This window comes from Numenius arquata, chromosome 24, assembly GCF_964106895.1.
Source record: "Numenius arquata chromosome 24, bNumArq3.hap1.1, whole genome shotgun sequence".
NCBI classification, from domain to species: Eukaryota; Metazoa; Chordata; class Aves; order Charadriiformes; family Scolopacidae; genus Numenius; species Numenius arquata.
Window position 1 is genome coordinate 5170356 of NC_133599.1, and position 68124 is coordinate 5238479.

The following is a 68124-nucleotide window of genomic DNA, read 5'->3' on the forward strand; positions in this document are numbered from 1 at the left end:
GCAATTTCTGCAGGCAGGGGCTGAAGCTGACATCTCAACAGGGTGCCTTCAACTCATCCGCTCAAACCAGAGGTTCACCTTCATTGCTAAGGTGAATTGGGATCTGGGTCAAGGCAAAACCATCTCCATCATGAGACACCTCCAAAGCTCTGCTGCTGTGTCTCCAGAGACCAGGAGAAAACTAGAAAGGACCAACACTGGCTCCAGCTCCTGTTTGCCAATTCGCCATGGCCTGGCTTACGAGGAACATGGCTAAGAAGACCCCAACACACATCCTGCTCTCCGCAAATGTGATGTGGGGATGAAGGGCCAACCTCCAAGTAGCCCCTGGCACTACAGGATCCTGACTAAGCCTCGCAGGAGATCATAGAACCATAGAATGGTTTGGGTGGGAAAGGACCTTAAAGCCCACCCAGTGCCACCCCCTGCCCTGGGCAGGGACACCTCCCACCACACCAGGCTGCTCCAAGCCCCCTCCAACCTGCCCTTGAACCCCTCCAGGGATGGGGCAGCCACAGCTTCTCTGGGCAACCTGGGCCAGGCTCTCACCACCCTCACAGCAAACAAGTTCTTCCCCACATCTCATCTCCATCTCCCCTCTTTCAGTGTCAAACCCTTCCCCCTCCTCCTATGGCTCCCCTCCCTGATCCAGAGTCCCTCCCCAGCTTTCCTGGAGCCCCTTGAGGGACTGGAAGGGGCTCGAAGGTCTCCCCGGAGCCTCCTCTTCTCCAGGCTGAACCCTCCGAAATCTCTCAGCCTGTCCTGACAGCAGAGGGGCTCCAACCCTCCCAGCATCTCCGTGGCCTCCTCTGGCCCTGCTCCAACAGGTCCATTTCCTTCCTGTGCTGAGACAGCACAGCAACATTAAGGATTAAGGGAAATGGGACACACCGTGCTCGTGGGGAAGAGAACAACAGCCCTAGAGGAGTCACAACCGGGGCACGTGGCTGGTGGGGAAACGTGAGTAATGGCCGATGCATTTTGCGAGGTCAGGCGCGGCTGCTGGCAAAGGGGGCGCAGGGCCATTTCTCAACTCCCCAACCTGCCCCTGACGGCTCTTTCTGGAGCCAACGTCTGAAGCATCGAGATTAACGGCGTGAGGTCCAAGCCCCACCCTGGAGCTGAGAAGCTGGTGTCCAGCCGGCATTAGGTAAGCGCGGGAGGAATGCGGCTTCCCCTCTGCTCCCCTGAGGAAGAGTGTGTCCACCGCAGCCCCGGGAACCAGCAGAGGGGACAGGAGCCACACGCCAACACCTGACAGGGCGTGCGGGGTCTGGGTCAGGGCTGGTGGGCCCCAAAAAGGGCCAACTCCAGGCAAAGAGCCTGGTTTTCTACCGACTCACGTCTCGAGGGTCTTCAGTGCGGCTTCTCTGGCATCTAACAGGGTAACACATGGTCCTGGGAGCAGTGGGATCTTTCCCTCCTCCACTTGCTTGGTTTTATGAACTCTGGAGGAGCTCATCGTCTTCTACCCCTCAGGGATTTGGCTGAAATAAGCTGAATTTGTGAAGAACAGACAGAGACTCTTATTAGGAAGAAAGGAGGAACAGAGAGATCCGTTGCATCCACTTTGTTTAGGGAACCAGGCTAAAACCAACAAAACATTTTCCAAAGTGCTTCTTTTGATATTTTCCAAACAAAAGTGTCCCAACTTCTCACTTGAAATGACTCTTCCACTTAGAAAAAGTGCCCTGAAAAGGGTCAGACAACCCCTCAGTGGCTGACATGCAACATGAAGAGAAAATAAAGCAGGAAAGGGAAGAAAAGGTGCATTAAACACTTGTATTTAATTGCAAAAAGTAAAAACTTTTTTTTTTTATTCATCTTACATACAAATCTCATTTATTTACACACTTTACAGGCTTTTTCCAAGTATTTACAAAGTTTGCAATATATTAAATTATGACCATCCATAAAATTCTGCATTAAGTGCATATTTACATTCTTTTTTTTTTTTTTAATCCACCACTGAATTTATAGTGTTCAGCATTGAAACAGTCTTTATGCATATATAGCTTTACCTCCCAGCGCCCCTGAGCCTTTATAACGCGCCACCCCTCCCCGTAGACAGAGAATGCGAAAAATAAATCACCTGTCAGTTGTTTTGACTCTCCAAAGCAAAGGGGAAGTCCAGCATCTCCCTTGTTTAAACTCAGCAGGACAGTAAATCTATCCTTTACAAGGAGCAGTTTCCTGAAGAGGAGAATATAGAGTTCTACACAGAAAAATTTATGGAGAGGAGAAAGTTTGGGTGGCAGGAAGCGAAAGCTCTTCACGCCCCCCACGGAAAGTGCTCGGTTCCCTCGAGGCTGAACACGGGACCCATGGGGACTGGGATTGGGCTGATCCTGTCCAATTCCCTCCCCAGAGCAGCGTTACTGGTGTGAACGAGGGGGTTCAGAGGCAGGAGGATCACACTTTAATGAGATTGAGCTCGTATCTTTAATTACAAGATGCTCTCCTGATTCCCACCTCCCCTCGCCCGGGGGGTTCCCACGCTGAGGAAGGGCGTGCAGGGCTCGCTGCTAGAAAGCCAGGGAGGCCAGTCACCAGAGAAGGGAGGTGCTTTCATCCAGCCCAGTAAAAACCAGCTCCTCTGCCAGACCATTACAGCAAGAGGACGAGCGGGAGAAGCTAAAGGCCCAAATTCCCAGGAAACCCAACCCTAGAAAGCTCTCCGGGGTTTTGCAAAAGGGAGTTCGAGGCTGGGATCTGCAGAGGCGCCTTGGGCGAATTTGTGTGTGCAGTGGTAGTGGGGAGGGAGTGAAAAAAAACACAGAAAGAAGAAAAGAAAGGAAAAAAAAAAAACCAACAAAAAAAGAAGAATCAATAGCAACTGGCAGCTTGGCTCCCACAGGGGATGCTGATTTCCTGGTACTGAAGTACATCATAATACTCCTTTCTCCTCCTTTCGGTTACCCTGAGTTCAGGACTGACTGAGAGCAACGGGCAATGACCCTGCTTCTGGAAACCAGCTTTAAACCACGATCCTCCTGCCCAGCTGATGGGCGACAGCCCATCGTTCCAGCCCGACAAGGAGAGAAATGACCCCTCTCTGCCCCTCTTTGGGGTAGCACCGATTTCTGCGCCTCGCTGGTGAGATTTCAGAGCAGCTTTGCAGCCTCGGGGACATCGGGTGAACAGGAGCCCATCTCCCAGCTCACGGGCAGAGCTCTGAAGCATCATAGATTTTTAAAAAGCCAGGATACACGCAGTGACCAGGGACCCTCTGAGCTGGGCAGGGTCGGGAGTGGGGGATTGTCCAAACCAGCTTGGATACACACAAGTGCCAAAGTGAAGCTCGAGGTGAGGGAGACCATGATGGGACACACACCCTCTGTGACTCATCTGATCCTGTCCGCCCCACCATGCATCGATAGCTGAGAAAAAAGCCACATTCCTCCCCCATCCAGCCTCAGCAGATCACCAGGAGCTGCCAGGATCTCTAGGGAAGCCGCAGCCTCCTTACAGCCATAGCAGAGGCTCTCTGAAGCCAGAGTCCCGGATGAGGAAGATAACCAGGGCCCACTTGCAGCCATTTGGCCAAGCTGTCAACACCTCCTTTTGGCCATCCTAATTTTGCCACTTTGGCCTCACCTCTGAGTTTTCCACCCCGGCTCCTCGCCCGCGTTGCGGTGCGGAAGGCGTTAGCACTACTTCTCTGGCAGCTGAAGACAGGAGCTGCTCTAGAAGCCGTTCTACAGAGCGGGGCTCCGCACTCAACAGCGGCCAGGGCCAAAACCGGCTCTTTATCAGCAGGAGAATTGCCCTCCTGTTTCAGTTTAGCAGCTAATTCCTTACAGCTTTTGGAAGAGGAAGAGAAAATATACTAGAAGTTTAAAAACAAATGATGTAAACTCCAAAGGGAGCGAGGCTGGGACATATGCAATGTATCGCCTAGACACAGAGCTGGAAACTTATGCAGAGACCATAAAGTGCACTTGGAAAGCTGATCTGCAACCAGTCCAGATTCACCATCTTCTGTCCAACCAGCTGCAACTCTTTGCGGAGGGGAGAAGCAATACATGAGAGCGCTTCTGCTAAATAGGCACAAACCTGCCCTAGAACCGCCCCTTTCCCCCCCAAAACTAACCAGCGACTGTAAATAGATCCATTTTCTCCAATTCTTCCCAGACAAGCCACAACGGCTTAAGTGCAACCCACAAAAAAGAGGCATTTCGCAGACACTTGAGAATTGTCCCCGCGGCTCTTTGACAAGTTACATTCAAGGACACTTAGAAGTAACGGCATCACCGAACCTCCCGCAGTCTCAGCACTGAGGGGTCCGGCAGGTTCTCTCCCTCTGCAGCTCCAACCAAACGCTCTACAGGAACGGACCAGGTCCAAACCCAGCACGAGGTGAAATAACCTTCTCAGCCTTTGACTTGGACTTGAGAAGCTGCCAAAGTGTAAATAGCAACAGTCACTAACGAGGCCCTAATTCTGCCATCACCAAACGCTCGAATTTCCATGAACTAAGACCCAGGCTTTAAGAGGAGGGAGAGGGGTGGGGGGTGTGTGTGTGTGTGTGTGTCTTGGCATGTGCAAGATTGCATGTAGTGTCACAACTGTAAAACACCCCCCAAGCACTGACAATACTAACAGAAGTCTTATTAATCCAATTCCCTTTAATATTTTGCCATAAACTAAATTAGTCCTTTTCTCTCTCTTGAGAGGCAGACTTTGGTTCTAGTAGAACCCCTTTGGTTCTACTGGATGTGGCCCGTGTGGGTCCAGTGCACAGGGCTGCACACACAGGCTGACACGAGTCCTGGGGTTGTTCTTATTCGTTTGCAGGAGGAAAACTAAGGGTTATGCATAGAAATGTTTGTAGCGTCAAGGCCTCAGACTAAATTCTTTGGAGCAGGAACTGTCCTCTGCCTTCTCCTTGTACAGGAGCCAGACGTGGTCATCCCACTTGGCAGCTTTTGTCAGACCCCAATAAGATTAATACCATGTTTGCTCCCATTCTCCTGCTCCTGCTCAACACCAAAGGCTGGACAGACATTTTTCCAATCTGTCATTTTACGCGTACCTAAAATATTTACAGAGGAAAAGGTTCTCACTCGTGAGAACAGAGTTAACTCGCTTTCAAACAAAAACCCCTCCCAGTTCCATATTAACAAGTGTGAGAGTATGTCCTGAACCGCAGCCCTGGCCCATGAGTTCAGCCCAACACATCTGTAAATGATCGTCAACAGCAGGATCAGACCCAAAGGATCAGACTTGGAAGGGACGGCAGCATCCGCAGCCTGCAAACACTGAAACCGAGCCTCTCTCAGGGCATTGGACAAAGCAGTGCTCAAGCAACAGGAAGCATGCGAAGGCAGCTTGGAAAGGAGTCAGGAAAAACCAATGTTCATTCTGAAGATGGAGTTTCAGGTCTGGAAGAAGTTGATGCAAAAAAAAAAATAAAAATAAAAAATGCCAGGGGTGAGGAAGGTTTTGGGTGCTCCCCTGGGCCGGGAAGGCAGCAGCACCTCTCAAAGCAAGGAGTATGTGAAAAACAGTCGTGCAGCCCCCGTGTCTCCTCAGGTGTATAGTGAGAAGGTGAAACGTGTACAGAGCTGCACCCATCCCCGTCTGCATCCACAACCACTGCACTCCCAGTCCCATCTCCATCCACAACCACTGCACTCCCAGCACCACCACCACTAAAACCTACACCAGGATTTTTGTAGGAAAAGAGGTGGAGGGAAAAAAAAATAATAAACAAAGCACAGTGACTATTTCCCTCACTCACAACCTGCTGATAGAGAACTGTAGAAGAGCGATCACAAGACACAAAGAAGAGGCCTGAACAGATTCTTTTGGTACAAGAATAATGCAGTGGGTGAGGTCTCTACCCCAAAGCTGCAGGGCTCATCCCAGCCCTGGAGCTCGGAGCCGAGACTGGCTTTACAGGACACACTACTGAGGCACACGGCTCCGTATGGGATGAGAGATGGGGTGGAGTTGAGACACATCTCCAATTCATTCCCTTTATAGAGCTGGCCTGACAAGACAGGCTCAAAGCCTCCTCCTCAGGAGGAATGTACACAGCGATGTCACACACCCCCTCCACTCCCAAACTCCCCAGCAAGTGTCAGAAGTGCCATAAATCCACAAAGGACACAAGGTGAATCTCATCCTGAGAAATCCCTCTGTTGTTCCTGGAGAAAAAACCCTTTGCTGCAAACCCAGGGCTTACCTGAGGGGACAGGGAAGGTCATAAATAGCTTGAGCTTCTCCCAAAATACATTTGAGGAAAGGCAAAGAATTACCTCAAGGGTCAGGAAAACAGTCATTTTTAAACACTGTAAACATGCAGGGTGGCAAAGCTGCCTGCCCCAGTTGCCCCAGCTCTATCGCTTTCAAGACATTGCCTTGGCTTCAAAGCCAAAAGTCTTCTTTTGTCCTGGAAACAGCTCCATCTTCCCACCTCCCTGTCCTTAGCTGGCAGCTCCATCACAAATGACCGCCGGCACTGTCCCTTTGGCCATGAAGCTCATCGTCCAGTAATCTGCGCTGGCGTAACCTTTGGAAGACGCAGGAGAGGCCAAATTAGATGAATCCATGCTTAACGACTACTCACATTTCCTGTGAAGCTCTTTGGAAAGACACTTCCCTCAATGACACACTGGGTTTGTGATACCTGGCTGAGCATTGAGTCTTGCGTAGCCCAAAATGCTCAAGTTTTCATAGAATTATAGAATAGTTCAGGTTGGAAGGGATCTTAAAGCCCACCCAGTGCCACCCCCTGCCCTGGGCAGGGACACCTCCCACCACACCAGGTTGCTCCAAGCCCCCTCCAACCTGCCCTTGAACCCCTCCAGGGATGGGGCAGCCACAGCTTCTCTGGGCAACCTGGGCCAGGCTCTCACCACCCTCACAGCAAAGAATTTCTTCCTGAGATCTCAGCTCAATCTCCCCTCTTTCAGTTTAAAACTGTTCCCCCTTATCCTATCCTTTTCACACTGAGCACCTCAGGGTATCCCATTGTTTGTGTTCCAGGCCACAAACTCCCAGTCCAGAACGATCCCTCCGCTGCACAAGCAGCCACACACCAGTTGAGAAGTGGTAATGGTACACAGAGGTGTCAGCCAGAGAAGACCCAGCTGGAAGGAGGCTCCTGACTCCAAGGAATCTCCCAGACCCTGCAGGCTACAGCCCAGGGACTCACCCAGATCTCCAGCTTCCAGCTCCACCTTGAACGTCTCACAGTGTCCTCTGCACTCCTCCCGAGGTACAACCGTCAGGGTGAGCTGCCCACTTCCAACAGCGAAGAGGCTGTGCAAACCGTAGCTCTAGTAGGAGAGGACAACATTTCAGAGGCCTTGGGTCTGTCTGATCACACAAGGGGGAGGTCACTGCCCTGCAGCAAGCTGAGACAGCCCAAACCAGATTTGCTTCTCACCCCAGTTACCAGTAGATCATAGCTGGGGTCAGCTGCATGCAAGGGTCCTCCTCCCCTCTTCTGTCCAAGGCCCTCCACACCCACAAAGCCCACAAGAAAACAGAGGAGGAGACCAGGCTAGAAGCCTGAAGTGTCAGTGAAATGTCTCCATGGCAGGTATCTCAGAATGGGTGAGACTTACTGCCAGGAACCGCTCGGTACCACCTGAACGAAACTAGACACAACTTCTGGGTGGTACAACAACCCTGAGATGCCACATTACACGCAACTGATACAAGACTAAACCCTCCTGCCAGGATTCTATCAGCTGAAAACGTCCTGAAAATCCCCCAAAGACTTGGGGGACTGGAGGACAGCTCACAGACAGGGAGATAATGTCTCCGGGATGAATTTCTCACCTTATTCCCCAAATCTGGGTGGCGAATGAGGAAGCAGCTCTCCAAGGACACTGTCTTGGGGAAGGACAGCAAAGAAGAAGTGGGGAAAAATTCCTGCAGAATCCGAGTTTTATTCACAGATTTGTTCCTAAACAAAATAAAACAACCCATATTAAAGAAATATTACGCAATGATAGTGCTTATATTTAAAAGGCTACTTCCAAGATCAAAATTCTTCACATGCTTGATGAAGAGCCTGCTGACAGATAAGCTCCTACAAGCAAAATTCGACCTCTCAGCTTCTGAACCTGTGCTCCTTCATATCTTCATCTCAACACCTGCATCAGGACCACGTAAACAGGGAATAAACAGATCATCGTGGATGCCTAAACTTAATTTCTCTCCTTTCTTTTCCCTTAAAATGATGTGAGTCACTGTTCAGATCCATTAATTACAGCAGATGCAGAGAGGTGCCATTGTACGCAGCTGTAACTGAAAGCACATGGCAAGGCGGGGGGATCCAAGCCTCTTCTCCAGGCCAGGGAATGTAACTGGAAAAGCCAGGGTGGGGCTTGTTATTTTTACATCTCCGTCTAGTGGTTTGACATGATTAATACTTCTGTACCCTGATCATCCATCTACCAGTGCTGTGGCCGTGAAGTGCAGCGAGAAGATCCCATCTAAGCATTAGCTAAAGCACAGACCCCACCATGCTCTTCTCCAAGGGCTTGGACACTGCTTTTTTCCTCCTACAAAGGTGCCAGGGAGCCTGCTCCACACCAAGTGGTACCTTCCCACATTACTTTTCACCCTTCTCCACATGAAGACATAGGTTGGGTTGCTCTGCCACCTTAGAGACCTCTGAATTGTTCACAAGTCTCGTAGCCACACTGAAGGCTTTAGCAAAAAGCTTTCAGTTAACAGAGGGTCAGGATTAGGGTTGGCCATTTTTCTTGTATGAAACCAAACAAATTGCAGTATCCCCTGGCTTTCTGTTAATTCTCAGTGTTTTGCTAAAATCATGGCATCTCTTCTTGATCAACTAATGGTGGAGGATTTCCACTGGGCAGACAGCAGTGGTGAGAAATGTAAACCAGTTGCCTCAGGTGATCAGACAACAGCCCAGATGATTAACGTATGGCCTGAAGAACAGGACTCAGCAGTCACTGGGATATTTTTGTCTTGTAAGGGGAGAAATATGTGAAGTCCCAGCCACAACACTCCATTTTTAGTGCAGAAGTCTTCCGCTTGGATGAAATCAGTGCCAGCAGGCAGATGGAACCCTGTAACCCATTCCTGTTTCCCTTCCCTCCAGTTAAAGTGCAACTTGCACCTCCTGGGAATTCGCATTGGCCAAAACCCTGGCACCCCTGCAGAAGGGATGTACATACCCTGAAGGGATATACGTACATCTGTCAGGTGTTTGGTCTTTGACTCACCAGGGAAAGAAAAACGGGCAGCTCCACAATTCAGCTGAATTTTCTTCTATTATAACCTCTGCCAGGTCTGGATCCTGGGACTGAAAATGCTTCAGTTCTTCATAGGAGAGATGCTGCCCTGTCTTAAACGACACAAAACAAAGATAAAAGCTGTGCACGTGGGGTTCTTCCCTTCTCCTATTTCCATCCTGCCAAAGAACAACCAAAAGCTACAGCCATCTAGATCGCTAAGTTTCCAACCATAATGATAATTACTCAGAGGACCAACTTGCTAAGGATGCAGTGAGCTCCTCACCCCCTGACATCGTTAAACTGGGGCTACATATCTTAGATATTTGTTCTACCTCTATCAGCAGCTGGAGTTTGTGGTTAAAAATGGGGCAGGGGTCTCTGGCTGGTGCTAATCAAGAGTTTGGACTAATCATCCGGCCTTAAATATCCATGCATTACCTTGATTAGAAAAGGCTGAGACCTCTGGAGCTTTTCTGATAGTTCTCCTAAGTCTGTCACTATCTGAAGGCTTTTCACAGCGGAACAGACTGTGCAGTTTGCGGGAAGCGTAGAAGTGTTCTGTCTGCAACCTGCTGCCCACCAGTCCTGGCATTCTTGGGAAGAAACAAGAGAAACGTCTTCAGTAAGACCAAAAATGAAACAGAAGGGAGACAGTCTCAATGATAAACTCAGAATTCTAACATGAAACACTGAGGTTTCTTATAGCTGTAAAGTTACTCAAAAAGAACAAGCTTCACCAGGCCAGGGAACTCATCAGAGAACGTTTCCAGGACAAGCTGAAGATTTCGGGGACATGGCTTGGGGTTGTGAGAAATGGGAGAGCCTCATGGAAATGACACTTCTCTGTATACACGAGGCATACAGGCTAAGTCACCCTTTCATTGCCAATAAGAGGATGGCAACCACTATATATAGTGAAATTAAATCCAAACAAGTCCACAGTCAAAAGAGCAATTCAAACATATTCTCAAGGAGACACCCAGAAGACGAAAAAAAAATATCCAGGTTGAAAAGAGCAACTCTATCGTGGTTAGCACTGGTGCCACGAATCCTGTTAAGGCATCCCTGAAATCACTACCCTCCCCTTTACCTCTGTATTAACTAAGAAAGATTCTGTCCCAGGCAGAAGATGTTGGGGAATGTGGGATTTCACCAAGATGTGCTGCTGCTGGTTTCATTCATCCCATGCATCGGCTCGAAGATGAAATGGAGAGAAAAGCCCCAACATGAAGAACCCCTGGACCACAACTCAATTCATTTTAAATTCCAGAAATCACTGTTACACCACAATCAGCCGAACTGGCCTACAATAAACTCTGCATACGTTTACATCTTCAAAAATTCAATTTTTTATGGGAAACCATTGCTTGATGCCCATATCCTGCCTCCATCCTACAACCTAACAGCCCTCCTAGCACAAAAAAGTAAGTAAACGTTAACAGAAGAGACTTGTTGCAGCACTGAATGAACAGAAGAAGAGCTGATAATGCTGAATGCCCCACAGATTTCTGTGCTAAAGGATCCGCAGAAGCAGCCACCACACTAAAAGGACGTGGCTCTAATTTCACAGCAGTGACAGCCCCGGTTCTGCAGCCTTATTCTGACGGGGAGATGTTTAACTTGGGCAGTGGCAGCAAAGCCACCCGAAGGCCTGATCTGTCAGGGTGCGATAGGAAAAAGCGAAGGCTGAGTCGTCCCAAAACGTCCCAAAATCTGTCCCCAGGCCAGGCCCACCCTCCCCAGCACATACCAAAAGAGCTGGTGTCTGCTGGCCATCGCTGCAGGTCACCCACTCGGGAAATGGAGCGGGTGCAAAAGGTGAGGAGGAAGAGAGAGCAAAACCTGTCTGAAAAATAAAGCTGGGAAACAAGGATGCACAGCAGCTTTTCCAGGGGGGGAAAAAGAGACCACACACAGCCCATTACTGCCATCGCGGTTTCCAGCCACACTCACGCCCCTGCACACGGGTAATAATTGATGAACAGCACTTAATAGGAAAGCTCTTGTTTTATTTTTCCCTCCGACATCTGCAACAGACGAGGAACGTTATAGAGGATTTAGGTTCATTGGGACATAACAACAAGGCGCAGATTTGGATTCATTTTGCTTTTTTTCTCTCTAAATATGTCCAGTCAACTACCAAATGCCGCATTTCCCACCCTACTGCTGGGATAGGGGCTGAAAGGGACTGGGATATAATTCCTACTCTTTCTGGAAGACGCGTCTACACTGCTGTCAGGGAAAGGGGTAAAAAGGCAAAACAAAGTGTAAAATCCTCATTGCGAGCAGAAGTCCCACTCCCATGAGAAACTGCTCCAACGTCCTTTCCCTCCCTGCTCACAGGAGAAAAAAGAAAATCTTTGTTCCACTGCCTGTAGAAAGCTCTAATTTTACAACAACAACAACAAAAAAACTCAACTCACAAAAAACAGCTGGTCAGTGACAGGAAACAAAAGGCTGAAAGATCTCACCAGAGGAAGGGCAGTTGCCATGAAGAGAACAAGAAAATCTATCTTATGGTCTCTCATCACACACAGGGAGTAGCAATGCTGCAATTTCTTTCAGGGCAAAACTCAGAAACCTCATCCCAGAGCGTTAAGCACAGTTGTCCCAAAATTTTCTCTTCGGGCTCCGGGCAGTGCCCCACATAAGGGGATGCTAATCAGCCTGACAGTATAGAGCTTGATTCCTCTTTTGAGCTAAGCTGGGATATTTGCATTCTCAATTGCTTGATTCAGGAGGTTATTTCTTTTCCCCATGAATAACCCAAGCGGAGCACGGCTGAGATGCATTTCAAATGCCGCAAGTGGGGTTGTGGGATTGTTGGGGTTTTTTTTTTTTTTTAGTAATTAATCTTTTAGATTTATTGTTGAGGGCGTTAGTCTGTGCACCAGCACGCGTGTGACTGGCATGACAAGTACGGGCAGCCAAAAGCTCCTGCCCTTCCCAGAGAGGGAGGGAAAAGAGAAAGGATGCAGAGGAGAGGGGACCAGAGCAGGGATGCAACTGCTCACCGGGGACCAGAGCAGGGTTTTTACCAAGGATGCTCATTCTCTCTTTCGATTACCCTCCCTGCATTCCTTTTACATTATCACCCTGCCCAGACACCCCGGGGGATTATTTTCAGTTGAAGTCAAGCGTGCTGTCTGTGCGCACGCATGGTCTGCTCGGAGATTGAAGAGAAAGATACGTTCTTCATCCCAGTGCAACCGTCACGTGCAGCCGTCCCGTCCACTCGCACTCGAATGGTAAAGTGCTGGGCGTGTGCGATTATCCCCCTGGAGCCCGAGTGCAGGAAAGCAGCTGTAGCATCGACACGTACAACTATCCATTACGCGACGGAAGCGCGGGCCAGTCCCAACCAACCTCTCCCTCCACACTCGAGCTTTCTCACCCCTCTTTGAGGAGCAGCCTTCAGTTTGGAAAGCAGACCCTCGGCTCCCCATCGGTCATACCCATCTAATATTTGCTTTTATGCTTAATTAGCTCTCCAGAACAAGAGCTGTCTCCTCCCCTGTGTCAGGATAACTCCTAGCAGAGCCAGGGCTGGGGACTTCCAGCTGCTAACACAGCGCAGACAGAGAGATAACAACTTTCCTTACAACGCGCCTATGATTAATGCTAGAAGGAGTTTATGACTGTACTTTCCACTATGCAGAAAAATAATTTTCAACTCGCAATCAGCTTAAAAATGAGTACTCCGCCCTTCTTGGCCATTTTCACAGAGGATCTCCCAAGTTCTTGGCTGTCCCCAGAACCAGAGAGGGGTGTGTGCGCACAACCCCAGAGATGCTGGGTGTGGATGATCAGATTGGAAGCTAAGAGGTTACTGAGAAGACCTGGCCCCGCTTCTACAGTTTTACTGCAGTGAAGCAATAAAACTTATGGAAACTTGCCCGCATCAATCTGAGAGCAGAACTTCAGCAACAGCTGAGGTGTCTTCAGGGACGATATGGAGGGCTAAATATCAGTCTGCAACCACGGCAGGTTCAAAGGGAAGCCCTGTAGCTGGGCGACCTTTTGCTCCTGCAAGATACATGGAGCCAAGGGTTGTTCCTGACCCTAATAAGCGTTGAGAAAGTAAAACCTGCTGCATGCAGAGCTGCAGGTGCTGAGGCAGCCTGCTGGCTTCCCGGCTCCCAACCATGCTGGTTTGCTCCTCAAGCACTCAGAGCTGTGCGGCTGAAGGCATCTCCAGGAGGTGAGCGACAGCTCAATCTGCGCAGGACAGTCTGGTCCAGGGGAAGGGGGATTCCCCCAGGACTTCACAGCCCCCCCAGGTCTTTGGTCCCTATGGGTTGTTGCTACCCTCACATCCACGATAATTAGAAGAAAGCTCCCTGGAGGGTTGTCTAATGCTCTGAGCAGCTCCACAGTCTGCAAAAGTTGGTTCCAAATCCCCAGTTCCTCTGAGGACAACATTCCCCATTCCCACCTCATACCTCAATAGGGACCAGTGACCTCTTTTTTCTAACTTAGTGAGAGATTCTACCTTCTAAAATATATTTTACCCTTTTAAAAGTACATTCTACCTTCTTAAAGTACATCACTAGGAGCATCCAAGCAATTTCAGCGAGCCTAGGATGAACTCAGGGCTCTCAAGAAAGACTGGCCTGTGCACTGAATATTCACAAGAAGTTTCTCTGTCCTTTCTCATAGGTCCCTTGGACAAGCCTGGCTAGAAATATTCATTAAGCCACACCACTTTTGGACTGTCCCTCCCAAGATCCAACATTGCATCGAGAACTACAAAAATACTTGTTATCAGGGTAGGTGAGCAGGGAAACCTCAGGGCTCTCAAAAAGCATGACCAACTCTATCTTGGCCAATTCCAGCGCAAGCTCAGGACGGGGTGGACTCACGCGGGCCCGACCCAGTGACTCATTTATGGCGCTGCACCGACAGCCACAACCTTGTTCCTACGTGCTGAATCCAACAATGAGAAGATGCTGATCTCCGCTTCTACAGTGTCTGCACGCTGCTAAAAGTTGGGGAATTTTTCAAGGCAGATCTGAAGAGACCCTTCAAAAGAAGGGATTAAGAAGTCAGCCTACCCTCTGTTCTACATGACATACTTTCCCCTCAGCCAAAGGGATCCTTTATGGATGTGCATCTGACACAGCCTGTGGGATACTCACCTCCTCCATTAATTGTCACAGCAAAAGCCCAACTACCAGCTGATTCTTACAGCTGACACAGGGCAGAGGTTTTTAAGAGACATTCCATCCCACCTGTAAGATTCCCAGTGATGAAGGAGCTTGCGAGATCCTCATTGCTCTGACGTCCAATTACTATCACCACAGAAGGGCTGCAGCTCTCCCTCTGGTTGGAAATATCTTGCTTCCAGATGTGGGATTTTACAGTGCTGTTTTCCATTATTTTAAGGACAGGGATTTGCAAGGTCTAGCCCTTAACCTTGAAGTGAAGTTGCAGCTCATAACCTACTGTTATTGCTTTGACAGCCAAGGAGTAGGCAGGCCAGGTTGTTCTGGCTCCTCAGAGCAAGAACACTCTGAAGAACTTGCTCCTAAGAGCAAGAACACTCTCCACTTGCCCCGTTGAGACCACTTATAGATATTATACCATACTCCTCAAGTAAATAGCTCGTTACTTGTCCTGCTATGTCATTGCAGCAGCACATACTATAGGCTTATCACCACCCCCTTCCCCAGGATTTATAGAAAGATAAAGCAGTATTTTAAAAGCTCAAAGCAATTTGGACATCAATTCATGATCATGACCTGGGTAAATCTCATCATTCTCACTTTACAGCTACAGAAATTAAGAACTCTGTAATTATTGCGTGGCACAGTTCGGAGGAGACATCGGCAGCACTTGGACCAAAAGCAACATTTCCCAAGCTCCATCCTGCTGGAATTTTTCACTAGGCTCAAAATTAATTTGATCATTTATAATATCATGTCAAAAATCAGGCTAAACCGATGAGTCCTTGAGTAAATCAGATAGGAATCAAAAGGAGTGCTTATTAATTACAGTGTGGAAGTCCTGATTAAGGAATGCATCACAGTGGGGTTTTAAATATATACTACAAAAAGGGTCCCTGTTCAGCACAAGATTCTCACCTCCTTCTCATAAGGAACTTCTTTGTAGCTCTGAGTATACTGAATATATTTATGCCAGGTGAAAAAAAAGTACCTCCCAGTTTGGTTCCCAGCATTTTTAGGAACAGCCAGCAATGAAATAACAGCTACAAACAAACCCATCAAGAAACCTTTACTTTTGTTCTGGGTAAAAAGTCAACAGCTCGAAGAACTCCTCATTCATTTCACTAATGGGTAACGGCTGCTCAAACAACTGAAGGATGATTAGTCAATCTCTAGCAAAGCACAGAAATGATTTTGATCCAACGAGGCATTGTGAAATCAAGTCTGCTCAGCCCAGCCCAAGAGGAACTCATGGTCCACTGGGGCGAAAGAGCATTATTTCCAGGAGAAAGCTGCACCTACCAATCTAGGAAACTCAAGGCAGGGACCAAGCTGTCAGGAAAGCCTCCAAAGTCCACTCCAACCTGCACCTCCGGTTACGCGCCCTAGAAAACAGCTTGTGCTGCTCTGGCAGCGTCCGCATGAGCAATATGGCTTGAAGGAATAGCACTTTTTGAGGAAATCCCTCCCAGTTGCTGCCACTTGCCTTACGGTGGCTTCAAGTCTGTAAAAGGTTTGACATGCCTGTGTCACCAGCACAAACAGGGCCCTGCCAGGCTGGTAAATGCCCCTGCAACAGGCCACGGATGGTGCATTCAAAGAGAGAATTCACTTGCTCTGCAAATAAGGAAACAAGAAATTCTGGAGGCATCAAAATATAAGACGCAAAAGGAAAAGTTTTTCATCTTCTGGATTACCACAGTGATTTGGAGTTAGTTTACTGTCAGCAAATGCAAATAAACAGTCCACTCGCTGAACGGAGGCCAAAGTAAAGCAGTACACGACAAGAACTTGGCACCACCGTGCACTGCAAAGTCAGCCTTTTTCTTCCCCTTTGAACGAGCCAGCACACACGTGTCTGTTGGTCACTCTCAGGTTATATTATAAAAAAGTTGTTTACACACACACAAAAAAGATCAGATAAACTGGCAGCTGTACAGCGATGGGAGGGAGCCCTGCACAGAGCCGCAACCCACATACACCTCAAAACGCCCCAGCCCTGGAGCGGGTGCATGAAAATATGCACAAATACAAAAGCAAACCAGCTTGACTTCGCTTAGGAAAAAAAATAAGTAAGCGAGATCCTTTATGAGGAAGAGGAGAAGCCAGAAGCCATGCTGAAGGCAGCAACACCTGGAACACCACATCCAGCTCTTGAGTCCTCAGGACAGGAAGGACATGGAGCTGTGGAGCAGGGCCAGAGGAGGCCATGGAGATGCTGGGAGGACTGGAGCCCCTCTGCTGTGAGGACAGGCTGAGAGATTTCAGGGGGTTCAGCGTGGAGAAGAGAAGGCTCCGGGGAGACCTTCGAGCCCCTTCCAGTCCCTCAAGGAGCTCCAGGAAAGCTGGGGAGGGACTCTGGATCAGGGAGGGGAGCCATAGGAGGAGGGGGAAGGGTTTGACACTGGAAGAGAGGAGATTGAGCTGAGATGTGGGGAAGAACTTCTTTGCTGTGAGGGTGGTGAGAGCCTGGCCCAGGTTGCCCCGAGAAGCTGTGGCTGCCCCATCCCTGGAGGGGTTCAAGGCCAGGTTGGAGGGGGCTTGGAGCAATGTGGTCTGGTGGGAGGTGTCCCTGCCCAGGGCAGGGGGTGGCACTGGGTGGGCTTTAAGGTCCCTTCCAACCCAAACCATTCTCTGATTTTATAAATCAGGTACTGTTTTACCTCCCAAGCACTTTTGTTGTACAATCCTTTCATTCAGCGTGGGCCCACGTTCCTCGGGCTCACACATTGCTGAGCAGGTCAGAGGCAGCGTGGGCTGCAAAACCCAGGGGAAAGGCTGGCTGAAGACCGGGGTGCGTAGCCCATGTGCAGCTCAGGCAACAGAAAGTCCACCCTTTCCAGGCAGAGGTGCTGGATGCTGGCTTTCTGCACGGGGCTGCACCAAGGATAAACACACTTTGGGGCTGAAGTAAGAGGGGAGGAGTGTGAGAAGCAGAGAGAAACGTGGCCGGGGCTGGCCCATTGCTGCCTGTGAAGGGTTAAGATCAGAAAGAAGCCAGGACCTGGCTGGCTTCCAAGGCAAGTCTCCAGCTAAATGGAAGGTGGCCAGCCAAGAGGCAGAGGCTGCTGTCCTCTCCTAGTGACCCAGCCTGCTGTGACCCGTCCCCAAGGCACCCAGCAGGCCTCGGGACGTGACAGTGACAGGCCATTTACAAGGCATTGCTTAAACACAGCTCCTCCAGCAGGGTTCCTTTCTCTAAAATAAATTACATATAAACCCCACGAACATGATTTTAGCCCTACTGGTGTAGGCAAAAAGGAGTATTTAACACAAGGAGTCTTCTCCAAGCTGGGGGTAATAAGCACAGGATCCCTTTTCCAAGACTAAGCTACGTATACGATTATGTCTGATTTTAGGTGTGCTGAGCAGCTACTGACCTGTTGATTTTGAACTGTGTACAATGTACGCGGCGAGGACCTGGTCTCATTATCAGAAGCCAAGTTGGATTTTCCAGGAGATCGTTACAAACCCCTGCTATCAGTACAATGTGGTTGGATGAGAGCCTGTTCGCCACTGACCGACCTGCCCTGCTGAGGTCTTTGAGCTGCAAGGACTGAACTTACCATCAGTGCACACCCAAGTGAATGTAAGAGCAACTTAATGCTCTGCTCCTCCCATGACTGCCCTGCGTGGCTTGCAGGGAATAGTTATCAACCAGTTGACATGAAAAATCACATTTAGGTATTAACAAAGCTATAATGGTATCACACAGTTAAGGGAAGAACCACTGGAAAACAGGTAGAGTGACCACCACTGTGGTTTTAAAACTTCTGTTAAAAACAAACAAACAAACAAAAAAAAAAAAAGAGAGAGAAAATCCCTTTTCATTTGGCTCCAATTACTACAGACTTCAAGAGCTCATTCATGGAGCTGTTGGAGCAGGTCCAGAGGAGGCCACGGAGATGCTGGGAGGACTGGAGCCCCTCTGCTGTGAGGACAGGCTGAGAGAGTTGGGGGGGTTCAGCCTGGAGAAGAGAAGGCTCCCGGGAGACCTTCAAGCGCCTTCCAGTCCCTCAAGGAGCTCCAGGAAAGCTGGGGAGGGACTCTGGATCAGGGAGGGGAGCCATAGGAGGAGGGGGAAGGGTTTGACACTGAAAGAGGGGAGATGGAGATGAGATCGCAGGAGGAAATCCTTTCCTGTGAGGGTGGTGAGAGCCTGGCCCAGGTTGCCCAGAGAAGCTGTGGCTGCCCCATCCCTGGAGGGGTTCAAGGCCAGGTTGGAGGGGGCTTGGAGCAACCTGGTGTGGTGGGAGGTGTCCCTGCCCAGGGCAGGGGGTGGCACTGGGTGGGCTTTAAGGTCTCTTCCAATTCTAACTGTTCTATAATTCTATTATATTACTCCCTAATGCTTGCTGGGGAGAGGGATGTACTCGTACCCCTACTTTGCACCAAAGCACTGAAACACAGAGGGAATGCCTTGTCCATCCCAGTCTACCTCAGAGAAGAGAAATGAATCCAGGCTCCACAGGCCCTACTTTCTTTTTGGGACAGCACTAAAAAGCCTTGAGTCATCCCACATGCCCACTCAAAATCCACCGTGTTCCTTACAGCAAGTAGAGCCCAGAGGTCTGCAAACCCACCGTCTCCCTGGGGGCTACATGAGGTGCTCATCTCCCCGGCCAACAGCCGTGGGCTCGGCAGCGAGAGGCATTTCCCCCAGCCTGGAGCAGGCAGCGTGACCCAGCGCTGGGGCTTTCACAAGCTCGGCGTAAACATCAGCGCAGGAAGAAAAAATGCAAACCACATTTCTGCAGAACTCTTCCCCAACCGAAGGGACCTGGGTTCCTAGCCCTGGGAAAACAGCTGAAAAAAGCGGCACGGCCGCCAAACCCAAGGGTCTAAGAGTCAGCTTTGAAGAAACAAAGGGTGGGAACATTAGTTTTAATATGGGAATTGATCCGGGGGAGAAAGCCAGCAAGCAACAAAGCAGGCAAAAAGGAAATTTACTTTGGACCTAATCCTACAAACTTAACACAAGAGCTTTGCGGACATTGCTCCTCACCTCAGCTGCTCAAAGGTCCACCCACAGCCACCGACGGACAGGCAGCCCTTGTTATCCACGGCTCTTGGGCTGCAAGGACGAGGGTGAGGGTGAAGGCAGGTCACCTTGAGCTGGAGAGAGAGGGAAGCAGTATCCTGCACCCCTGCTCCTCCCAAAGCCTCACCACCACACCAACGTGGGGCTCTGGTTCTCGGGGGAAAACCAAGCATCTGAGCTCCCCTTGTTCTGCAACACAAACCCGGCTGCTCAGCCCAAATCTACCGGGTGACCGGGCTGCAACCTGCAATCCCAGAGACAGGAAAGCTGCCTGGAAGGACAGCACGGCCGCAGACCACATCCTCACACAGGCCGGCTGTCCCTGCCTGCTGTCAGGCCCGGAGGAAGCCAACAGGACCACCCATCGCCCACGCTGGCCACGGCCGGGCTCTGTCCGCACCACGTTGGGCAGGACGGCTGGGGGAATCCTGCCAGCACTGCTGGTGGGCCCCGGCAGCCTCCAAACCGCTACCAGGTGGCTTCCAACAAGAACAGCCTGAGCTGGATTTGAACTGGTGCCCGAGCATGGAAAGCTCCAAGTTTCATCCTCAGCCCCCTCAAAATTTTCATCTCCCAGGATCTACGTAGGGAAAGGAAGAGGAGTCTGTACGTCGAGTCCCTTCGTTAGTGTTTTGATCTGCTGCTCAGTCTCCCCGTACGGTGCCTTCTCCTCCGCAAGCACACACCAGAGAACGCTGCTCCTGCTGGCAAGACCTCCCGGCCTTACACTCACGTCAACGAACAGGATGTCAAGCCACAGCATTACCCCTTCCCTTCAGCACACAACAAGGCCAAAATAAGGGCAAAATGTTACACCATACACAAGGCAGGGCTGACAGACAGCTCGGGAGCCCTCCCAGCCCCACGCCATGCTGTCCCTCTTCTGCATCCCTGCTGGATCCACTCAGCAGCGAGCTGTGAAGTTGACACCAGTGCCACTAGGACAGCCGGATGCTGGGACAGCCCCAGGGGCCACAGCTGCCTGCCGGGAAGCCAGGACATGAGGGATTCCCACAGGATCCCAGCCAAGGCTCAGGCTGGGTACTGCACTCTCCCATTCAAATAACCAGGGTCCAGTCCAGTTCCTTTTGCTGAGGCAGGATCAAAGTCACCCCAGCCACCCCTGGCAAATCTGTTAATTGGGACATGCTGTGGTTTCCACCACAACCTAATACTGTTGGAAAAACAGAGGGGGAACTGCCTCATCCCCTCTGTACCTCCCCTCCTTTCCCCAGAGCTGGCCTGCTGCCCACCCTACTGCTCATCACTCCAGATTTCCAAGACTCATGGAGGGGTTTTATATGCATTTAAACAACAACCTTGCATCCTTCCCCCCCATTCATCCTTCCCTTTTCCCCTGCTCCTCTGGATGTTTCCCTATCTCCTCCCCATTCAGCTGGTTTTCCCATCAGCAGCCCAGACTTGCTCCTGCTCTTATTTATCTTCACAGCAAGACGCTCATGATTTCAGGCAGCCCAATAAACCTTTTCCTGTCCCCAGGAACCTCCCGGGGCTCTCCCCATCCAAGGGGGCCCTGAGGCATCTAAAGGAAGAACCTGCCAACTTTCTGAACCAAATTCCACTGAACTAATCTGAGTATTAAAGTTCCTTTTGGTTTCCTTCTCCGTACAGAAGCAGAGGGGCGTTCACTCGTGTCAACGCTGAAATGCGGTAGATAAGCAGGGTATGAATGTCCAGTGGCTATCACAGCCATCTCCTCGCCTTTGTTTTTTCCTCCTAAGAGAGATCCCAGTGTATAAAGAAGGAGACAAACAATGGGGGATACCCCGTCCCACCCATACGAACCCGAACCAAGAGAAATCCCACGTGTCCGCGGAAGAGAGGGAGACACAAGAGAGAAAATGCAGAACGGTGCTGGCATTTCAGGGCGCCCTTTTTAGCTGCAGCAGGAAGGTCAGAGCCAGAACAGACAACTCCAACACAATGAGCTGCCGGAGCTAAATATAAACCTGTCGAGGGCATGGATACAGGAGTTTGTTTTTACAGTGAGCCGCCAGACGATCAACATCGTGCCACGTCCCTGCTCAAAATAATTCACGGCTTTATCACTACTGACAGTCTTTGTATTTTATCAGAGAGGCAGAGCCCATGCTTACACCCATTTGCCAGCCTAAGTCAGTGGAAATGATTAACTAAGAATGAGAAATACTCAAAATTTTCCGTTTCTATTATGCCAGTCTAGGAAAATCTATTATGTTGCTCTCCTGTGATGGGACCACCTCATTAGGGAGCCATTTATCTGGCTTCCTCACACACACGCTACCCTTAACGTTACGTTAACTGCTATAAACACCCGAGCTCTCAGGCCCACAGTCCTTTCCCAATATGCCACTTGGCAAAAACTACTTTTCCTTAAACTTGGGTCACATGTTGAGGTTTTTACACTTTGCTCACAGATACCAAGATTTGGTCGACAAACTGCTTTTGCCTGTGACATTTATCCAGCAAAACTCTCTCAGTACAATTCTCAGAACTGAAGAGATTTTTTTTTTTTAGACAAAGGGGGAACTCCTGTGGAACTAAAAACCTGAGGTGTTAAAAGCAAGGAAAAGAGAATGTGCAAGAACGAAATGAAGTTAGAGCTAAAATATACTTCAACCCCAATGAATGGAAGGAAAAGCACCCCAGCTAGAATTCAGGATGCCATTTTTAAGTACAGTGGTAGGAAAAAAGAAACCCATGGTGCCATGCCAGTAACACATTTGTTATTTGGTGCCCAGGGAGACACTCAAATGATTCGCATGGCTGGTATTTAACTTGGTATTTCTTGCTGGGCTTATGTTAGAGCAGAGAAATCATATCCTTACTCTCGAGCATGTACTTCTTGGCAATGGGCAGAGAGAGCAGCCGGATGTGGCCGATGAGGGAGCCCCAGGCGTGGGCTCTGGAGAGCGGAGCTTCGGGCGGCAGCGGGCTGTACGGCTGGATCACGAAGTAAACAGTCAGCAAGACCAACCCCAGCGTGAGCAGGCCCTGCGAGAGAGAACAGGCACGTAATTAATTATACTGCAGTGCACTAGCGTGTCTTCAGAACAGGACACACCTTCTGGCTGGTATCAAAGGGTTGTAGCTGCGTGCTTCAAGAGGAGCACTCACATTTTTGCTGTGGCTCCTCATTTAACTGCAATGCTATTTACGTACACAGAGTTGTCACTCAGTTTTAGGGCTGTCCAAGGACAAAATCAAGCAGCTTCCAAACCCAAGCCCCACAATTCCGTTCTTATATCTTAGCACTGCAAATAATCTAGTGCCAGAGCAATGAGGATCATCTACAGATACTTCCGATTCCTCCCACCTAACCAAATAAAAGCTTGCACTTCTGCCATACCTCTTACACAAGGTTTTCAAGGCTTTTTGCAAACATCCGTCAAGCCTTGAAACACTTTGGCAGAGTTGGCACCAGCTCCCTCCTCCATACCAGAATCCCAAAAAAGCCTTAAAGAGATGACATGACGCATTTCTCCCCTCTGGCCAAAGTCAAAGTGAATCAACAGCAAAAACAAGAACACAACCCAAAAGTTCAAGCTTCCAGTTTCCTGCTCTCCTGCCTCATTTTACAGCTTTTTATAAGATGAGAGGAAGAAAGCTTGATTTTTTTTCTAAATAGAAACCATCCTGATGATCTTGTACAGATGACAGTAAAATATTACTGAATATTATGCCAGCTGGAAGTTTTTCATCCTTGTAGCAAACATCTTGAACCTGCCTAACAAGAGCATCCTCTCACCCACTTTGAAAAACTTTTCACAGCATCTTTTAGTTGAGGGTCTCAAAACATTTTTCTAGCATCAAGCATCACGGCAACAGGTTTATTAGACTAGAAGGAGAATAAAGACAGGTAAGAAGCTTGTGGTAGGCTTAGAAACAGAACCTCTATCTCTTCATTATTCAACCCTGAACTTTAAGAATCTCTTTCCTTCCTCACATTTCCACTGAGGGTGCTGATAACTGGGAATCTTTGCCTGAAGAATCAATCCAAGTCTCATTCTTTAATAATTTAAGGAGAGGAAGGTGTTGACATGTTAAACTTTCAATGCACATGAGTCATTTCAAATCTCGATCAGCTGTCTTCTGTTTTCAAACCAGCTCATGGGACAAAGAAAGGAAGCTACACTTCACAGCTTTTTAAATAAAGAACTCATAAAAGGCCATCAAGAAAACGCAATGGGAAATAAAAGGCTCAGGTGCAAAAGGAGAACTCCGACCCTCAAAACAGCCTGTGCAGGCCCAAAAGACACCTTACCTTGTAGAGAGCCACTAAGAGAGGGTACCGCGGAGGTCCCCTTTGGGGTTCGTTTCTTTCCAAGAGCTGCTTGATGAATTTCTCAATGGCTTGTTCTGACATCCCACACTGGTGGCCAGTCTGCCTCACTAGATCAATTGTCTCCGACAGCTTGTCATAGATGCTGAGCTCGTTGGCCGAAAGCTCCATGGCCTCTAACAAATAATCCCTGCAGAGAGATTCAGGACGTTAACAGAAAACACGCTCCAGCCGTACAGCTCAACGCCAGCGTGTGCAGAGATCACAGGAACGTCGCTACGTCCAGGCAAGAAGGAAGGCTTCTCCGGAGCAAACCTGTTCGCAGCCAAAGGCACAACATTTAGCTGCAGTCCTAATAGTCTCAGCTGGTTCAATATCTCCCGGGGATTGAAAGAAGCCATGAAATTTCCTGACAAGAGAAGAACCGGCTGAGATTCACAGCTTATGTAAATTAACAAAGCTTCCCAGAAATCAATGAAACTCCATTTATTCATCTATTCCAAATGAATCCGTCCCATAAAGCGATTGCTCACCAAGTACAAGAGCCAGCAATACAAAGCTTATCATCACACACAGTAGCCAAGCTAAGCTCTTCCTGCACTGTAATTTTAGGCACTTATTTGAACGTAGATTTGTTTTCATTAAATCTCCTTTCAGCAACAGGCAGAGGATAGAGAAACAAGCAGTATGTGCGGGGCAAAGTTCAACAGTTTACAATTTGTTCAAATTTTCGCAACCTGATGTCCAGGCCAACTGATTATTGAGTAACAGTAACGTGATAGCAGCATGCTCTGCAGGCAACAAAAGGTCCTCGTTCCCCTCAAAGTTTACCTGCAGGTCATTCATACGGCAGAAATACCATGTAACTAAACACCGCAGCAAGAATCGCATTGTGAATGCAAAACAGAGACAAAATGGCATTTAACAGCAAATTATTTCCTGGGGAAGCTTGTAAGAACACACCTATGAGCGATCAACATTAAGATGCCAAAATAAGTAAATAAAGAACTGTGTTCCTCTACCACTCCCCCTGTCTGCCACAAAGGCAGAGCCTCGCCATACCGAGAGCAGCAGATGGGCTGAAGAAAAGATGCAAAGAGAAATTGCTGGACAAGCCAATAGCTGCCAACACGGGAATCTTATTGTTAAAGATATATTTAGCCTCGGAAAAAAACACTGCTGGGGGACAGGGAGCATCTGTGAAGTCTTGCTTTGCTTCTTCTTTCCGAGCTGGGAAAACTCTAACCTGGATCAAACTGGGACAAACTGAAATTCTTTCTGGAGAGACACAGTTTAGCAATGCATTACCCTGAAAGCACAGCCTGAGGACCATCATATAAAAACACCCAGCTCACAGCTGAAAATGGAAATCCTCTCCCCCTTTTGCCCCAAGTACTCCCTGACACCAGGAACCAGCTCGTGAATCTTGTTAGGCAACCAAACTTGAAATCTGATTTGCCTTTAAAGAACTGGCCAACAGCTCTGCCCCTAAACCACGGGCTCCTACAAGTCAGAACTCAAGCAATAGCATTTTTAGTATCTATTTTTACTGCAATGCTAGGGTGTAGTTTCAGAAAAAAACCCCCACTTTTCAACAGGACTACCAGCTTCTCTCCCCGGCAAGATCAACTCCTTGTTCTGCTCTTGCACATTTGTTTATGTGGTCACATGGTGAATCAGATCAGGAAAATTATCTGGCTGAAAAATAACCCCTATTTGTTTGGCCAGCAGCTGCCTAAACATCCAACTCAAGCAGTTAATGTCAGATGTTATATTAACATTAGTGTCAGATTTCTAGCCACAGCCTTAGAAACACCAAAAGAGTAAAATGCCAAATTAAAACCTAACCCCAAGCACGCAATGAGAACATGCTGCACTATATTGCCAGGTTAATTAGCTCCTGGCCCTGTTCTACCGACATTCCTTGCATTCCGTGCAAATATTTGTCCCAGATCTTAACACCTGAGCAGCCCCATGGGCCAGCAAAGCTGCCCCAAACCAGGTTTGATCAATAACATCTCATTATGGATCGTAAGCTCTCCAAGGTAGGGACCTTTTCTTCTTGCCTGTAAAGCACCTGGCATGCACTTGGCTCTATAAAAACAATACATTGCTTTACAAACTCTTTCATTTATGTAATACCCTGATTCATGTAACAAGCAAAGGCCAGCACATCTGCAGGATATTAAACTCCTTTTTTTCCCCCCAGCTTTTATGATTACTCTAGTTGCCTTGACACTTGCAACTGGTGCATTAAATGGTCTGAAAGGTTATCTAGCTTCCTCTGGAGCCCGTGTGCCAAAGCTTTCGCCTGTGAAGCTCTCCTGTGCCCAATTCCAGCAGATTCAGCAAGCTTCCCCTGCTTACAGAATCTGCCTGGAACCACTTAAAATAGAAATGCTGTCAAACACGGTGATTTCCCCCTTTCCAAAGAGCAGGAGCACCCTACTAGGATAAAATGCCCAGATCCATCTTCCCCCTCTCTACATTTGTCTTCAACTCTGAGCAAACACCATTTGTAGACAACCCCTTCAAGTCACAGGCACTAAAAACCTGACACAGCTCCTCGGCCAACTCAAAGTAACCAAGGTCCTCAGCTAGGAAATAAGGCATTAGGCTCCCACATTGTTTTGAGAACAGACGAGGCCTTAAAAAACAAATAACAACCCATTATTTCCCTTCCTATGGCCACAAGACAACCGACAAAATAATAACAACAGACTACTGTACCCACTCCGCCGTCGCACACGCAGACTGAGCAAGTCTTATCCCTTGGACACAGCAGCCCCTCAGAGACAGGGCCTTTTAAAGTGGGGAACCCATATGTTAGGGCTATTTTTTTTATAAACTCCACTACCCCAGGAGGAATAAGCAGCTCTCTCTGCAGACATACACAGCAACGGTTCTCAGCCCGAAGGGTTTCCAGTCCCACCCGCAAACCCCATGCACTGCGAGGTGTTTGGATCCAAGCCTTAGAAAGATAAATATTTAGAGAGAAACGCTGTCGGAGGAGTCTCTAAAAGGGAGCCTTTAAAAGGGAAAGCTTGCTCGCCTTGCTGGTGGACCTGAAACAGCCATATAAATTAAAAAAAAAAACCAACCAAAAACAAAACAAAAAACAACAAACCCCATTCTCATCAGCTTTAACACCATTAATCCGCCTCCCTCGGCCCTGCTCGGGGTGGGGGGGTTCAGGTCCCAGCCCTGCGTTAAAAACCCTCCGGAGCGGGGCCTGCACCCTGCCACAGGCCCACGGCATCGCCCTTATTTATCTCTGAGGCAGAGGAGCTCCAGCCAGGGCCTTGTATTTTTTTTTTAAGAAAAAAAAAAAAGTAAAATCAATAAATTGAAGGGAAAACAGCCCCCCCCCCCCCCCCCCCCCCGCCGCCTCCACCCCCGCAGCTGGGCGCCTGGCGAGGGCCTGGCTGAAGCCGGGGGAGCCCCGCCGGGCCCGGGGAGCCGCCCGCCACCCCCTCCCCAGGCCTGGGCCCACCGTGAGGGGCCGAGGTTCGCCGCCGACCCCCTGTCCCCCCCACACCCCTCCCCGCCGCCTTCAACCGCCCCCGGCCTCACCCCGGCACCGCCCGGCGGCTGCCCCGCTCCGCCGCCCGGCTCCGGGCTCCTCCCGCCCGCGATGGAGGCGGGACGCGGGGGGCCGAGGGGCCGGGCCGGGCCGCCCCCCCCCGCTTCCTGCTTCCGACATGGCGCGGCCCAGCGGGGGCCGACCCGGGTACCCCAATACTTCCAGTAGCCCCCGCTGGCCCCAAAACCGCCTCCCACAGCATCCACATCCCTCCCCCCCGGTGGCCCTAGGGCCCCCCAACGCCCACCGGCGCCCAGAGTCGCCCTGAGACCCCCCCCCCAGCCCCCATTTGAGCCCAGAACACAGAGACACACACCCCCTCCCACCCCCCGTATCCATAACGCAACCGCCCCAGCACCCACCTGAGTGACGACCACCCTCAGCTCCCCCCAGCACCCTCAGACCCCCCGGGAACCCTAAGACACACCCCTCCCCAGCACCCACCTGCCTTCCCATTACCTTCAAGCACCCCCCCAGCACCCACCTGAGCCCCCAGCACCCTCAGACAGCCCCCTGCTAACCCTGTGAACCCTCCCAGCGCCCACCTGAGCCCATGACCACCCTCAGACCCTCTTCCAGCACCAGCCTAACCACCCTCCACCCCCCCAGGACCCTCAGACCCGCCTGGGAACACTCAGACACCCTCCCCCAGCACCCACAGATCCCCCTCAACAACCACCTGAGCCCCCAGCGCTCTCAGACACCCCCCTACTTAACCCTAAGACCCCTCCCAGCATCTCTCTGAGCCCCCATCACTCTCAGACCCCCACCAGCACCATAAGACCCCCCCCAACCCAGCACCCACCTGAACCCCCAGCATCCTCAGACACCCTCCCAGCACCTACCTGAGCCCACAGCACCCCCGAGACACCCTCCCAGCACCCCCAAATCCTTTGATAGCCAGATCCCACAGCATCCATGAGACTCCCCCTCTCCGCTCCCTAAGACCCCAGCTTAGCCCCAGCATCCACCCCCAGCACCCCCTGTGGTCCCCCAGAGCCATTTACCTCCTCCAGCTCCACTGAGCCCCCTTTCTGCTTCCCACCAAAACTCACCCGGTGTCCCCCTGAACCCCAGTTACCCCCAGCCCCACGGGGACATGGATGCCGGTTCCCACAGCTCGAGTGACAAGCAGTGACCACTCACAGGGTGTTAACCCCCTAAAAAGTGTGGAAAGCCCCAAAAACCTTGGGAAAGGCTTCCAGGAGTAAAGGGCTGGGAGATGAAGCAAGAGGAGGTCCCCAGAACCACCCCATGGCATGAAAAGCTTGGAAGAAAGCACGAGCAAGGGGTCTCAGGCACAGCTTCGGCCCTTAATTGCAATTAAATGCATTTTCAGAATCAGCTGTTGGTAGTGGCTGTGATGGGCTTTTTTGGTATCTCTCTGGTCCCTTTTCAGCCTTGTTTAACTTCTCGGCCTCAACAACTTCCTGCAGTGAGGAATTCTGCAGTTTAATTAAACATTGCCAGAAAAAGTACTTCCTCCGATCAGGTTTGAGTTTCCTGCCCTGTCAATCCCAGCGCGGGACGGTCTCCGCCTCCCGATTTCACTGCCTTTCGACGGGAATGGGGTGAAATTCTGGGGCACCGAAAGCTTTGGCCCATGATTTGTTCCCGTTCAGCAGGAGCTTGTCCGGGTTCTCTGCTCCCAAGGTGGACACATCGAAGCGGGGCGGTGACAAACGCCTGGTGACTTTGGGCTGGTTTCTGAGATCTTCTGCAATCTCGGCTCGGCTGGGGCAGCTCCTTTATTTGTCACGAGGTGTCCTGAGGATTTACAAGTGGCTCGAAGGGAAACAACCTGATTTGCAAAAAAAAAATTCCTGTGGTCCAAACAAATATGCATTTCCCTGTTGCTATTAATATCTCAGACCTTGATCCTCTTCCAAACGCTCGTTTAGCAGCTTGCAAACGAGCGGCGCCGTTGATTCTGGAGTGGGAACGTTTGCTGGGATCATGAATGATTAAAGCTGAGAGATGGTTGCAAACGCGACGCGCCGACCACGTTTTCCAACAGGCTTTACTGCCTTCCTGGTGTTTCTCTCAACCTGGCAATGAAAAACTCATTTCCAAGTTCGGAGAGGAGGTTTGGAGGGAAATAACACTTGTTTTCTGCAAAACCTTCGGGCGCAAACTCAATCCTTTTTTTCTAAATGTGATTTGCAGTGGAATGAGAGAGACATTTCTGTCTGCTGTTCTGCGAAGCCCTTTCTTTCACAGATCTCCCTTTAGGGCCCCGTTCAAGCTCCCCTGGTCTTTTTTTTTCCCAGCAGCAATATCACAGTTTGAAGGTATTCCTGCATTTGCTGCCATCTAATGGGAGGATTTAGCTTCGGCGACCTCAACTCTTAATTTCGCGAGCGAATAAAAACGTTTTCCTGCACAATCCTGCTGCCGCTCGGCCAAGCAGCATCTTCTGCACATAATCCCAGCAAATTTAGGCAAAGGGAAAAGCTGATCTGCAGGATGGCTTCGGCGTACGTGCAGCTGGGCGGCTCTGCACGGGGTCACGTAGACCCAGTAAAAAGAGCCTTTTGGGGTTAATTAGGCTGAAATGATGCTTCTCTTATCACAGACCAGACTTGCAAAGTGCGGTTGGATTTATATTATTTTACGATAAAACAGAAAAGCAGAAATAGTGAAGATGAGCCCAAACAACAACAAAAAAACCTATTAAATACCGCAAATGCAAGCACAGCTCTGAACTGAGCCACATAAACTCTTCCTGGGGAGCTGTGGTCTTCAGGCTGCTCCATCAATAACAGTATTTTATAATGAAATATGGGAAAGAGGGATGGACACGGAATGGGAGTATGAATATATTACGTTAAGAAAAGAAAGTCTTTTAAGGATAGAGCCCAGGGAGGACGGCTTTTGGCAGGGGATGGGAGCTTTGGTGGAACAGAGATGCTGGAGCACCAAGACGGGGCATGCAGAGGAGAAGACTCAGCTGTAAGCGACTTGGAAATCCCTCCATCACGGCACAGTTGTGCCGCACTCGGTGAAGCTCATAACCCTGACTTTACTGAGCATGAGCTTGGTCTATCGGTCCATCTCCATCTGCAAATCAGCACCTCTTCCACCGAGCGCTTTTTGGGTACGACACAGGGCTGGCCCCCTTTGAAGGCGTAATTCTGTGAGCAGCAGAACCGAGTCTGCTCTCACCCGGCTCTGCGCGCTGCAGGTCTCTCCTGTGGAGATTTGTCATTGTCTGATAAAGAACTAAACTTAAGCTGCAATTTTTCCATCAGTGGGGGTGTTAATTAGTCTCAGTTACTCAGGCCTTTATTCATACAGCAATCACAGTTGCTCCCCATCGGGGACTGCTAAAAACAGCCCCTGGGCTCCAAAACCATTTGAAGCAGGGAAAGAAAAACCAGGTGCATTTCCACGGGCATCAGGAGCTCTTACCCCTTGTTTCCTTGGAAAGCTGAGCTATAACAGAGTCAGAAACATGCAGAATTATATACTTTTTTTTTTTTAAAACTATATAGTGTTATTAGAAAACCAATTCTTGTTGTCACTATATTTTTATAAAGCAGAAACTGGCCGCTATTATGCTTTGCCATAATATACATATAAATAATAATGGCAACAAAAAGCAAACCCATCTGAACAAAATTATTCCCCCCCAAATCCACATGTAAGCAGAGTCTTTAAATACTGAACTGCTGGGGATGAGGCAACACGTGTGATATATAAAAATACTAAAATGTAACACTTGTATTTTTGTTTATTTAGTCTGTATGTCTTTCTCTGCAAAAATATAGTTCTCTGCATCAAGCTGCAAAAAGGAAAAAAAAAGCCTTGAAATTGTGATTTAGATTTTTTTCAGGCTGGGTTTTAAAACGGACACAGTATCACAGAATCACAGAATGATACGGGGTTGGAAGGGACCTCTGGAGATCATCCAGTCCAACCTCCCCCTGCCAGAGCAGGTCCCACAGGAACGTGTCCAGGCGGGTTTGAATGTCTCCAGGGACGAAGACTCCACCACCTCTCTGGGCAGCCTCTTCCAGGGCTCTGCCACCCTCACAGGAAAGAACTTCCTTCTCATTTTGAGATGGAACTTCCCATGTTCAAATTTGTGCCCGTTCCCTCTTGTCCTGTCCCTGGGCACCACTGAAAAAAAGACTGGCCCCATCCTCCTGACACCCACCCTTTAAGTATTTATAGGTGTTGATCAGATCCCCCCTCAGCCTTCTCTTCCCCAGACTAAAAAGACCCAAGTCCCTCAGCCTTTCCCCGTAAGAGAGATGCTCCAGGCCCCTCATCATCTTTGTAGCCCTCTGCTGTACCCTCTCCAGCAGTTCCCTGTCCCTCTTGAACTGGGGAGCCCAGAACTGGTCCCAGTGCTCCAGATGGGGCCTCCCCAGGGCAGAGCAGAGGGGGAGGATGACCTCCCTCCACCTGCTGGTCACGCTCTTCTTGATGCACCCCAGGATGCCATTGGCCTTCTTGGCCACAAGGGCACATTGCTGCCTCATGAGCATCCTGTTGTCCACCAGGACTCCCCATACTTCATAAAGAAGCCGTCGCGGCTGCAGAAGGGCAGGGTGCAACTTCCTCTTCCCTGCCCGTCCTGAGATTCGCTGCAATAGTGCAAAAATCTGCTCCGGAAGCAATGCAAGGAGAAGGGCTCTTGCAAGCATTTATCTGATCCTATATCCCACCACCCCAGAGCTCTTTCTGTTATCCTGGATGTGCTTTTGGAGCTTTTGAATTTATTTCGAGCAGTTTTTAGCAGTCTTCTGTCAAGACCTGTTATTGCTCACTGGGACGATAAACCAGGAAAGAGAAAAATTACCTTTACTTTGCCTAATTGGAGAGACTTACAAAGTGCATTTAGGATATACTGCATATTTCATCGTTCCAGATCCAATGTGATCAGAAAGCCAGAGCAAAAGTCACTGTTGTGCAGCAGCACCAATAGCCCTAACCCCGCTTATTTTATACACTGGTTTTCTGGTGACTCCTGGTATTCCTTTCTTTTATCCCAAGACTCGGTTTGGCTCCCTGCTGCTTCCAGCATCATTCCAGCATCTCGCATCCAGCCGGCTTCCTTTTCTGCCTCTGTCCTCAGCCTGGATTTTTGTCTCCAAAAGGAAGTGGTGAAGTTTCCCAACGACTATTTCGGGGGCTCTGGGATAACGGCAGGAAGTGAGTGGGGAATGGGGCTGGGTGGCAACCGGCTCCTCCGCAGCGGCTTTTGCTCTCAGCATCTGAGGGAGATCAGACAAGGCAGACACATGGGGAGCCGAGATGGCCCCCGAGAGCTATTTTTATACTTTTCTGGCTGTCGCTGCAATTTCAGATCACAACAGGGGGGTCTGTCCATCACCAGCAGCAGCCCTTTTTCTTCTGCGGTGGCTTTGGTACCTCTTTTGCCTTATTTTTTAATTCATCTTCGCGAACTTTGAGCAACCTGGGAGAAAAGGAAGCAAATTAGCCAGGCTTTTCCCCCCATATCCCGTGTTGCTGTGCAATTTGTCTCGCCAAGTGAGTGAAGGATGCTCAGCACGGCTGACAGGAGTTAGGAGCCTTCCAGCCAGCGGGATTTGGGAACCATGGACTCTGCTAAAAACGCCAGCCTAAATCAAATCACAGACAGAAATCATTTCGGGGAGAAATCAGCAGCATCCTGAGAAGGGTTTTATTAATCTCCTTGCAATGCTGGCTGCTTAGGAGACATCTTACAGCACTTATCTCCGGCTCATCCCGGCCATGCACACGCTGCTCCGAGTTTTCCCTGACATTTGGGCACAGGGAGACTCAAGCGACAGCAACACACCAGCATTTGGAGTCAAAAAAGCAAGGAGGGAGCCCATTAAATTCAGGACAGCTGGCAAGATCCAAGCACATGCCTTACCTGACTAAGCTGACCATGGACTCGGAGACGTTGTGGCCCGAGGCAGCGCTGCATTCATAAAACATGAGCTGATGCTCCTGGAAGACACAGAGCCCCAATAGAAATGTAATATTCTTGCATTGGAATAGCTTAATATGGGAGTAAATAACCACGGGACAGTTATGGTGTCAAGGGAAAACAGGATTCAAGGAAACAAATAACTCAGTAACTTATTTACTGGAATGTGAGGGTGAAATCCAGCTTTTCTGGTAGCTACATCACCAATTTAGTGTCAAGGAAAGGGCTGACACTGCAGACGGAACAAGATGGAATCACAGAATTGTCAGAGTTGGAAGGGACCTCTAGAGATCATCTAGTCCAACTCTCCTGCTGAAGCAGGGTTGCTCAGGGCACATCACTCAGGACGGCATCCAGGAGGGGTTTGAAGATCTCCAGAGAAGGAGACTCCACGACCTCCCCGGGCAGCCTGTTCCAGGGCTCTGGCACCCTCACCGGAAAGAAGTTTCTCCTCATATTTGAATGGAACTTCCCATGTTCCAGCCTGTGCCCGTTGCCCCTCGTCCTATCACTGGGAACAACTGAAAAGAGTCCGGCTCCATCCTCCTTCAACCCACCCTTTAGGTACTTGTAAACATGGATAAGGTCTCCCCTCAGCCTTCTCTTCTCCAGGCTAAAGAGCCCCAGCTCTCTCACAAGGGAGATGCTCCGATCCCTCCATCATCTTAGTTGCCCTATGCTGGACTCTCTCCAGTAGTTCCCTGTCTCTCTTGACCTGGGGAGCCCAGAACTGGACACAGTATTCCAGTTGTGGCCTCCCCAGCGCAGAGCAGAGGGGGAGAATGACCTCCCTGGACCTACTGGCCACACTCTTCCCTACGCAGCCCAGGATCCCATTGTCCCTCTTGGCAACAAGGGCACATTGCTGGCTCATGGAAAGTTTGCTATCCACCAGGACTCCCAGATCCTTCTCCTCAGCAGTGCTTTCCAGAAGATCCACCCCTAACCTATATTGGTGCCTGGGGTTCTTCCTCCCCAGGTGCAGGACCCTACACTTGCCCTTGTTGAACCTCATTAGGTTCATGGGATGCGTTCCAGTTAGTAGAGCAAATACATAGACAGAACTAGGTGTTCCTGGGTCTTTTTGTGCCTGCCAGTGATGGGTGTGTGGAAAAAAAAAATAATAATAAAATAAAGACATTTAATCCCTTGTTCTGCAGCCTCCATTTGTAAAACTGGTCAATGGATACTGGCCCAAATCCCATAAACTTTGAAATTAGAATTGGTAAAGGTGAGATTCTTCTCACCTAATTTTTATTAGCCACCTACTTTTGAAGAGATTAATCCTACTTCAAGCATTTCACTATCTTTAAAACAGATAGGGCTTGGTGGTTTTATTATTTAGATGATGTTGGGAAGGCATGTGGCACTTCCCAGCAAAGATAAGCACTGAAAATGTTTTAATTTATAGATCCAGCTCCATAAACTGTTTCACTGGGGCAGCGCTGAGACAGAACTAAAATGGCGAGGGGAAAGCAGGGCAGGGGAGGGTGAAAGATGGGTTCAAGGATCACTTTGATGATGTACAAAGGGCGAGTGAAGGGCTTTCATCTTTTTCCAGGTCCTCAGGCTGGTGGCACCCATCCTTAGCTGTCCCTGCCTAACCTGGGGGGACAGCAGGGCCCTGCACCTACCTTGGCCAAGCGTTCCCCCTCCTGGGTAGGGACCTGTCTCTCGGCAGCGCAGTCGGTTTTGTTCCCGAGAAGCAGAATAATGACTCCATCTTCTGCTCCTTCCTGGACAATTAAAGAGAAGAGGAGTAGGAGCGTGACTGAAGCTCCCTCGAGTCACAGTTGGTCACACCATCTACACACATCCTGGAGCACCGTGAAGGATGCCCACGGATTTGGGCTGGTAATAAAACCTTAAATTCTTAAGCAAGTTTAACAGCATGTAAGTAAGGGATATTTTTTTTTCTTTCTCTTAAATCATCTGTCCTGGTCTATGAACAGGGCATAACACTGGACGAGTCACCCTTGTAGTGAATCCATAGTGTGTTTGACTTCAGGAGCCCTCCAGAAGATGCTCTGCCTGGGATTTACACACACTGAACAAGGTGACATCCCATTTTGTTCCAGCGTTTGTAAAGACGGACTTTGCACTTGACTGGAAATCTCTGACAAGAAGTCTTTAATAAGACACGAGTTATTTCCTGTTGCCCAGGACTCAAAGTGGGCTGTTCTTGATTTACGAGTGTTCTCAAAGTCACTTTTAACATTTTCCGGTTTTTAATTTTTAAAGGAGTTGCTTGTTATCATGACGATGCTATCAACAAATTACCCCAGGAAACACTGCAAAAGTGTGACAATTGTCAGTACCTGAACTTAAATCCTCCCAAAAAAATCATTTTCTAACCAAAGTAAAGGAAAATGCCCTTTACAAAGTGCTTGGGCACACCCCCAGATGTCCATCCCTAGCTGGTGGCAAAGGTCAGGTGGGGAAATCCTGATCTTGGAGTTCCCAGATCTTGGGGACGGGATGAGGTTTCCCTTCTTCACTCACCTGGATGCAGCTCAGCCAGTACCGTGTGTCCGAGAAGGAATACTCCGATGTGATATCGTACATCAGCACCACCCCGTCCGCCTTCCGGAAGAACTGCTTGGTGATGCTGCGGTACCTGCGTGCATTTTAAACAGTCACCCGTACGGTCTAAGGAGGTTTTTGCCTAGGATCGATCTGAAATCCCAGTGGGAAAGCTGGGAAAGTATGTCTACAAAAAAAGGCAAAGCCCAGATTTTGCTCCTACCCTGATTGTAGAGACTGTACCAACAGCCTTTATCTTAATTACTTCCTTTATTATGCTTTTTCAGATCACATAATGTCCAGAGTCCCTTCTCAAACAGCCCCTCCTTTGCTAAGCAAAGCAAATAATGGCCATTTCCACTAACGTACCAGAGAAAACAAAACCACAGGTTGCTCTCCTTAAGCAGACAGCACAGCAGCTCACCTTTCTTGACCAGCCGAGTCCCACAGGCGGAGACCAAAGTGCTTGTTGTCCACCATGAGGTTTTTGACCCGATAATCCAGTCCTAGGAGACACAAAAGGGGATATTTTTGAGTCCGTCCCTGTGACAGAGGACGGATGGAGAAGGCACACGGTGCAGGTGTGGTCTGAGGCCAAAGATCAAGCAAACTGGTCCCAAGTGAACCTTTGGGTTTTAGCTCTTTAATGGCTGGATTTTGGGAAGGTCTCTAATCTCACAATGAATAAACCCAGATTGGTTAAGAGAGGAGAACAGAGCTGAAAGGCAAAGCAGAGGGAAAAACATCAGAGCCATTGGTATTGCTGCCCTAGAGAGGGCAAGGAGGACCAGCATTGCCTGCTCATGAGCACTCAGGCTTGTGAAGTTGGTGGTCCTATTTGGTCCTTGGTGACAGGTTGTACAGCACGCTTGGCATGAGCTGTAACACGCGTGTAATGATCACCAGCAGCTTGTGGGGTGGAGGAAGGGGAGTTGTGAAAGGTCAGCCAAGCGGGTGCAGAGCTGTGCTGGAGCTGGAGGAGACCTACCCACGGTGCTGGTGAGGTGGGGGTTGAAGGTGTCGGTGTGCAAGCGGTAGAGGAACGATGTTTTGCCCACGTGGGAGTCCCCGATGAACAGCACGTTGTAGAGGTGGTCTGGGTCCAGGGAGGATTCAGAAGAACCCCTTGGGGCAGCTCCTGCCCCATCTGCAGTCACAGCCCGTGGCTCTCCTGGGCTGGGCTCACTTTTCTGGCTCATTTTCTGCCCAACTTCTTGCTGCTTCTCCCGTTGACCAACACTGAGGTCTTTGCTCTGTTCTCCCAAGAGCTCCCTTTGAGGCTGCAGGCTGCTGTTGGCTGCATCCCCCAGTGATCTGTCTCCAAGTTCCATCCCCAACCGATCATTCCCAGCATCTTCCCGTTGGACCCTTTGGTGAAGGGTTGACACTGGTGGCACATCTTGTTTTGGAGGCTCAGCAGGTCCGGCAGCTACTTGCTCTGTTTCCATTGCATGTGGTGGCTTCTCCTCCAGCTGCTGGGAAGCAGTGTGAAGCCTCACCTTATCTGCCTGTGCCGAGACCTGCTCCTGAAGCTCACTGTGGGCTGCTTGTCCCGAAGCGCCTAGCCACAGCACATCTGGAATGAGAACATCCTTCTGCATCACAGTTTCCAGCTTTAGTGTACTGATTTGTACTGGCACCTTGGAGACCGGGGAGGCCAGCATAGACACACCATCATCATGGCCCTGCTTTAGCCCTAGATCCTGAGTTTCAACTAAAGTCCTTGCCCCTGCCTCCAGCCTCTCTCCCTGCATGATTTCCAGACCTTGAGCTCCATCCAGAGGCTTCCCCTCTGCCACAGCCCTCTCTCTCTGCAGTAATTCCAGTGGCTGCGTATCCCCTGGGACCTGCCCATTGGGACCAGTGAGCGCTCCCAGCTTTGCTTCCAGACTGGGATCCTCTGCAGCAGCATCACCCTCAGGACACAAAGTGGCCTCACCTGGAGGTGACACACGTGCACCAGCGGCTCCCTCCCAGGTGTCTGGGGTATGAGCTGCACATAGACCTGCCACGGAACCAGGAGTCTGGCTCTGCTCCCCTTCCCACATCCCAGCGGCACCCAGGGGTGTAAGATCTGCCTCTCTGCCCCCTCCTGAGGCTGATTTGAGATCCTCCACCTCTGCAATTAGCTGCACGTTGTCATCAGTGCTTTGAGTCTCCAGCATGTCCAGGATTCCAGCCTCCTCCCGTGGTTGCACATCTGCACCAGCTCCCTCTCCCTGCCCAATTCCTGTTCCCTGCGGATCAGCCACAGGCTCGTGTGGCAGCTCATGTTCATCCTGCCCTTGTGCCCCATCTTCAGCCTCCTCCATGAGCTGTGTGGCTGCTCTACCCTGTCCTGCCCGTGGGGCTTCTGTGTTGAGACCTCCACGCAGCTCCATGTCTGCCTGGGAGTCCTCTGCCTCCACCATTTCCACTAACTCTGCTTTATCGACCTGATCCAGGGGTTCAACATCTGGAGCCACGGTCCCTCTCTGCTCTGTATCCAGGGAGCCAGCCTCACTCATGGACTGCAGATCTGTCTCCTTGCTCCTTCCTGGGGTCAGTTTGAACTCATCCACCTCTGCAATTAGCTGCACGTTGGCATCAGTGCTCTGGTCCTCCAGTGTGTCCAGGATTCCAGCCTCCTCCTGTAGTTGCACATCTGCACCAGCCTCCTCTCCCTGCCCGATGGTCACTACATAAGGGTGAAGCACAGGCTCATGTGCCAGCCCGTGCTCACCCTGCCCTTGTGCCCCATCCTCAGCCTCCTCCATGAGCTGTGTGGCTGCACGGTCCCCCTCTCCCTCGAGGGTTTCAATGCTGGGACCCTCACACAGCTCCATGTCTGCCTGGGAGTCCTCTGCCTCCACTGTTTCCACTAACTCTGGTTTATCGACCTGATCCAGGGGTTCAACATCTGGAGCCACGCTCCCTCCCTGCTCTGTCCACAGGTCATCAGCCTCACTCAGGGGCTGCAGATCTGTCTCTGTGCCCCCTCCTGGGGTAAGTTTGAGCTCCTCCACCTCTGCAATTAGCTGCACATTGGCATCAGTGCTCTGGTCCCCCAGCGTGTCCAGGATTCCAGCCCCCTCTCCCTGCCCGACTCCTACTCCCTGTGGATCAAGCACAGGCTTGTGTGGCAGCTCATGCTCACCCTGCCCTTGTGCCCCATCCTCAGCCTCCTCCCCAAGCTGAACAGATACATGGTCCTCCCCTCCCTGGAGAGTTTCGAGGCTGGGACCCCCACTCAGCTGAATATCTGCCTGGGAGTTCTCTGCCTCCATCTCCACTAACTCTGGTTTATCAACGTGATCTGGCTCTTGCACATCTGGAGCCACGCTCCCTCCCTGCTCTGTCCACAGGGCACCAGCCTCACTCAGGGGCTGCAGATCTGTCTCTGTGCCCCCTCCTGGGGTAAGTTTGAGCTCCTCCACCTCTGCAATTAGCTGCACATTGGCATCAGTGCTTTGAGTCTCCAGCGTGTCCAGGATTCCAGCCTCCTCCCCAAGCTGAACGGCTGCATGGTCCTCCCCTCCCTGGAGGGTTTCGAGGCTGGGACCTTCACACAGCTCCATGTCTGCCTGGGAGTCCTCTGCCTCCACTGTTTCCACTAACTCTGGTTTATCGACCTGATCCAGGGATTCAACATCTGGAGCCACGCTCCCTCCCTGCTCTGTCCACAGGTCATCAGCCTCACTCACGGGCTGCAGATCTGTCACCGTGCCCCCTCCTGGGGTAAATTTGAGCTCCTCCACCTCTGCAATTAACTGCACATTGGCATCAGTGCTCTGGTCCCCCAGCGTGTCCAGGATTCCAGCCTCCTCCTGTAGTTGCACATCTGCACCAGCCCCCTCTCCCTGCCCGACTCCTGCTCCCTGTGGATCAAGCACAGGCTCGTGTGGCAGCTCATGCTCACCCTGCCCTTGTGCCCCATCTTCAGCCTCCTCCATGAGCTGTGTGGCTGCACGGTCCCCCTCTCCCTCAAGAGTTTCAATGCTGGGACCCGCATGCAGCTCCATGTCTGCCTGGGAGTCCTCTGCCTCCACTGTTTCCACTAACTCTGCTTTATCGACCTGATCCAGGGGTTCAACCTTTGGAGCCACGCTCCCTCCCTGCTCTGTATCCAGGGAGCTGGCCTCACTCGGGGGCTGCAGATCTGCCTCTACCTCTGGAAGCCGCTGCATGTTGACATCGCTGCTCTGGGCCTCCAGCGGTGGCACATCTGGTCCCACTCTGCCTTCTTGCAAGTCGGAGGGTGGCACAGCCACCGGCACCTCTGGTCCCACACTCCCTCCCCGCGCTGCCTCTTCCCTTGCAGACTCACCCTGAGGCTGCAGGACCTCCACATCCCCTTCCTCGGCCCCGGCTCTGCTGCTCCCTCCATGCTGAGCCTGGGCTGGCAGCTCCTCAGCATCCACGGTCTGTCCCCGGGGCTGCACCTCCGTCCCAACATGCTCTTCCTCCAGCATCCCAGGGCCAGGAGCTGCTGTCACCTCAGGGAGGACACTGTCCCCATGGGCTGCTCCCGTTCGTGCCTCCCCTGGGGAGGGTAGCTCTGGCTCCAGGCGCTCTCCCAGCTTTATTTCAAGTTTTTTGGAGAGCCCTGATGGTGGGTGAGTCTCTTCTCCCAGCCCCATGCCCAGGGGCTGTGTGTGCTCTGCTGGAGCCACAGCCAGGCCAAGCTCATCTATGACAAGCTGCCATCCTGCTGCTAGACGTGCCTCAGGCAGCCCCAGACCTGCCTCCAGACCTTGTCCCCAGCCTAATGCCACTTTCTCAGCTTCTCCTGGGTCCCGTGCTTTTTCCTGCATCCATCCTTCTCCCTCCACCTCCATCAGTGCCTGCTCTCCTGCCTCTGTGCTCTCTCCCGGTGCTCCTTGTGGATGCTCAGCCACCTTTAGCACCAGCTCCTTCACACCGGCACCCTTTCCCTGCAGGAATAACACCCTCTGTGCCTCCTCCGGGCTCTCTCCCTGCTCTGCCCCCGGCTCCTGAGCCCTGTGGTGCCCGGCTCCCACAGACGCACCAGCCTGTGTCACGTCTGGAGCACGAAGCTCAGCTGCAGCCGGTCCCTCTTTCAGGTCTCCTTCAACCAGCTGGTGACCGATGTGGCTGGGGAGGGTCTCTTGCAGGACCCCGGGGGTTGTGCCATGGGCTGTGGCTGCCTCCAGCTCTGTTTGGGGCTCAGCATCGTCCCGGGGGTGATGGGCAGCATCTGCCAGGGTGGGGGGTGCACCCGGTGCCTGTGGCTTCAGCTGTTTGCTCAGAGCCGCTATTGCATCATTCATCTCTCTTAGCAAAGAGCTTTGGTCAGAAAAGCGTTCCTCTTTCAGAAATTCTGGGAAGGGGTCCTCTTCCGCAGAGCTCGCTCTCCGCAGGGCTCCCAAAAGGCTTATTTCTGCTGGCGGCATCTCCCAAACCCTGGAAAGGGCAGAAAAGGGTGGTGGGGGGGTGTGTGTGTCAGCCCAGTCCCCAGGTGAGGCTCCAGCTCCCTCCCATCCATCTGGGCTGGTACCAGGAGGGTCCCTCCTCCATCACCTCACCCCATCCCTCTCCAATTTACCCTCTGGGTGATACTGGTGGGTCACACAGCCAGCAACCAGGGGCAGTGAAAAAGGGGTTGCACCCCCAGGGGGACAGACCTGGGGCTGAATCCTGCCTGGCAAGTGAATGTGCCTTCTCCCAGGCTCCATGTTCACATTATCAGAGGTGAAAAAACCACCTCTCAGTCAGGTACAGCCACTGCCTGAGCCAGGGAGCGACACAGGGCATTGAGCTGGGGTAAGCGGTCTGACCTCCAGGATGAGAGATGGGTGGGAAAGGAGCAATAAAAGGACTAAATATGTTTTTTTTCCCTGCGGAGGGAGGAGGACTTGGTTGCTCGGTACCGGCTCGCGGATGTCGAGGGCATGAGCTGAAGCAGCAGCCGGTGCCCAGGACCCCTTACACTTGGTGGGTGCTCTTGGCTTTGGGCTCGTCGCTCTGGGACCCCAGCCTGATCCGTGTCTCGGAGCGGTACTTCTCGCTCTTCTCCGGACTCGTCTGTGGCAAACAGGGTGGAGAGAGGCGAGAGAAAAGCGCTTGGCGAGGGAGCTTATTGATGAGAAACGATGCTGAGCTTTCCGGGCCGGTATCCAGACGTACCCACCCGAAATCTTGGGGGTATCAGAACTTACGTGTTGCTACCCCCTCCCTTCCCAAGCATCTGCAGGGCATTGTGCTGACCCAGATTGAGAAAGCTTTTAGGGGAGGGTCTGCCCCTGCTGCAGGATCTCCCTGTGCTCTTGGCCTCCCCAACAGTCCCAAACCGAACAGTGCAAGGCCCTGGAGCCCAGACACCCCATCCCACCCCCACATTCCCAGCTGAAGTACCTGTGGGGACAGGGGCATCTCGACTGGCAGCTCTGTCACCACTCTATCCCTGCAAACACAGAGCACAGGGGTCAAAATGGCAATTGCATCCTCTTCACCGTGTCTATCACCGCCCCAGGGTTGTCCCCAGCCCTGGAGCAGGACAGCAAAACCTGCAACCCTTGGATCAGTCCTGGTTGGATTCTTCTGGGTGAAGGACATTCCCGTCTCTGCCCGCACCACCCTTGAATGACAGGTTCAGTGCACAGTGGTGACAGTCCTGGGATTTTTTTCCTGATACTTTTCACACCAAGCCATGATTAATCTTCACCATGGAGACCACTGGGACTCATCAAACTCATTCCCCGTCCTCTGCAGCCCCCAGCAGGAAACCACGGATGTGCAGAGGGATACAATGGTCACCCACAGCTACTCACCCGGGCTCCTCCACCCGTACCCAGACCACCGAAGCCCTTGCTGTCTGTAGGCGCCCCTGGGTCTGCTGGAGCTGCTGGTGGAGATGCTGCAGACGATCCTCCAGCTCCTGGTTGCTTTCCTCCAGCTGCCGGTTTTCGGTGCTGGCGGCTTGCTGGGTGCTGCGGAGGCTGCGGCACCGTGTCTCCAGCTGCAGGACGGCAACCAGGACACTCACACCCCACCAGGACCCCCATGACACCCACAGTAAAGAACGATGGATAGCTATCTCCTCTAGACCTGGGGCTGAATTTCCACCCCCAGGGGGGGTGGGTGGGAAACTCAACTTGGATGCTCTGGGGTTGAAGGGGAGCATGGGGATGGGAAAGGAGAGGTCCTATGTGACAACCTGCACCAGGGGACAGGCTGGGATCAGCTGTACAACACCGTGTTGTTGCTACAGGCACAGGCCAGAGACCCCAGACACGTGATGGGGGACCAGGGGCTGGGGCCAGCTCACCTCCATCTGTGCCGCGACCAAGCGCTGCACCTCCCTCTCGCTGGCGTCCAGCGCTTGCTGCAGCTCCACGCTGTGCTGGTGGCTCCGGGCCACGCTCTGCGATGGCAACAAGGACATTGGCACCCACTCGCCCACCTGGGAGCTGCCATGGGGGCTTGGGGGTGCTGGGTTCCCTCCTGGGGTAGGCGGTGAGGATAAGAGTATTTACCCTAAATCTGAGAAAGAGAGACTAGCCTATAGTTAAAATTTCCCTTTCTCATCCACCTTTCCACCTGTATGTTGTGAGATACACATTAGCTTTATGGATGTGGAGGATCTTTTGTCCATCCGTTAACCTGTAGGACCTAAAAGCGGCACCTTTTGGCTCACTGGCATTACCTGCTATTAAGAAATTCCCGTTGGGAGACCTGGATGTGTGTGTGCGCACAGTTACATGCTTTGCTTAGATATAGACATGTATTAACCTGTGATTTGCACCTCTGCTTATTCATATATGTATTGATTTGGGACACCTTCCAGTAAGTCAGTGTGAATCTTGCCATCTTCAAACCTGTAACTAAGTCACTGCACAATTATTTTGTTTACTCACTTAATAATTAACCGGTTTAGGGGTTTACAAAGTGCTGCTAAAATGCAACCTCTCGATCTGCTTTACGTCATCAATAAGGTTCGAATTATTTTGAAAATTGTAACCGTGTAAAACATTTCCATCCGCGACGGAGAGGAGCCGCTGGTGGTGACCCACCTCCTGCTGCAGCCGCTGCTGCTCCTGCTGGATCTGCTGCTCCAGGGCCTCGCAGAGCTGCTGCACCTCCTTGTCGTGCTCAGCCACGCGCCTGCGGGGACAACAAGGCCAGGGGGCATCAGACCCTGCTGCCGTGGGTGCAGGTCCCCAGGACCCCACAGGTCTGCCTGGTGGGGTTGACCCAAGCAAGGATGTGTCCAGCGGCCTGAGTCTGGCACTTTTGCCATCCCCTGTGTGACTGCAGAGGGAGCTCGACCCCAAACATCAGCTCCAAGTGAAACCTCTGGATTTTCACCGATGGAGATGCTGAAAGCACCCGGTTTTCTCCCTCCTCAGGTGCATCTCCACAGCTGGGGTGAGCAGGGGGCCCCATCCCTGTCCCCATCCTTCCTGTCCCATCCCTCTCCCCTGCCCAGAGGTGGCCCACCTGTTGAGAGTCACCTCCAAAGCCTCCTTCTTATTCCTGGCTTCTTGGATGCGGTGCCTCATCTTGGCCAGAAAGTTCTCCAGGTTGCCCAGGAGCTGGGGTTCATCCTGCCGGAGCTTCACCCAGAGCTGCCAGATCTCCTGTCTGCAGGGAGAAGGGTTATTTTTGTGGTGAGCATCCCCCCCAAACTCCCCAAAGATGGGCCAGCTATGGGGTCCCAGGTCATTTAGTTCACACCATTCAGGATGTGTGGTCCTGAGGGGGACAGATGAACATTGGGGTGACCGTGATCCTGTCCTCTGTTCTTCTGCTTGGGGTAAAGGCACCTCCAAGCCATTTCTGGGCTCTTTGCCCTCATGGGGAACGTCCTGCCCCAAGCCTTTCCCCCTCAGACAGCTCTGCCCCATCCTGCAGGACACCCATGGGTGCTAAACAGGGTGGCTTACTCTTCAGAGACGTTGTCCGTGCCCAGCTGGTCCATGAAGGCAGCAAAGTGTCTCCGCTCCTCGCTGTCCACCCCCTCCAACATCGGGCTGGGGAGGACCAAGCGGACCCTCCGGGATGCCGTTTTCCTCCGGCGGTGGTCCCTGGCAGCTTTTTGGGAGCTCAGGAACTGTCCTGCCAACAGACACCCCAAACCTTCAGTGTCCACTCGGGGTGACAGCAAAGCCCAAATCCCAACACTTCCCACCCTATGGCTTCCACAAGCCACTTCAGCACAATAGGACCCCTCACCAGGTGAGCCATGGGCTGAGACCTGGGTATGGGGACACTTTTGGGACCACCATGTGCCACCCAGCAAGAAGAGCGCTTCTTGGAGGCAGCGTGTGGGCACTTACGGAGCCCGGCAGTGAAATCCTCGGTGCTCAACCGCCCGGTGCCGGCGGCATCCATCCCGTCGAAGACAAGCTCCAGCTCCTCCATGCTGCACGGGAAATCCTTCTCCTGCAATTTCTAAAAGCAAAGCAAATCAGGGGGAAAAAAAACCTACCCATCATCCAGGCTCCTTCCACCCTGGTGGCATTTGACCTGAGACAATGTCCCCATCCCTTACCTGCATGTCTGAGCGGGTGACAAACCCCACCTGGTCCTTGTCTCGCTCCTTGAAGAAGTCCTGCAGCTTCTGCACTATTTCGGATGCCCATGGCGGCTCCTCACCGGGGCCTGGGGCCGGTGCCTCGCCGTAGCCCTCCCGCAGCTGCTTGCGCCGGCTGGAGCCCATCCGACGGCCCTTGGTGGCCGCCCGGCGCTCGGCCATGGCTCCTGGCTTGGTCCTGGTCCTCGGCCGGCTCTCTCCTTGCCAGAGATCTTCGCTCTGGTGTGGAGGGAGACGGCGGAGTGGGACTGAGCTGGAAATCCATTTTGGGTGATGTAAATGCTCCCCGGGTTTGGCAATAGGAAGAGAAGGGCTTATCTCCGATTGCGTGGTGCAAAAGGAGCCTCGACCCGCAGTCAGCAACGGCCGTCCCCACCGGCTGTGAGCCCAACACCCACTGGGCAAGCGGCTTCTCCTGCCACTGGCCAAGCGCCCATCCCAAATCTCCTCCATGGTCCAGCCCGGCTATGGAGGATGCGCAGGACACCGGCACTGCCAGGGCTCAAGGGCCACCCGGGTGGTGACACAGCCGGGAGGTGACACCAGCAAAGGACCAGCCGAGGTGCTGCTGGACGTCTGGATAAAACGTGGTGGTTCCACCTGCTTTCTCGGAGCTCATCAGCAGCTTTCAAAATTCCCCCCCCGGCTTTCGCAGCCGTGAGTCACCTCCGGAGAGGCTGCGCGAGACCTCGGGCAGGTTTCCATCACTCACCCCAACTTGTGGGGCCTGAGCTCAGGACCCCCCCGTTCCCCTCTCCCCGACCCCGGGGTGGGTGGCAGCATCACCAACAGCCACCGTGCCGTCCCCAGGAGGGGTTGTTCTCTGCATGGCAAAGCCAAAAAAAGCTGAGCAGAGGAAACCACAGCCATGAAAAGCGGTGACGCAGAGCGGGGGCCATGCTCGAGCCGGCTTTCCGCTCCCCGTCCAGGGACACCACCCCCCCCCCCCCCCCGGCTGCTCCAGCCCCCTGCTCCTTTCCTTCTGCAACATGAAACAGTGATTCTCCTAAATCCCAGGGTGCACTAGAAACGTGGGAATAAGCCCCCAAAATATTCCCTTCCCCTTAAAGCAAGAAGGTCTTGTGGAGTTGCTGGAGGCCCACTGGACACTGCGGGGTGGAAGGGGGGGGGGAAAGGCAGAAACTGGGTGCCTTTATGGTGGTCCCAGCCTCTAACACAGCAGAAGTGGGAGCTCGGGGCGGGGGCAGGTGGGGTTAAGACATTGAGAAGCCCCCAGTTACCTGCCCCAGCCCTGGGGGGGGGGTGGTGGAGCTGAGCCCACCTCACAAAGGGGGTGCAGAACAAGGAAGGGGGCTGGCACGAGAACTGTGCACCCCCTGGCCCCACCTGAGCAGGGTCTCCCCCCAGCATCACCAACTCCTGGCGACCCACCTCCCCTCCAAAACACCCCACGCTGCTCCCAGCCATCAGAAAAGGGCCCCCAGCCAGAGTCCCCCCACAGGCAGCGAGAAAAAGCCCCCCCCCGCTCACCACCAGCAAGAAACCCCTCTTATTTTCCTTGCTTTTCTATTTTTTAAGGTGATGTGTGAGCGATCCCCGGAGCGGCAAAACTTACCTTTCCCCCGTCCCGAGAAGGACCCTCAGTTTCGGGGTGCCGGGGGCAGCGGGTCTCCCTGGGCTGGGAGGGATGCTGGTCCCGGGCCAGGGGTGCCGCTGTCACCCACTGACCTGCCCCGCGCCCGAGCTCTCATTTTCTCTCTTACCCAAGGCGACTTTCCGTTTTCGGGTGACACTCAACTGCCGGTGCTCACACGTTTCCTGTTTGCCGCCGTGCAAGCGGGGTGCGGGAAGGGCCCATCCGGGGGGTCACCGTCTCCCCAAACCCCCCAGGTCTCAAAGCAAGGGCACCGCCGGCATCATCGGGACCCGCAGCACGAGTCCCCATCCTTTCCTCGTGTGCAGTGGTCCAGCCAAGGCCAGAAGGCATTTGGGGCAGGGGAAAAGCACCAAAGAAACAGGGAGTGTTATTTTAAGAGTTCAAATAACCCAAACTACAAGATTGTGTATAACCCACAGGTTATAACACCCTACCAAAGACAGAACAAACCTGCAACCCCCCCCCCCCCCATCCCCCTGCGAAGGCTTTTTGGCCCCAGAATTTGGAGCTCTCCCTCACTGTGCTGCTCATACTGATGGTTTTTTTTCACTACTCCTGCCCAAATCATTAACTCAGCTTTAAAACTGGCACTGAACCCACCAACTACCCGTGGGTTTGCAAGGGGACGGGGGAATTAGACAGGTCACATGTATTTTTGCTCCACTTTAACTGCAAAATGAGAAAAAAAAAAATCCCAAGCAAGGGTCCTGCACCTGGGGAGGAAGAACCCCAGGCACCAATATAGGTTAGGGGTGGATCTTCTGGAAAGCACTACTGAGGAGAAGGATCTGGGAGTCCTGGTGGATAGCAAACTTTCCATGAGCCAGCAATGCACCCTTGTTGCCAAGAGGGACAATGGGATCCTGGGCTGCGTAGGGAAGAGTGTGGCCAGTAGGTCCAGGGAGGTCATTCTCCCCCTCTGCTCTGCGCTGGGGAGGCCACAACTGGAATACTGTGTCCAGTTCTGGGCTCCCCAGTTCAAGAGAGACAGGGAACTACTGGAGAGAGTCCAGCGTGGGGCAACTAAGATGATGGAGGGATTGGAGCATCTCCCTTGTGAGGAAAGGCTGAGAGAGCTGGGGCTCTTTAGCCTGGAGAAGAGAAGGCTGAGGGGAGACCTTATCCATGTTTACAAGTACCTAAAGGGTGGGTTGAAGGAGGATGGAGCCGGACTCTTTTCAGTGGTTCCCAGTGATAGGACGAGGGGCAACGGGCACAGGCTGGAACATGGGAAGTTCCATTCAAATATGAGGAGAAACTTCTTTCCGGTGAGGGTGACAGAGCCCTGGAACAGGCTGCCCAGGGAGGGTGTGGAGTCCCCTTCTCTGGAGATCTTCAAGCCCCTCCTGGATGCAGCCCTGAGTGATGTGCTCTGGGCAACCCTGCTTCAGCAGGAGAGTTGGACTAGATGATCTCTAGAGGTCCCTTCCAACTCTGACAATTCCGTGATTCCATGAAAAATACTATTATCTTTAGGTTATAACTAGAATCAACATACCCTGGCCCACAGCACTGGTCTGAGCCCAGGCTCCCAGGGCAGGAGCTGCGGGTGGAGGCTGGTTCTCTGCCCATCTCTTCCAGTCCGAGCTGGTTAAATCACTTACTGGGAACCGGCTGTGCGGGTGCCCTGCCCCATCACACCCACCCGCTCCCAGCCCTGCCCTGCTGGTTTCCCGTTTAACCTAATGAGGCAGCAGCCAGCTCATGTGCAACCCCTCCATTTGGGCATTTGGGGCCAATTCAAGGCTCAGCTGTTTCTTCTCCACTCCCCCAGCAAAGCTGGTGCCTGTTATCCCAGACTGGAGCAGCCCTGTGGCCAGGCCGGGGTCCTCAGCTGGCAAAAACCACCTCTGAGCTCACGCTTCTCGCCGTGTCTCACAACCCCAGGGCTCTTGGCTGCTGCACAAAGACTGAATTTCAGCTTTGCTTTCCCTGAGGATGTTTTTTGGGGGAAACCATAAGCATTCCTGGGAGAGCTCATTGGTTCGTGCCCTCTGCCCAGTCTCCAGCTGCAGAGCCGGGGTCAGCACCAGCCGGGGTCAGGGTACGATCCAGCCCCGCAGCATCAACAGCCCTTTCCAGCCTCGAGGAGACAGAGACATAGAACCATAGAATGGTTTGGGTTGGAAGGCACCTTAAATCCCCTCCAGTGCCACCCCCTGCCCTGGGCAGGGACACCTCTCACCACACCAGGTTGCTCCAAGCCCCCTCCAACCTGGCCTTGAACCCCTCCAGGGATGGGGCAGCCACAGCTTCTCAGGGCAACCTGGGCCAGGCTCTCACCACCCTCACAGCAAAGAAGTTCTTCCCCACATCTCAGCTCAATCTCCCCCTTTCAGTGTCAAACCCTTCCCCCTCCTCCTATGGCTCCCCTCCCTGATCCAGAGTCCCTCCCCAGCTTTCCTGGAGCCCCTTGAGGGACTGGAAGAGGCTCTAAGGTCACCTCGGAGCCTTCTCTTCTCCAGGCTGAACCCCCCCAACTCTCTCAGCCTGTCCTCACAGCAGAGGGGCTCCAGCCCTCCCAGCATCTCCGGGGCCTCCTCTGGCCCCGCTCCAATAGGTCCGTGACCTTCTGATGTTGGTGGCCCCAGAGCTGGAGGTGCTAACTCCCTCTCACACAGCAGAACCAGACCCTGGCTGCCCTCAGAGCCCCACAAACAGGGATAAGGGAGTATTTGCTGATTTATTTCTTGCTTCCTCCATCGCCACTGCTCCAGACAAACAGGAGGTGACAGCAGAGGGGACCGTGTGGCAGCAGCCAAGGGGGCTGGAAGGACTGACGTAAGGGGAAAGATTAAAAGGGCTAAATGCGTAGGGCTTGACTCAGCAGCAGCCAAAAGGCTGGGTGATTGTGCTCCACAAGCATTTCAAGGGGCATCAGCACATGCGAGTGTCACCCAACACTATGGAGACAAGCAGATGCTTTAGGTATCCTTGGCTGAACGATGACACAAGGTTATGGTCACTGTCGAAACTTTATTTTCACCTGGATCCTCTGCAAATTGGGTCATTTATCATATTAATGATAACTTGAGCTCAGTCCACGTACAAGTCTTGTTCGGTCTTCAGAGGATGCAGCTGATGGTGGAGGCATCCCTGGCTCCCACCATCAGCCCTGGCATCCAGCACCTCCAGCCTCAGTCCCACCTGGGACTTGCTGCTGCACGTTCTCATCAGCAGTGCCACCACATGCCCTTACATGTCCCTGTCCCACAGCTTGGGTCACCCTCATTGGCCTGGGCACCTTGGAGTGGAGACATGACCAGCTTGCCCATGGCTAGTGGCCGCTTGCCCCACAAGACAGTGCACCGGGGGGCACTGAGTAGGGGCCTGGGGTCACCACAGGGAAGGGGAAATGATGCGGGCAGCAGAGGAGCCCACATCCACACAGGGGTCCCGGCAGTGAGACCTGCACAGGTGGCAGTGGCTTCTGGTGGGGACAGGGTAGCAGCACCAATCCTGCACCCAGGACCACAGCACAGACACTGTCCCAGGAGAGTGGGGACAGGGACTATGGTGAGGTTTTGCCCCTCTCGGCCCTCACACAGCTCCCCAGCTTCCACCTTTCATGCCGCAGAGGAGTGACCCAAGGCTGTGACAGGGATGGAAGGCACAACTGGAGCCGCCCCTGCTCCCAGCCAGCCCGAAGGCACCTCCCAGCTCAGGGCTGCACCCCCAGAGTGACCCCCACACCCCCAGAGTGACCCTCCACAGGCCCCCAGAGCCAGGCAGGGACCCAGACCAGAGCATCCTCCTCCCCACAGGCAGACCCCGCTCCCAGCACAATTATTTCCATTAACCCAGAGACACCGATTCCCCTACACAAGACAAGTGTTTATTCAGAGTTAACATCAACAGACAAACAGGTTTTTCCCCTTTCCCCCACATAGACTTAATAGCATTTATTAATTATTTTTTTTTTTTTATAAATAAACATTTAATGCTGGGAACTTGCCAGCTTCACTGACAGCAAAGTGCATCGCGGTACAAGGTGGGAGGTCGATCCCCTTCCTCTTCTGCCTGGGACCATCTTGCACCAGTTTCCCCGAGTCCAAATCCAGCAGAGCAGGAGATGAACCCCATCAAAGTGCTGAGACCTGACAGTCTTGAGTCCTTCAGGAGCAGAGACCCATCCTTCAGTGCTGGGACCAAGCAACCTTCGCTCCGGGACATCCCTTGGTCCCAGAGGTGACCAAAGCTGCTTGCTCTGCAGAGCCAGGTGAGGGTCCTCTCTCTCTCTCCCCCAGCCCCAAAGGAGAAAAAGTCCAGGAGAAAAGCTACAGTTTCTTCATTCGGTGTCATCCCTGCTGGTGAGCAGGACTCCTGCCTTCCTTCCTAGAGCAGTCCAACATGGCCAGAGCAGGCAGCTCCCCAGCCTGGTGTCAGCATTGGAGTACGCAGGAACAGGAGGGCAAACGCAACAAGCCAACAGCAAGGTAAGAAAGTGGGGTTTTGGGTCAGCAGAATCCAGGGGACCCCCAAAGGCAGCATTGGTCCCACAGTGAGCTCAGTGCTCAGGGACCTCCAGTGGGTTGGTCACTGTCTGCAGCCTGTCTCTGACAGTGACAGCACTGGTGAGTCACCCCAAGGAAGGGCTGTCTGGGGAAGAGTGTTTCCTCTCCCAGGCAGCCATGGGAAGGAGCAGCCCCCCCATCACTCTGCTTCCACGCATGGACAGGAGCTTGCCACCTGGGTCCATCCTGATGGGAAGAGGGGCCACCACCATGTGCCAGCAGCCAGGGTGTCCCCAGGGTCAGGCTGTCCCAGGGCTCTATGATCCCTATCTGTGCCACTTTCTTAAGGATATCTGGTGCCACCAGGTGGCTGGGACACAAGTGTCCTGTATGGCCTGCCATCAGGCAGAGGAAGGACCACAGCAGGATGGTGCAAGGACAACGCTTGGCCCCACCAACACAGGGCAGGAGACAGAGTCTTTTCTTCAGTCCTCCTCCATCCCCTCCATGGGGCTACAAGCCTCAACGTGGGCTACTCCTTTACATTGCACACAGCAGAGGTCCCTCAGGACCCCAGAGCTACTCATAAATAGGAATCTACAAACTCTACATTGCTTCATACAGACAGCTTACACGGTACAGGGTGGGGGAAAAGAGACACGGACACCCCCAGGGCACATCAGCATGGGCAGCTGTCCCCAATGGCAGTGGAGCTGAGCACCACCAGGTCACAGCTTGGGCTTGTCAGGCTTGGGCTTGTCAGGGACATTCCTCCGCTTGGAGCTGTAGAAGTCTGGAAGGTGGAAAGAGAAGGTCGGAAGGTGCCTCCAGCCCATCAGGAGCAGCAGGGCAGGAAGAGGGGGGTGTCCCCAGGGAAGCACCCCAAAACCCAGCCCAGGTGGACTCCGTTTTAGTCACCCAAAGCCATGCATTCCTGGAGAGAAGAGCCTGTAGGTCTCCACCATCCCTTCTGTTTGGTCTCACCTGTACTTCCACCCCAGCCCTTGATCTTAGAGGACAGGCTCAGGCCATGGGAGCTAAGGGGGATGAACTATTTTGGGACATCTTCAGCTGTAAGACCCACAAGCCCGATGTGAGCTCCCTGCTTAACCCCCAGCAACCAGAAGGCACCCAGTTTGCAGCCTTTTCCCCTTGGAAGGTGGGCTCTACTCTCCCAGGGGAGAGATGTACAGAGGTTGGTGTCCTCCCCGTGCCCAGGAGCCAGGCAGGGCTCTTGCACCCAGGTCCCCTCCATCTGTCCCTACCAGGAAAGCCATGACATGAGCAGTGCCACCCAGCATGCATGGAGTGACACCAAGCCTCTAGCACTCACCTTTGATGGTGGTCTGCCCACGCTTCAAGCTCTGTGGGGAACGAGGCCTGTAAACCTCCGAGCTCTGCTGAGAGCCCTCAGGGCAAATCCTGCCAAGATGGTCCTTGGGGGAGACCTTGTGGACCAAGGAGCTCCTGCTCTCGCTACCAGTGACCTTGACCAAGCTGTGGACTTCCTGGGATGGCTGCTCAGTCAGGAAGACTCTCTCCCACTTGAACTGTCCTTCCAAGGGAGTCTCTGTCTCAAAGTTGAAGTTCCACCGCTGCTGAGCTTCTTCCAGCTGTTGCCTCAACATGTCCTCAAAGTCATTCTGGAGCTGGTGGTGGTCCACGGGGCCAAAGAGGTTCCTGCACACCTTACTGCTGCATGGCATCTGCCCAGCCCTGCTCTGAGACAGGGGCATCGTGGTGGCTGGGAGGAAAGCAGAGCGAGTTACTGGGGTGTTGAGCAAGCCCAGGGGCTAGCACATTTTCTGCCAGGGCAAAGCAGGCAGTAGCCAAGGTGGGACAAGCTGGGTTGGGGTCTGCAATGAGCTGCCTGGAGGGGACCTTCATCTGCCAGTGCTCATCCTGGGCTCAGACATTTGGATTTTAGCGGTGTCTTGGACAGATGTTGGAGATGTTGACATTCCCCATCCCTCCTCCAGCAAGTAAAGCCCTTCTGGGGCAGAGCATCCAACACTTCGATGCTGCCACCAGCTCCATCCACAACCCCGCCGCGTTCCCACTTCCACACAGGCACAAGGCAAGTTGGCGGGTGGGCAAGTGAAGCAACAAGATGTTTTTCTGGCCAGTTTCTCAAGAACCCAGACCCAGTGGCAAGGAAGCCTTTTAAGCAACTGCAAGAACACGCCACAAGCTTGACCACTTCGTTAACCACCCTCCTTATCTGCAAGAAGCTGTTGGGCAACCAGAGACAAGAACCTGTTTGTTTGTTTTCTTTCAAATCGGTGCCAAAAGCCATGACCTTCACAGTAAGTGGCAAAACCTTTCCTTCCTCCCCCTTCCCCATGCGTGGGGCTAATGGATCCCTCGCGCCGCCCGGGGTTACGAGGAACCTCGTTATCAGAGCAGAGCAAACGACGCTCCAGGATTTGACCCCGCTTGGATAGCCCCGCTCATTAAATCTGCTTTAAAAATTTCATGGAAAAAAAAAATAGTTCACGGAAATAAAACCCCTGCGTAGAAGACAGCTTCCTCCTTGCCCAGACCCCCCCCCAGCTTGGACCCCCAAGCGTCCCTAGGGATGGGGTGCTCAGCCTCCTGCAGGGAGGATTTCTGCCCAAATTCAGCCTCCCCGAGATTGCCTGTGCCGCGTTAGCGGGCCTGCCCCCAGCACGGTGTGCCCACAGGCAGCTGGAGAGCCACCAGCCTGGGGTTGGGGGGGACCACGCTTCGTCCCTGGGTCCACCCCGACCCTCTGCCCGGCGCCGCTCCCAACCCAGACTGAGCATCCCCGAGTAAAAATAGAAATCCAGCTTCCTATCTCCTGGCAGCCGGAGCGCATAAACAGGGTGACCTCATTGCAAGGCAAGTCCCAGCATGTCCAGGCAAGCCCTGGCAGGTAGCGGGCAGGGGACATGTTTCGTCACCCTGACCGGCCACCCTCCAGCCGTCCCCCCTGCCTGGGTCAGGCGCCGATCTCCCCATCCTCGGGCCACCGCCGTGGCCCAGGTGCCACCCCAGAGCCCCACGCCTTGAGATAACAGCTTGGCCCTGACTCATGGTTGCAGATTGCCGGAGCCACCAAATAGGGAAGGACGGGGGCCAGGTCACCGTCCCCTCCCGTGGGGCTGTCACTGCTTTTAGCAGCCTCTCCAGAGCTCCAAGGCTTCCTGCCACCCAGCTGGAGAACCCCAAGGTGATGCAGGTACACGGCTGCCTTAAAACCTCACCCAGCCCGGCCGGGAGATGAAGACGCTCCCGGGGACACCCTCGCCAGCCCCACCTGCGACACCCAGGACCAGTCACACCAGTTGGGGGAAGGCTTGGGGAGCAGGATGAGCAGGGAGCACCCACACCCGGGGGGGTGGACGGAGCCGGCAGCCGGTGTGACCCCGCACCAGGTGCCTCCCCGGGGCGGGGGGGGGGGGAGGGAAAGCGCAGAGAACGCCCCCGCTCATGACACCGATGAGCCCCGTGGGAGCTCTTTAGCCGCGGGGGCGATTCCGGAGCCCTCAGGGGGAGGCGACCGGATCCTAACTCTCCCCCGCCCAGCCCCGGGGGACGGAGGGGCACGCAGGGATGCTCCGCGCCCCGCACCGCGTCCCGCCGCCACCGGGGGGCGAGCGCAGCCCGGAGCGGGGCTCCGCGCCCGGGGGAAGGAGGGCGGGGGACGAACGGCGGGGGCTCCCCACCGCCCCCGGGGCCTAATCACCCCCGGCCCCGCCACCGGGAGCTGCCCCGCTCCCTCCCCCCGCACTGGGGAGGCGACCACCGGGGGGGGGGGGGGGGAGGCGCCGCCGCCACCGCAGCCACCGCCCGCTCCCGCTGCGGCGCCTTCCCCGCTCCCCCTCCCCGAGCCGGGCACCGGCGACCTCCCCACGGTGACACCCCCCTCCCCACGGTGACAACTCCCTCCCCCGGTAAGGAGTCACCGGCCGCCGCCGCCGCACTCACCGTCGCGTCGCGTCTCCCGGCGGCCGGTGCCCGCCGCCTCTCGCCGCGCTTTATACCGGGGCGGGGCGGGGCCTCGCCGCTGCTCCCCGCGTCGCCCGGGATTTCCCTCCCGCCCCCGCCCCGCCCCGGCACCGGCACCGGCACCGGCACCGGACCGACCACCGGGGCGGCCGCTTCCCTCCTGTCCTGTCGTCCCCCCCACATCCCGGTCCCCGTTCCCGGGAGGACGCGCGGTGCCAGCGGGGAGCGGGACCTGCCGGGGCCCCGGTCACGGGGTGCGGGGACACCGTTCCTAGGGGGGTGCAGGGAGTCCCACCAGTAGGGGATGCAGCGACGCCCCCCCCCCCCCCCCCCCGAACAGGGTTACAGGGACCCCCGTTCCTAGGGGGGGTACAGGGACCCCCCCTTCCAAGGGGATGCAGGGACAACCCCCCCCAGGTGGGACAGCAGGCATCTCCACAGAAAGGGATACAGGGACCCCCCCCTGTTTAGGGGATACAGAGACCCCCTTCCTAGGGTGGCACAGTGACATCACATCAAGGGACAGAGGGACCCCCTTCCTAGGGGGGGTGCAGGGACACACACACCCCCAGTGGGGGGATGCATCGATCTCTGCATCAGGGGGTACGGGGCCCTCTTTCCCAGGGGGTGCAGAGACCCCGCTGTCAGGCGATAAAGTGACCTCCCCATCAGGGGATGCAGGGTACCCCCCCATTAGAGGATTCAGGGGTGCCCCCCGGGTGCCCCCTCCCCACCGGGAGAGGCAGGAGCCTAGGGCAGCAGCGCAGGGTGCGGGGGGGTGGTGGGGAGGGGTGCGCTCTGCATCCCACCCAAGCTTTCCTGCCCACCAGGTCCCTTGTGCAGAAGATTCCAGTGGAAAAGGGGGATAATGGATTAAGGACGGGGTGACGCTCTCTTGCCCTCGGGGTGCCCACCTCAGAGCCAGCCCGGATGACGCTCCCCTGGTCCCCAGGCACCGTCCGGCCCCGTCCTGGGCCACCCCTGCCCAGGTTTTCTCCCCAGGGCCCAGCTCTGCTCCATCAGCTGACACCCCCCCCCCAGCCCCAGCACCCAAAAGTGGTTTTGGGAAGGATCTGCTGGTCTGAGTCCTGCAGGGATGAGGAGGAGGAACAAGTCCGTTCATGTCCTGCAGGAACCCAGGGGGAGGATTTGGAGGGATCTATCTGGGAAATGCACCCCGCTCGGCAGGCAGGGAAGGTCGGAACCCAGGGAGGCTTCTGCCGGGGGGTTACACTGCAAGGCTGGGGGGCAGCGACCCCCTGTGCTGCAGAACGAGCTGGGGCAGCGGGGCCGACTCTGCCCCACGGCACCAGAGCTGATACCCTCGGACTCAGCTTATCCCGGATGCAGGGTGGGGGGGCACGTCCTGCAGCACACCCCCCCCAGCGTGGCATAAGCCGCCCAGGTACTGTGGGCATCGCAACTTGGGCAGCAAAGGTCCAAATGTGTGTTCCTGTGGGGCACAAGAAGGTGACAGCCCACTCCCGAGTGACAAAAACCAAGTCAAAGCGGTCCCTCGGGAGCGGCAGGCGCCTTCGAAGGCCCCTGGAGCCGGGGGTGCTGAGCAGGACCCTCGGTGTGAAAAACACCCGTGCGTTTCCCAGCTGGACCAGCAGCTTCCCATCAGCTGGAGCAGCTGGAGAATATGTTTGGGCATGTTTGGCTGGTGGCCATCACGCGCCCCGGCAGCGTTTGCCATCACCGGTCCCCGCTCTGCGGCGCTGGGCCAGGACAAGGTGCTTGTGGCTGGGTCGGGGGTGGCCGCTCACCCCCCCTGGGGCTGCCTCCGGGTGGGCACGGTGGGATGGGGAGGGAAGGAGGATGGGGAATGCTGAAAGCAGCCTAAATTAATACTACACAAGGCAGAAAATCCACCCCGGGAAAGCCGGGGATGCTCCTGTATCCTGTCTTTCCGTTTGTAACGCGTAAGGAGACCTCGCAGGGAACCTCCTGCCGCTGATGTTTCCACCTGGGAATGGTTTTTGCTCCTGGTGGCAAAGAGCAGCGTTTGGAGCCGCACTGCGGAGGGCTGGCTGCGTCGCGGCTCATTTCCTCACCCACCGCCAGCTCTGCTCCGGCTGCACTTTGTTGGTTCATTCCCTCTGGATGCGAGGAAGATGGGATCGGCACCGAAGGGAAGCCTAACTCCGCGCCGCGGGCACGTCAGCGCAGCCGGGGCTCTCAGACGAAGCAGAGGATGCTCCCCGCTTACATGAGCTTTTTTTTTTTTTTTTTTTATTTTTTCCCCTGTAAAAAAGTCCCCCCGAATGCGCAAAAGGGAACAGGGAACGGCAAAACCGGCAGCTTTTTAAATTAGCGCCCGAAGTGGCAGAGGAAGGAGGGGCCTCGGTTGTGCAACCCCGGGCGAACGCCGGCAGCCGCTGATGCAAGAACCAGGGACTGAAAAAGCAAAGCGACGCGAGAAAACCCACCCCAGTCCCACGGGGGACACGTTCTAGGGCAAAACCAGGCGGAAAATCAATCGGACGTAGATTTGTTTGAAAACAAATCAAAATGTAGATTTTTCCCTTAGGAAAATCCAATTATCTCTGTGATTTCTTTGGTGGGGGTTTGGTTCCTGCGCCCCGGGATGGGGGTGAGGGGTGTGGGGGGGGTGTTTCTAGCTGTCGCGCACTCGGCTCTCGTTCCCCATCCTCGTGCCCCCGCGCCGCGGGCTCCGGCTGCGCGGCACCGGCATCGGCAAAGTGGGTTCCTGGAAATGGGAAGTGGGGAGAGGAATGGCGTCAGGGTCTGGGTCAGGGAGTCTGTGGTCGAGTCTGCAGCAGCACCTCCAGAAAAGCAAAAAAAAAAAAAAAAAGGGGAAAAAAAAAAAGGGTGATTAATACAGAAGGCGGGACAGGAACTTCACCAAAGAGAATCCCAGAGGTGACTCACGATGCTCAGCCCCAAGAACGGGCGGCGGGAGGAGGGCAGAGACGGGGGGCTGGGACCGGGACCAGCGCCCAGGGCAGGTGGGGTGTCCCTTCCCCCCGTTCACAGCCACCCTGTGGGACCTGTCACCAGGCCCCGAGGGGTGTCCCAAACCCCCACCCGGGAGCGGGTGGAGAATCCGCCCTTATAATTTGCTTGAAAGCCCCATCCCAACGCCTGGAAGCAAAAGGGGTATGTTAAATGACTGCATATTCCATGGCCTCCAAAGTCACCTTCTTCCCGGCACTGGGGGCACCTGAACACCCAGCGGGGGCCGCTGCCAGGGCCAGGAACCCTCGGGAATGTTCCCTTCCCGTCGGATCTCCCCAGGAGGGTCCCGCAGACACCGAGGGGAGAGGAAGGCACTGCAGATAGGGGTGGAAATACCTTATTCGCAGCGGGGAGAGCCGTGACTCAGCCCCCCCCCCGCCCCCAGCGCCGGCGTTTCGTCAGGGGAACGTGCCCGGGCACATCGTCTCTGACACCGAGTTTCATCCTCTCCGGGGACGTGCGGAGCAGCAACACCCCCCCCCCCCCCCCCCCCCCCAAAGAGGGGACGTGGGCGGCAGCTTCGGCGTGGGGCGGGGGAATGGTTTGAGGCAGGTGAAGAAATCAGGGCTCGGATGTCCCAGGTTTGGGGTGAGAAAGCGGAGAATGGAGAAATGTGGCTTCGCGGAGCCACGTAAAGTAACGGCGACCCCAGAGCGAGGAGCCAAACGTGGTGCCGAGGAAGGATCCCGGGGCCTTTGATGGGAATCCGAGGTCTAGCCCATGCTCCTAACAAAAAATGCACATCAACACCCACATGTAAGGGTTTTATAAAGGCCGGATACAAAATGTCATTACGAGATATAAGTATGTGGTCCATCTGGACATGTTTTCCCAGGCAGAAGCCTTCCAGCGCCGACCGCAGAAATTCCCGTGGTTCCTGGCCCAGCCCTCCCCAGCATCGAGGAAGGTTTGGAAATCTGGTGGTCAAAGGTGTGCGTGAAGTGGATTTTTTGGGGGAAACGTAATATTCCTGTTAGCTCAACCCACGTAGGGGGACGAAACAGCGCAGGGTCGGGCAGACGAGGGTCCTTCAGGTCTTTGGGGATGGAGCTGGCGATGGCAGAGCAGAGCACACCGTGATTTTTCAAAGCAGGATAAACAACTCTGCAAAAACCTCAATTTCTGCCCAGGGAAATGCCCTGAGAAGGGGACGGGGCTAATGTGGGACCATGACATCCCTCCTGGAGATTGGGGACGAGGACACGGGGTTCAGTCCTGCCAAAACGCACCCTCCTCCACCCCAAAGGTCGGTCCCGGGGCTGTCACCCACCTTTCGTGGGGCGCAGGGGGGGGCAGACTCCATCCCTCCTCCGACAGCCTTCACGCACAAAGGAATTCAAGGCCAGGTTGGAGGGGGCTTGGAGCAACCTGGTGTGGTGGGAGGTGTCCCTGCCCAGGGCAGGGGGTGGCACTGGATGATCTTTAAGGTCACTTCCAACCCAAACCGTTCTATGATTCAATGAAAGACCCCGGGGAAGGTGCGAAATCGCTCAGGAAAGGGCACTGCCGGGCGCTCACTCCAGGTGTAAGAGGCTCTTACAAAGCCCCCGGACAAAGCCCGGCACATCCAGGCAGTAAAACCCCTCTTCAGCACGATTCAAATCTCCGAGATTTTCTTTCTTTTTTTTTTTTTTTTCCTCTATTTATTTTTTATTATCTCCGCTAACAAGCTCTTTTTTTTTTTTTTCTTTTTTTTTTTTTCTTTTTTTTTTTTTTCTTTTAAGTGGGAAACGTGAAGGCTCTTAATGAAACACTCACGCTCCAGCAGAAGTCTAAATGAGCCCAGTGTTGGGCTGAACGGGGCGTTTAGATCCCGGCGAAGGCTGTTTTCCCATCAGCTCTTTGAAGTGCCCAATTAAGTGATTTTTATACTAATAGGATTTTCCCAGGAAAGAAAGGCAAGAATGACAAAACGCTGAATGCCTGATTAACTCTGCCCCTAAAAGAGCCGGGATCGTGTTAATCGACTGTTTCCCTGCCATACACAGCCCTTGTTTGCTCCATTTACGAAGGCATTTTGATGAGCCACCGGAGCCAGCAGAGTGGAAATCGGGTCCCACCGAGCGCGGACGGGGGATGAGACAGTCCCTGAAACAAGGCCTTTGGCTTCCTGGAAATATTCCGGGGTGCGGGAGCCGGGGCCATGAATCGGTCGCTTCATTCGGGTCCCTCCACTCGTTTTTCATCCCAAGATTGTTTTTTAGCCCCGTTCATAGTCATTAGCGTAATTGCTTCGCTGACTTCCCATGAGCAGTTTGGAAGCTTTTGGGGGTTGAGTTTTTGTTTGTCGGGATTTTTTCCCGCTGGCAGCACAGGAGCTCATTGTTCGGAGCCGTGGAGGACGGCGGGGACTACCTGGCTTCCAACCTCGGCCTGGTTCTGCCTCTTCCTTCGCCCTCTGTGTCCCCTCATCGAGCACGGCCCCAGAGCAAAGCAGGAGGGGGTGGGTGGCCGGCACCTGTGGGGGGGGGACGGACACGGACACCCCACTGGGAATTGGGGACAATGGCTCCAGCCCTTTACAAAGCTCCTTGTGGGGAAGAAGGTCCATCCAAAATGTCCACAGGGGATTCTTTTTGGAGCCAGCTCTTCCCCGCAGGCAGCTTGGTGAGGGCAGGGGGGGCATCCTGTCGGGGTGACAGTGGGCAGGGACTTCAGCCTGGAGAAAAGGAGGCTGAGGGGAGACCTCGCTCTCTACAACTCCCTGAAAGGAGGGTGTAGCTGGGGGGGGGTCGGTCTCTTCTCCCAAGGAACAGGCGATGGGACAAGAGCAAATGGCCTCAAGTTGTGCCAGGGGAGGTTCAGGCTGGATATTAGGAAAAATTTTTACATGGAAAGGGTTATTAAGCCTTGGAATGGGCTGCCCAGGGAAGTGGTGGAGTCACCATCCCTGGAGGTATCTAAAAGCCAGGCAGACGTGGTGCTGAGGGACACGGGTTAGCGGTGGCTTTGTCAGTGTTGGGTTGATGAGTGGCCTTGATGATCTGAAAAGGTCCCTTCCAACCTGGGCAATTCTATGATTCTAGGACTCTCCAGACCCACCGGCACTTCCCACGGCAGGATTCACTGCAAGGGTGGGAATGAACGAGCGGAGCCTGGGGCAGAATCGCTCCCATCCATGTGGCGTATGGCATCTCCAGCCCTCAGTGCAACCATAGGAAGCTGGTGACCAATGTGACTTGACCCCAGTGGACGACACGTGTGGCACAGCACTGCCGACGAGACACATGCTGCTCCCCGAGCCCTGGCTTTGTTTGAAATCCAGCGGGAGAAAGCTATTTGGCCCTTTAGAGCCGTGGGTGATAAGGAGGGGACTATAGAGAGCACAAGAAGGACATGGAGCTGTTGGAGTGGGGCCAGAGGAGGCCACGGAGATGCTGGGAGGGCTGGAGCCCCTCTGCTGTGAGGACAGGCTGAGAGAGTTGGGGGGGTTCAGCCTGGAGAAGAGAAGGCTCCGGGGAGACCTTGGAGCCCCTTCCAGTCCCCGAAGGGGCTCCAGGAAAGCTGGACCAAACAGTTGGTCATCTATAAATCTTTCTGTCTTCTCCGAAGCCGGGGGTTGTTGGGAGGTGGGAAGGGCTCTGGTGCAGCATCGCTGCTGGTGGGTGACACACAGGACATTTTTAACCTGTTTCCAGCAGCTCCAAGATTCAGCAGATGTCCTTTCCCTGGTGCACTGTGGGTTCTGACAAATGAGGCCGAAGAACCACCAAGGTTCTTCTGAAACCAGAAGAAAAAGGGTTTATATTGGCTCCTGGAACTCCCCGACTCAGCTCCCCATTGGGTGGAACCCAGTGGAGCTCCACCACACTGCCTGGCCCAGGTCTGTCCCCACGGCCGTGTCCCCACGGCTGGGTGCCAGCGCCGGGTGTCAGAGCTGGGTGGAACCTGCTCCTTCACCCCTAGCTCCAGGAAATCCTGCTGGGCACGACCCACGCCTGGGAAGGAAGTGCCATCGACCCTTACCCCGGCGTCTGGGTGGTGGCTGCCATATCACCGCCGATGGCTTTATTGGAGGTTGTGCACACACAGAGCCATCCCCTCCCACCGCCTCTGCTCCGCGCGGGACCGTGCGCTCAGCCACCGGCCCAGACACCCGTCTGGCTGTCCTTCCGTCCGTCCGTGGCCGGTGGTCTGGGCTACAGATGCCGTTTCAGGCGTAGCCTTATTCCCAGTGCCCTGATTCATCCCTGCCCCTTCCCCTTCCCCCTGCTCTGCCCCACGCCCAGCCCCACTCCTCGCCCCACAGCCAGGTGAATCACCCCCCGTGGTGACGGGATTCCCCAAACGTGTGCCGTGACCCCGGGAGATGCTGACACACAGGAGGAGCAGCCGACGGGCACGGCCCGGGATGGGGAGCCGGGGAGGCGCGTGTCTCCCCGAACAGTAGGTTTGGGGCTCGGTGTCGCTGCCTCCGATGGTGGGAGCCTCGGAGACACCTCATTCCTTGTGTCTGCTCCGGGCGGAGGGTGCTGCCCTGGGCCGGGGAGGGGCAGTTCAAAGCATGTGTGAGGACAAGTGTTAGTCAACAGCTCTCACAGAATCATAGAATGGTCTGGGTTGGAAGGGACCTTGAAGATCATCTAGTTCCCACCCTCCTGCCTTGGGCAGGGACACCTCCCATCAGACCAGGTTGCTCCAAGCCCCCTCCAACCTGCCCTTGAACCCCTCCAGGGATGGGGCAGCCACAGCTTCTCTGGGCAACCTGGGCCAGGCTCTCACCACCCTCACAGCAAAGAAGTTCTTCCCCACATCTCAGCTCAATCTCCCCTCTTTCAGTGTCAAACTCTTCCCCCTCCTCCTATGGCTCCCCTCCCTGATCCAGAGTCCCTCCCCAGCTTTCCTGGAGCCTCTTGAGGGACTGGAAGGGGCTCCAAGGTCTCCCCAGAGCCTTCTCTTCTCCAGGCTGAACCCCCCCAACTCTCTCAGCCTGTCCTCACAGCAGAGGGGCTCCAGCCCTCCCAGCATCTCCGTGGCCTCCTCTGGCCCCGCTCCGACAGCTCCATGAATGAGCTCTCAAAGTCTGTAGTAATTGGAGCCAAATGAAAAGAAGGATGGGAAGAAGAGGGAGAGAGGGAGATCATGGAAGATGAAAACCTGTAAATGCCTATTGGTCAAGAAACACTCCAGCAGCCCCTGGGCAGAAGAAACTCCTGCCTCCAAATCTGGTGAACGTTCCACCAGGAGTTTCTGAGCGGGAGGTGTCACCAGGCAGCCCGAGGAATGGCTATTGGCAGGAGCCGCAGCGGGGCACTCCTCAGGCCTATCTCTCTCGCTGGGGCAACCTCCTCCCAAAAAGCTTATAGTAGTAAGGCATGAAAAGCCCATCAATCCGCCCTTCGCCAGCAGCAGGAAGCCCGGCCCCCGGCCCGGCCGGCGGGCACTCTGCAGTGACCGACCGGACTTTAATGCCAGGGCAAATAATTCCGGTATTAGTCAGAAATGAACGATTGCAAACGTTTTGTAGCAAAGAGGAGCGGAGAGCCCTGCGCCAGCAGCAGCGGGGACAGGCTGGGTGTCACGGCGGGGCTTCCTCGCGGAGACGCTGCTGAATATTCATGGCCGAGCGGGGGAGATAACGCTGCTCTCCCACAGCTGGTGGCAGCGATCTCCCAGCCGGATGCCAAGTGACACCCAGGGTGACACGGTGCCTCACCCCGATAGCGCCGCTCCACCCTGATACGGCGGCTCCCGAGGGAGGGCTGTCGCTTGCCACGGGCCTGTCACACCACGGCACACGTTGGCGTCACCAGTGGCTGCACGTGCCATGGGGACATCACAACCCGTCGGCGGCCCCCCGTGTTGTCCAGCAAAGCGCCCGGGGGCAGGACAGGCAGAGTCCGACTGTCACAGGGTGAATCCCGGGGTTCCACCGGGAGGTTGTGGGGTAACACCGCTGGAATCGACAGTGGAATCCAGCCAGGAAGGAGGCACATTCCCCTTTTTCCCACTGGGATCCCTCCCCCAGAACATCCGACGGCTTGAAGATTATTCGGAGGACGGAGCAGAACCACCACCCGCATCAATGCGAAGATTTGTTCAACGAGGAGTTATGTCAGCCGCTAAATTATGAAATAAAGAGATGAATGAATCACTTGGGAACATAGCGTTCCTCTTGCAGAGTCTATTTTCTAGTTGTCTGGATCTCGTGTTTATTTTAGTCCCCAACAGTGTTTGTTTGAAGGGCACTAAGAGAATGTAACTAATGGCAGCGCCTCCCTGAAACTTCAGAAATGAAACAGAAAACGGAGACAGTGACAGTATTTCTAGGAAGCCCCAGCGCTTCTCGCGGGGGCTGGAGGGCTGGGAGGCCGCCTCCCCTTCAGCAACTCCCGCAATAAACGCCAAGTGAAAAGGGTCTTTATTTTGCCTGGTTTTGGCAGGCTGAGGTGTGAAATCGAAGCTCGCTGGGAAGCCGAGACCCGCCTTTCCCCGGCAGGTCCCGGGTGCTGCGTTATCGCCTCCCCGTGCGGGATCCAAGGTCGAACGGGAGCTGCTGGAATCGCGCTGCTGCCCTTCGGCCTCCTGTTTGCAAAAGGGGTTGATGCTCCATTTATTTCACCTTTTTTTTTTTTTTTTTTTTCCTGGCTAAGCGACACCAGCACTCGAGTAGGACAATCAAGGATGGTGACAGTAGCTCAGGTTTTGGGACACTATTCTGGGGTATGATTTGAACGTGAGGATGGGGACGGGGATTAAATCAGCAGAAATGGGAGAAAGTTTGCCAAACGTTCAGCCGCTTCATGGATCTTTTGCGTCAGGAGACATTACGGCACCTCGCGGTGGTGGGAGCAGGAGTAAAAGAAAGTAAAAACGGGAACTGAAAGGAAGTGATGTTAAGAGCAGAAGAAAAAAGCCACAAGAAGGGCTCCAGCACCGTCACTCCCAGCTAGTGACGAGTTCTGCTGCCAGGTCCCCGCAGAGGCACGGAGATAAGAAGCACAACCGGCCTCTCCCGGATCCCGAGGACACAGCGGCAGCATCTGCCCCATCTCCTCCGACTCCGAAAGAATCCTCTGACTCCAAACCACATGAAATGAAAGGCCCAGAAGAGCACAGCTCCAGCAAGGTGTTCCTTGTGGAGGGGAACTGCGGCAGGTCCCCAACGTACCTTTCAGGTACGTTGGGGACCTGCCGCAGTTCCCCTCCACTATTTTTTTAACTAGAACCACCATCTGCGTTGGACAAAACTGCATTTTTCCACCAAGCACCACCCCAGGTATCCAAACCTCTCCGAAAGGGTCGGTGGAACACAGCCCCTGTAAAGGAAGAACAGATTTAACCCTCTCCATTTTCCCTTCGAAGCGCAAGGCGCGTTCTTAAAATGATCTTCTCTGCCATAAACAAAGAGCAGCACGGACATAAAAAGCCAAAAAAAAAAAAAAAAAAAAAATCAATCTCTTTCTTCACAAAGCCATTTGCACACAATGCCCTCTCCCGGGGAGAGTGTGAGAAAAGAACAAACCGCATATAAACAGAGGCTCGTTACGTCGATTAACGCGCTCTGGGATGTGCTCTGATGAGCAGCCCGAGGAACCGGGGCAGGATTAACCTCAGGAGGCTTCCGAGGGGCAAAAGAGGAGGCAGCAAAACCTCCCCCCAGATCAGAAATGCAGCTTAAGACCCGGTGTGAACACCAGGAAACCCAGCAACAAGTTAGAAAGCGGCAGATAGAGGAGATTCCCCGTCACTAGGGAGCTTTCAGAGCAGGGCTGTCACCAAGGAGGGGACTGGGCAGTGTCTGTCTGTCCTCCTCTGCCAGGACAGATGGCTCAGGGGCTCCTCCAACTTTGAGAACCTTTGGGGAGAAGCAAGGGATGGTCTCGGAAGGTCAACGCAAATATTTCCTTGTAAATTTAATTTCAGAGCAGAATTTCTAAACACGAGCCACGACGCTCTACCTGTCACCAGGCTGGTTACTCTCACAGGGCAGACCGGAAGCCTTAAATCCAAGAACATGCTGCTGCATTAAAATTAGCACTTGCTAATTACACGCTAGGAGAAGGGCTGTACACAGCCAGTATTTCTTCACTTCCCATCTTTCTCTAAAAGTTGCTAATTTCATTCCCAATCAACGCCCCCCCCCCCCCATGACATAAACCAGCTGTCTGCTGTGAAACAGATCCAGCCGAAGGGCCGACTCCTTCCCTCAGCTGAGGAGTGAAATACCAAGTCAGAAACCTGAAACTGATAAATATTCCCAGTTCCGCAGACTCCCTCGTGCTCAAAAACCACAACCTGCTTCCTCACAGCATACGCCATCTCTGGCACTTGAGATTTCTTTCCCCTCGGTAGTTAAATGCCACTTGTCCCCACCATATAACCACGAGAGAGACTGGCTCCCAGTCACCGAGCGCCACGATCCTTCCACCGATCAAACCCTGCCAAGACACACGCTCAAAGGGAGCGGGGCCGTGTGTGGCACACGATGCCACCTTCCATCCCGGACAAACACCCCGACGGGAGCTGTGCTGTCAATGTTTAGACACTGAAGCCACCCGGGAAGGGACAGGAGGAGCTGGATGGGGACACCCCGACCTCTGCTGGGAAGTGGTGACACTGCATGGCAGCAGCCACCACACCCATGGCCTCGTAGCCACGGTCTGAGCCATGAGCCCAACACTTCCTAAATTCTTCATCAGGCCAGGAATAAAGATGAGGGATTTTCTGTGCCTTTTAAGCTCACCCGTTCGATATGATTTAGGGCTGTGAGTGCCTTTTGCACTGCCCCCCCCAGCCTTCCTGCTTTTTCAGTGAGGTGGGCAATGCCCATCCCACAGCACTGCTAAAAAACTCCTCATCCAGAGAATCATAGGATCATTTAGGTTGGAAAAGGCCTTTAAGGTCATTGAATCCAACCACAAATAGTACCAAGTTTAAAAAAAAAATAAAATAAATCAACACCACACCTCTGCCCCCACCCATCTCTCCAGGCAGCATGTGAAACAGCGGAATTTCTTTCCATTACAGCTTCACCAGCCTCGTCCCCGCCTGGATACCAGGGAAGGAAATTAAACCACAACACAGATTTAACAGATTTAATCTAAACGCACACGATGAGAAACTGATGTAGCTCATCTGCTCTTGGATACAGGAATAAAGAGGAGGCATTGGGCAGTGTGGGAGCTCCAATCGCACTCGAGCCATGCCATGGCTTTACGCTGCCAGGGAAAATCTTCATGCAAAGCGATTTCAAAACCAACAGATACGAAGAACAGCTTAAATGTCGTTCCCCACCCACATCCAGGATGCAGAGAATGTTGGGAACCTTGGAATCCCCAGCGAAGTTTTTTCAGCAAGTGTTACAGAGCTCACCGTGAGGCAAGAAGCCAAGCTGGTGTCACCAAGCTCCCCCGGGCTGCACCTGTAGCACCGGTATGGGACACCAGGGACAGGATGAGGCCAGGACACAAGCTGGGACAGGGCCCAGCCGCTGGCGGTGACCTGTCACAGCAGTGTGGGAACAGTTTATGGGTGTCACAGGGAGATGTGGCTTGTGCCACCTCACCCCACACTGTGGAGAGCACTGGCTTTGAACCAAGCTGCACAAGAGCCAAGCGCACGCTCTGCAAAGCCAAGGTATGGAGCAGGTACTCAAGTTAAATACTGAACAACAAGTTGTAACCAAAACTTTAATCCCAAGGATCTCACAAAAGACATTTTACAAGTGACATGAAAATTCTTGTACAGTAAAGAAATGTTTAATTCATAACTTTTACAATGTACCATTACACACTCAACACATCCACTCCAGTTGTCAGTTCTGCTGTGTATTTGGTCTGTTCGGAGGTTCTGGAATAGACGGTCAATCAGACAATC

General features: G+C 53.5%; 3 protein-coding genes across 3 annotated transcripts; all 3 read right to left on the reverse strand.

The window, feature by feature from the left end:
* Positions 1-1789: 1789 nt before the first annotated feature.
* Positions 1790-27353, reverse strand: C24H6orf89 (chromosome 24 C6orf89 homolog). Its single transcript, XM_074163422.1, has 8 exons — positions 27286-27353; positions 23695-23902; positions 22259-22424; positions 9663-9817; positions 9213-9334; positions 7795-7921; positions 7163-7286; positions 1790-6517 (listed from the first exon to the last, which is right to left on the reverse strand). The coding sequence occupies exons 2-8, from the start codon at positions 23881-23883 to the stop codon at positions 6432-6434; spliced, it is 969 nt and encodes a 322-aa protein (XP_074019523.1). The 5' UTR covers positions 23884-23902; positions 27286-27353; the 3' UTR covers positions 1790-6431.
* Positions 27354-32088: 4735 nt separating this feature from the next.
* RAB44 (RAB44, member RAS oncogene family) lies at positions 32089-45441 on the reverse strand. The gene is made up of 16 exons (XM_074163433.1): positions 45238-45441; positions 45023-45137; positions 44630-44801; positions 44184-44327; positions 43757-43847; positions 43012-43107; positions 42515-42702; positions 42099-42147; positions 41674-41768; positions 40753-41147; positions 36733-37320; positions 36169-36250; positions 35724-35838; positions 34856-34957; positions 33165-33241; positions 32089-32720 (listed from the first exon to the last, which is right to left on the reverse strand). The coding sequence occupies exons 1-16, from the start codon at positions 45439-45441 to the stop codon at positions 32633-32635; spliced, it is 2601 nt and encodes an 866-aa protein (XP_074019534.1). The 3' UTR covers positions 32089-32632.
* A 5271-nt stretch (positions 45442-50712) lies between these two features.
* Positions 50713-55363, reverse strand: CDKN1A (cyclin dependent kinase inhibitor 1A). Its single transcript, XM_074163427.1, has 3 exons — positions 55303-55363; positions 52685-53095; positions 50713-52144 (listed from the first exon to the last, which is right to left on the reverse strand). The coding sequence occupies exons 2-3, from the start codon at positions 53085-53087 to the stop codon at positions 52080-52082; spliced, it is 468 nt and encodes a 155-aa protein (XP_074019528.1). The 5' UTR covers positions 53088-53095; positions 55303-55363; the 3' UTR covers positions 50713-52079.
* Positions 55364-68124: the final 12761 nt, after the last annotated feature.

What these genes read in the sequence shown, in the direction of transcription:
- C24H6orf89 (XM_074163422.1), bottom strand. Translation starts at nt 23,883, where the DNA reads ATGGAGCTTTCGGCCAACGAGCTCAGCATCTATGACAAGCTGTCGGAG. An exon ending in CTCAGCCTTTTCTAATCAAG is followed by an intron (nt 9,335 to 9,662) that starts GTAATGCATGGA and finishes GTGTCGTTTAAG; the next exon opens with ACAGGGCAGCATCTCTCCTA. An exon ending in ACCCAGATTTGGGGAATAAG is followed by an intron (nt 7,287 to 7,794) that starts GTGAGAAATTCA and finishes CTCTCCTACTAG; the next exon opens with AGCTACGGTTTGCACAGCCT.
- CDKN1A (XM_074163427.1), bottom strand. Translation starts at nt 53,087, where the DNA reads ATGCCCCTGTCTCAGAGCAGGGCTGGGCAGATGCCATGCAGCAGTAAG. An exon ending in TGGGCAGACCACCATCAAAG is followed by an intron (nt 52,145 to 52,684) that starts GTGAGTGCTAGA and finishes TCCACCTTCCAG; the next exon opens with ACTTCTACAGCTCCAAGCGG.
- RAB44 (XM_074163433.1), bottom strand. Translation starts at nt 45,441, where the DNA reads ATGGCCGAGCGCCGGGCGGCCACCAAGGGCCGTCGGATGGGCTCCAGC. An exon ending in TGGTCGCGGCACAGATGGAG is followed by an intron (nt 42,703 to 43,011) that starts GTGAGCTGGCCC and finishes GCCGTCCTGCAG; the next exon opens with CTGGAGACACGGTGCCGCAG. An exon ending in CCACCTCACCAGCACCGTGG is followed by an intron (nt 36,251 to 36,732) that starts GTAGGTCTCCTC and finishes TGTGTCTCCTAG; the next exon opens with GACTGGATTATCGGGTCAAA.